This window comes from Mugil cephalus, chromosome 2, assembly GCF_022458985.1.
Source record: "Mugil cephalus isolate CIBA_MC_2020 chromosome 2, CIBA_Mcephalus_1.1, whole genome shotgun sequence".
In the NCBI taxonomy this organism is placed as follows: Eukaryota; Metazoa; Chordata; class Actinopteri; order Mugiliformes; family Mugilidae; genus Mugil; species Mugil cephalus.
Genome location: NC_061771.1, coordinates 20,509,040 through 20,581,128, shown reverse-complemented (window position 1 = coordinate 20,581,128; position 72,089 = coordinate 20,509,040). Strand labels below are relative to the sequence as shown.

The 72,089-nt window shown below is 40.6% G+C and overlaps 3 protein-coding genes and 1 long non-coding RNA gene across 5 annotated transcripts; 3 read left to right on the top strand and 1 right to left on the bottom strand.

Moving 5' to 3' along the window:
• Positions 1–17,708: 17,708 nt before the first annotated feature.
• On the bottom strand, positions 17,709–28,191 carry LOC124999936 (platelet-derived growth factor subunit A-like). Its single transcript, XM_047575185.1, has 6 exons — positions 27,449–28,191; positions 27,024–27,120; positions 23,513–23,614; positions 23,209–23,402; positions 19,375–19,501; positions 17,709–18,375 (listed from the first exon to the last, which is right to left on the bottom strand). The coding sequence occupies exons 1-6, from the start codon at positions 27,509–27,511 to the stop codon at positions 18,365–18,367; spliced, it is 594 nt and encodes a 197-aa protein (XP_047431141.1). The 5' UTR covers positions 27,512–28,191; the 3' UTR covers positions 17,709–18,364.
• A 15,874-nt stretch (positions 28,192–44,065) lies between these two features.
• Positions 44,066–60,435, top strand: LOC125003442. Its single transcript, XM_047577399.1, has 7 exons — positions 44,066–44,196; positions 44,428–44,730; positions 44,805–45,038; positions 45,122–45,232; positions 59,076–59,285; positions 59,986–60,315; positions 60,401–60,435. The coding sequence occupies exons 1-7, from the start codon at positions 44,142–44,144 to the stop codon at positions 60,433–60,435; spliced, it is 1,278 nt and encodes a 425-aa protein (XP_047433355.1). The 5' UTR covers positions 44,066–44,141.
• LOC125001473 (carcinoembryonic antigen-related cell adhesion molecule 21-like) lies at positions 46,391–49,099 on the top strand. 2 transcript variants are annotated; one of them, XM_047577240.1, is made up of 4 exons: positions 46,391–46,617; positions 46,848–47,190; positions 47,273–47,336; positions 48,467–49,099. In XM_047577240.1, exons 1-4 carry the CDS (start codon positions 46,485–46,487, stop codon positions 48,611–48,613), a joined length of 687 nt encoding a protein of 228 aa, XP_047433196.1. In that variant the 5' UTR covers positions 46,391–46,484; the 3' UTR covers positions 48,614–49,099. The 2 variants fall into 2 exon arrangements, with proteins under 2 accessions (XP_047433196.1, XP_047433197.1); XM_047577241.1 differs by having other exon boundaries at positions 46,395–46,617; positions 47,276–47,336.
• Positions 60,436–60,855: 420 nt separating the features above from the next.
• Positions 60,856–62,461, top strand: LOC125001499. The gene is made up of 3 exons (XR_007111694.1): positions 60,856–60,888; positions 60,974–61,034; positions 62,145–62,461. It is a non-coding gene; the product is annotated as an uncharacterized LOC125001499 (long non-coding RNA).
• The last annotated feature ends 9,628 nt before the right edge of the window (positions 62,462–72,089 follow it).

The window sequence follows — 72,089 nt, the reverse complement described above, 5'->3', positions numbered from 1 at the left end:
GCTCCCTGCAGCCACTGTGGAGAACGGATATTTTAAAAAAAGGGAAAAAGAAAGGGAGCTTGTCAAGGATTGTGTGTTGATGTGACAACATTTAGTCCGCCAGTTTGAACTGTTTTTGTGACACGGTTTGAACAAAGTCATACCTACAATTCCTAATGTTTCACCGAGTGTGAACGAGAGACACAGAGGCTGACCCCGACTCTTTTTAAACTGAGCTGCAGAGCAATTAAACAGTATTAAAAAGCACTGGAATAAGTCAACAAACCTGATCCCTATTAAGAAATCTTAGAAAAAGAAAATATTTACAGTGCGGTGTTTAATGCAGTGAAACCACTGTGATGCACTGTTGAGCATGACTATTTTTATAAGGGCTGTCAATAGATTATAATATTTAAATGTGATTAATCGCATGATTTCCACAGTTAACATGCGATTAACTCGTTTAATTACTTTAAAAAAATCTGTTTTAACTGTACCTGTGAGAGATATTCTTCTTATAAACATTTCAGCCGCTCAGAAAGCTTCCTACATAAATTATATTTACTACACTTGCTTTTCAAAGAGATACCGCTGCGCCCTGATTTCCCAATCTACAGGGAGTTGGGAGACAGAGGTTATAATTAAAGTGTACATTAATTCAACATCGAGTGGCATTTTTTAAAAAAAAAATGGCCATTCAGCTTCATGTTTGGATGGTTATACACAATACCACTTATAGGCCTATATATTATTATTATTAAAAAACGAAACAAAAATTGAACTATATGAGAAAATTGTAAGAACAAAACAGTTCATTGTGAACATTTTCCTGTTTTTACACTTTTACTAAATCAGTCACAGAGCTTATATTTGCTCACCTTGAAAACCCACTGCACATCTGACACTTTAATTGTTTCTCTGCTCCTGAATAAACGATCTGTTTAGTTTAAGTCGTGTAAATCCTCCACTTTTGTCCCTGCTGTTGCTTTACAGCGGTTTGGTTTTCCTTGGTGTTTTTGTTTCTAGTTTCACTCCTTTTTCCTTGTGCCCTCACCTCACATTAGCTTCAGACACATCTCAACTCCTCGACCCACAGACCTGCCTTTCTCCTCACTCTTTATCTGTTCAGTATCTTGTTTGTTCCCTAGCGATCCCCTTTGCTTTCCCTAGTTCCTCATACCTCTCTTTTTCTGGGGATTTTACCCATTCACCCTGCAATGGTTTTTGTTGCTGGTTTTTCGTTAAAGTTTCTTTTGTTTCCTGCTCCTGCCTCCCGTTGTGTTATACATTTGGGTGCCATCTCATCCTCAACATACAGCATCAACATGGTTGCTTCTAAATCGGTGTTGAACACAGGCACATAATGGCTGCTCCTTTCAACAGTTTTTATATAAAGAGTCGTAAATATTTATGAGGCTTAATCTGAAGTGCAGCAAGAAGAAAAATAGCCTTGATACTGTTACTGTGGATGGTCTGACATGATGGACAGATGGACGTAACACCAGCTCCAGATGACAGCTGAAATAAAAATGTACCATCTGTGACCCTTTTATATTCGTGTCTACCTCTGCACCTGTAGGCCGACCTGCCACCTTCATGTGCAGAGGAAGAAGAAGAATGAGTCTCTAGTATGACTCTGATCTGAGGTTCACATCTGTGCAGGACTTACTGTGCCAGGCACGGCAGCGTCTGAACGCATAACAAGTCACGATCATCCTTCACTCACACGAGCCGCCGCAAATCCCAGCAAAGCCTCCCATAAAATGACCCGTCATCTTCACAGAACATCTCCCTTTTCGCTTTCTTTAAAGCCCTTCCTGTTCATTTATCTGTCTCTATCAGTCAGATTTAACTCGTTTACATGACACGTGTTTCTGCTTTGCACGGCACAAAGAATTGTGAACACGATCTCATGTGTTTTTGACTGATATTCGACTTGCAGAAACCACGGCGCACAGCAGAAAGCTCTGAACAAGGGCTTCATTCACAAATCACTTCGTGGCACTTTACAGGTTAACGTTTGGATAGAGGAGTAGAAAAGCTGGCGTGTCGCATGTTTTGCTGCTGATGAATTTTGATTTGATTTGTGGAACATGAGCAACAACTTCCATGAAACTCACTGAAAAGATAATTACACAGTGATGAGGGGGAGAATTAAAAAAAACAAAACAAGAATCAAACTAAATAAAAGAGAAAGACGAGGTAGAACCACATGCTACGTCGTGAGTTGAGAATTAGATTGAAACAAACTGAGACCGAGGCAGAGGCACGAGGAAAAGAGTTAACTGACAAGACGCAGGTGAATCTAATGAGAACAAACACAAGACGGGTGAGGGTCAGACACCTTGTATAAGAGAAGGTCAAGTCTCTTTTCTTTTTTTTTTTTGGCAGTAATGAGAACCATCTCCTGATCTGTTTTACAGGTTCTGCATAATACAGGGCTGTATAATAAGATCTGAAATGTGGTCCTTGTGAATAGGGCAGGAAAATGCTCAACAGGGTCAAAACTGCAGAAGAATGATTAGAGTTAGAATTAGAAGAAGAATTAGAAGAAGAGCGAGAAGAAGAGTTAAAAGAATAGGAAGAAGAAGAAGAAAATGAAGGAAAGTTAGCATGACGATGAAGAAGGGAACGAAGATGAAGCGTTAAAAGAATAAGGCGAGGAAGAAGACGAGTTAGGAGAAGAGTTAGAAGAAGAAGAAGGGTTGCAGAGTTGCACATTATCTCTTTACTTTTTTTTTTTTGCTGCATCATCAGCCTTTGAGGAAGCATATGTTAGAAGTGACACTTAAGTTGACTTTGACTAAAAGAAGAAGAGTTAGAATTAGGAGAAGAGTTCAAAGAAGCAGAAGTAGAAAAAGATGATCGTCTTATAAGATGAAACAAAATGCAAGAAGCCAAACTGGAAAACAAAAGTCACAGAAATCAACTTCTTGATAAACTAAAAGGTCGAAAACTCAATAATGTGTCAAAATATTGTGCAGTGGCCATGAAGTGTTTCACTTATTTTACAGACTTCAGCAATGTGATGTTCTATCTTCAGTCTTGTCTGAGTGGGTTTCCTCCTACAAAATGTTGTTTTAATTTGTCCGGGCAACTATTAAAAATTTATCGTAACAAGCCTGTAATGAAACAACAGCATAAGCTGCACAGAGAGGACTCAAAAGGAAAGAAATAATAATAATAAAAAAAAAACGCGTAAAATGTTTAATGCCCAGCACAGAGTAATTATTGTAAAAGAAAAATCTGAACTATTATTGAATTAATTGTTAGTATTTGGCTTTTCAGACTAATGAAAACATGTCACGGGGGAAGGATAGCTGTCTCTAAATATGCAGAGATCTTTACATTTTCTTAAGGAGTTGATGTTTGGAGTAGACCTGATTTAAGTCCAATGAACTCTCACATCTTCCCGACGCATTCCTTTTCTTTCTCCCCACCACTGTCCTCATCGTCCTCTCCCTCCACTCCCTGCAGCCATGAGCACACGTCCTCAGATGTCTCCCGGCCTTAATCCTGCCTGAGCTCAGAAGACACACGGACACTTTGCTCTCCTCTTCCCCGCTGTTTGATCCCACATATTCAGCTCTTCAGGTTGGTGGGGGTGGGGGGTGGGGGGTGAGGGGTAAGGAAAAGGGGAAGGCTGCGTGAGAGAGAGCAAGGTGGGGAAAAGTAATAGATGCAGGACGGCGCAGGGGACAAAGAACAAAGCAGGAGAGGAGAGGAAAGCGTGTCGTGGCTTTGCCAAAATGAAAACAAGACATAAATACACCATTGCCAAGATTGGTATCTTTTGGTTTTGAAGTCTGGGATGATTTGCCTCAATCCCTGGATTGAAGCCTCGATGCTGTTATTACGTATCGCGCTGAAAGACGGATGAAGAGGAGACGGAGGGAGGGATGTGTTTGATATGAATTCCTGTTGAGGGGGACAGCCGTATCAAAGCCAGTGGGCAAATATGATTTGTGATGAAACCCACCAAATACTCATAAGAATGATGTCTCCGCACGGCCGAGGCAGCGCTTTGATCTCGGTAGGAGGAGGCTGACAAGATGCCCACAAGATGTTACAAATCAAAGAGGAGGCAAAGAGGGAGGGAGACGGATTTCATATTTCCCACCGAATGTTTTGATGTTGCTCGTCTGAGGCTTGTCTGCGAAAGCTGACGGGAGAAGGGAGGCGGGACGGGGGGGAGTGATAAAAACCATGCACGGTAATAAAATAAACTGTGTGTGGCATGTGAATAACGCTGTGGTGGGTGTGTGTGTGTGATTGGTGATTTTTTTTGTCTTTCTTTCTTTGTCCAGGAGAGACAATACTATATATATCCCATCCAATGGGAGTACCTCAGAGGAATCCTGATCCCCGGGGGAAGGCAAGCTGGCACCTGACGGCCGGACAAAGCCGAGGTCGGGGGGTTGCAAGTCAAAGGTCACGGGCAGAGGCAGAAAAGAGCCCGGCGAACCACCTCAGATCATTTCCCCTCCTTCATATTAACCGTCGAGGCAGGAGAGCAGCTGTTTCTTTCTCTTTGAGGAACTGATTGACACAGCGATTTGCGGCTTCAGAGAAATCAGTAGTTTCTCTTGCCGCTCGTTGGTTCCTCTTTTCTCCTTAAGAGCGAGCGTTGTCATGCTAACATCCTTCCGACTTTCGCCGATTCATGATAAAGAGGTGCTGAATGTATCACGTTCTGCTGCTTTGTGGTACAGATTAGAGGCAAAGTGCGATAATGTTCATAATATTCACCACAATGTCGGCGCAGTGGCTTCACATAAGCAGCAGAAAACCTATATTAGGCACATTATGTCTGCATTATACATATATTCTGTGCCTATAAATGTGTTTTCTAATTCAAGTGTTTATTTGTAGTATTTAGTTGTACTTGTTTATATTACCTACGCCTGTTTAAATCCTTATCCTTTCAAATTTAAGTGGGAGAAAGAGAACTCCAATGTACCTGTGCGAAAGGCAAATAAACTGTCTTTCTAGGTGTGAGTTTTTTTTTTTGGTGACCCAGTGGGTGGGATATTGATTCATATGTTTAAATGTTTTCTCTGTTAGTACACTGCTGATGAAGGTAGATGTGTTGGCTCTTTTTTTTTTGTGCAAAATGCGTGGGCACGATCCATGACCACTTAAGTGACTGCTTAAGTTTTCAGGGTGTTTTATTTGGGTGGAACAGTCTCACCCTGACGTTTTGACAATAACTAATTCCCTCAGATTTAAACTAACCCATCAGATGTCTATTTATTCTATAAATGTTTCTATAAAACACAAAAAAACATACTTACATGACAGGGACAAAACAACTAAACATGTGTGAGTCTGGACTCATATAGTTTGATGCAGTGTGACATACATTGCATAATATAAAAGCAGTCTATTGATATTGTTTTATTATAATGTATGAATATATGAAAATTAATCTATGTGTGAAACAAAATGTCACTTGTACATGAACTTGAGGAACTTTTGAATCTTTGTATGACTTTACTCATAATTTATAATAATTATGATTTAAAAAAGCGAATTAAAGACATTTTCTATGAAGAATAAAAATGGGATGAAGCCAAGAGATGACTTTAATAAAATTTAGGAGAAACCTGCTGTCAGGTTTGCTTTTGCATTCTTTTGTTTCCTTTATTTATTTATTTATTTTTTTATTTTGCCATTTCTTTTCAAAAAAAGATACATTTTTCGGAGTAAGCATAAAAGCATGAGAGGACTGGTTGGTGTTGGAGCTGCACTGTGTCATGGTTAAGCTTGGTGTGAATTTTTACTTTCTCCAAGTTATTTGGGATTAGTAGGACCTAAGAAAAATAAAAACTAAGCATCATCTTTGATCAAAAATAATCATGTCCTCATGTGTGGACACGAATTATTTCACTGTATATTAAAATAAAGTCACCAATATGCAACAAAATATAAAACTGAACATGAACTGTGAAAAGACAGAATTGCAAATAATGAATTCCCTCCAACGCGTATTTGCTTATTAGCAAAGTCATAGCTCATTACTGTTGATTGGATTTGTTCCGTTTGCATGTCATGTTAAATTAGACGAGTTAATAAGCATAAATAAACAGGTTTCAACTGTTGTGCACATTTTTGCACTTTTTTCACCTGATCGGCTGCAGAAAGAATTCCCTGAAACGACCGCTGTCCTGTTTTTACACCAGCTAGTATCTCGTTGATGGTTTTAAAGAAGCAGAATACGCTATAAAAAGTTAATGTCCCCGTATGAGGACGTATGGTCTCAGCAGGTTAAAGGGCGGCTTTAAATACTCAGACAACACTTGTACGTGCGATTCATTTGTTGTTGGTCTTTTCAAGGATTTTTTCCCAATAAAAATGTATAAAATGTTGTGAATGAGCCGACGTGTTTCGGGAGGAGAAATGTTGAAGTCTGACAAGTGTTGTCTCTGATGAGCAACACGCTGAAAGCTTCCCGTTCAGAGAATTTAAAAAGAGGGTTTACGGGCAGTAAAGAGGGAAGTCAGAGACGTCCTGAATAGGTCACACAGTGAGGCCTTCTCTCTGAAGTCAGACCTCCTTTATGTGGACTTGAATGAAGCACATTTACTGGCTTTAGTCATGTGACGGTCATTTATTTTGCCTCTGTTGCTGGCACGTCTCCCAGAGTCAACAAAGGACAAGTGGCCGTGGTGTCAGGACATGCTGCTACTCCTCCTATTGCAACGTGTTACACATTTCCTCTGTGTGTGCTGATATGTTTTCAGATTTAAGAGAGAATAAATATGACCAACTCGCCTATTAACGGAGCAGCAAATCATCGGACTGTTTTGTTTCATTAGTGCTCGCTTCACTCAAGTATGGGCCTTTTCTCCCGATGTTCACGCAGTAATAAAACCAGATTTACTAGCAGCTCAGCCTCCACCGATTGATGTCTTTCTCTCTTTTCTCATTGCTGACAGGAGTTTTAGTAACTACCCAGAGAGCTCCATGATTCAAAGCAGCTCAGTTCAGTAAAGAAAGAAGAATCCTTAATGGACTGCTTCATGATACCGAAACTCAAACATGTGTGAGACGACAAGATAACCTTATAAACGTGGCGATGTAGCAAAACGACTGATGAACTGTCTTTCTTATATTTTCGTCCAGTCTTTGCTCCACTCTAACTGTGCATTCGCCATGCGCGCAAGCCAACAAATGAACTTTAATTATTACGCATCACTATGTTAAACCATAGATCTTCAACAGGGCGACCGCGACCCCTAGGGGGCCCATGAAGGTACTGCAGGTGCGTCGCAAAATCTTTGGTTGATTAGACATTTTTATATTATATTTTTTAATTTCCCCGCACAAATTTAAATTTCCTTAAATACACATTAACACGAATCCAACATATTTGAGTAAATGGAGGCAGAAGACTTTCAGTAGCACTTCACTTATTCAGCGATACAGGAGCTGTCTTAACAGTGCACCGTTTCACACAGAGCGCCACACTAGATCTGTCAATCTGCCTCCTGTACACAGTAGGCCCCGCCCCTATCGCTGCTGAGCCAATCATGAGGCTGCATATTACACGCTGACTCTGTCAGATTCCCCACAATTGGCCAAGAGCCTATTCAGTCCCCAGGTGAAATCCCAGAGACACGCTGCAGTGTTAGCAGGAAAGAAGCTAACAGCGCGTGGTGTATGTAGGTATGTTTATGTTTACACCTTTGCACCAGTGTATTATCTGAATAGCTTAATATTTAATGCAAAATGGTGATAATGTATATTATAAGCACTAGGCCAAGTTTAATATAGAACACATAGAGTAAGTAGGGGGTTGAAGCGTAGAAGAAGAAACGTTGAAGACAGCTGTTTTAGACATTCTCTGAAAAGAGATCCTATATAGTTCTGCTGCTGAGACAGACGCCTTTAACTGACTGATCCTCTGACATGAAAAGAGAATCTTAAGTGAGGGAAAGCAAGCAATAACAAAGTGCAGAGGGCACACAGAAGACTGTTTGCATTTTCCTTCATCGTCATCTGATCTGAAAATGTATGTTTGCAAATACTGGATACAAAAACGACCTGGCTCAGAGCACAAGAAGGAAACGTGGGCCGTTGCTGTAGTATTTGCAGTGTGTTCAAGTGCTTTTGTCCTCAGTAAAGATGACGTGAATTTTCTTGTTTCAAACTTTCAGTCTCCACCCAACATAATTACCTACTGCATCATCATCATGTCATCATGTCTTTATACTCGCTGACCTCATGCCCGTGTTACATACTCCACCTAATCCTCTTGTTACAGCAGCAAACAGATACCACGAGACAAGGAAAGGAGAACGCCACCTGCGTTCTGAATGAAAAATCTGATTAGAAATGATTTATGAGAAATAAACTCTTAATACGCTTAATAAGAGCCAGGTTGTACAAAACATGTGAAAGGAGAAGTTCTGGAAAAAGGAAGGAAAAATGTCTAGTTTTACTGCTTTTATATTGAAACAGATAAAAAACGCTACTGTTTTCTGAGACATGACACTAGAAAATACGCATTTAATCATTTTGTCACTACTGTATATGATTTTTTTATGGGACAGCTGGGACATATAGAATATTCACCCATAAACTACATAAACGTTTCTATATGAACATTTCAAAAGGACCTAAATACTCTGTCATGCAGATGCTCTGGTATGACAACGGCTCTTAATGGCTTTGTGCTAAATGAGAACACAACCACGGAGGGATTAAAAAAAGAGAGAGGACATGCTAGACTGACATAAAAATAACTTGGGCTTGCTCACAGCTGCATGTGACGCGGGTCTTAATCTGCACGCACAGCCGCCGTTCACTCCTGTAAAATAGGTTAGAGGACCGGCAGCGCCCTGGATGACTTCTGCTGGTGTGTGTGTGTGTGGATGTGAAGACATTAAATGTGACTTCATGTTGTGTAATAATACCACGTGACGCGATATCAGCCGTGTGTGACACAGCGGTACCGGAGCACACACCTTTATCCTTTAACAACTGCAGCTCCCTCCTCCAGCGAGTCCATCAAAAAGCACTTAACCCCTCCCGAGCTCATTCCCGCTCTGTTTTTATTTCCCCCGTTCAGTCACACCGCTGCTCCCCTCTCAGAGGCAGCAGCCGGCCTTTTCGCCCGAGCCGACCAAAGACAATGGCCGAGCTGCAGGGGATGGAGACGACGACGAGGGGGTTTATTTTGTCGAGAGATTTGGAGTGGTTGACAGCGGGGCGGCTTTTTTTGTTGTGTGTGCGTGTGTGAAAGAGGCTTATGTCTTTAAAAAAAAAAAAAAAAAGATGAAGAAGAAGAAAAAGAAAAAGAAAAAAAAAGCTGTGCTGAAGTCAAACTGTGAACAGCAGAGCAGGAGGTGTGTGGTTGAGAGGTGAACTGAATGTCTGATAGCGATCAAGCAGCTGTTTTCCTCGAGGCTACGTTGTGACGGAGACCTGCAGCAGCCAGCGCCTGCTTCATGTGCAAACAAACCCAAGGTCAAAATCAAGGAATTTCAACTCAAGCTTTAGTTTCTGTGATTTTCTTTTTGCGGAAGAAAGTTGGTCTGGGGTTGCTCTGTTGGGGACTGATCATACTCCAGCCAAGATCTGCTGGGCCAGTTGGATTTGGGAGGAGTTTAATGTGGTGATGGACAGTAACAGTGGACATAGGTGTCAACTAAGAGCTGTGGAGTTTAATTTGTTGCATTATGAAATACAAGTGGCATGTTGTCGGACTTATATTCTCAAAAATATTCAAATCCTACTATGACAGGCTTTAGCATACACTGATCATGCATAACATTACAACCACCTTCCTATTATTATGTAGGTCTCCCTTGTGTCTCCAAAACAGTTGTGACTCATCAGAGAATGGACATGGATCTTCTGAGGGTGGTGGCCTTGGGGTTTTCAGGTGCTGCGTGGTGTCTTTGCTCCTGGCAGCGGTGCTTTGTCAGAATAAAGTCCCAAATCTATATCTGCCCTAGAAAATTGAAACAAAATAATAATTTGAACTAATATATCACCTGAAATCAATGTAACTGTCAGGACTGGTGACAGGACTCAAACGCAGACCGGGAGTTAAAGTGATTTTCAGTGAGTTTTATTTGAAAACACAGAAATGAGTCGTGGCGTGAGTCGCTGAAGAGTCTGGGCGAGCGCATGGATCAGAGCTCCAGGGGTCTCGGTCTGGGCTTGCTGGCAGGCGGATCTAGTTTCAAGCAGAGGGTGTAAAGGTGAGCTGATGCGACGATCCGGCGGGGACTGGAAGGTCGGACTGGTCTTTTATAGGGGAGTTGATTAGGTAACGAGGAACCGGAGTGCAGGTGAGATGAGTAGCAGGTGTGTCGTCTGGATTTGCCCAAACCATGCCCACCAGCAGCCCAAAGTAGTCAGCTCATGGCCGACGGGTCGTGACAGTAACTGTCAATTTATCTTAAGTATTTTGTGTCTGTAAAATATTCTTTCCTCCTTTTATCCTGTTTCTTGGTTGTGCTTGTGTTGATCAACACTGTTTCCTCAGTCAATCATTTCTGTATCGGTGATTTGTTAGGCTCAGTTAAAACAACAACAAACTGCCAAACCCTGTTATCATGGAAAGAGAATTCATACCTGGAGGCTAAGTGAAGTGACTGGTCTTTAGAATGATTTTAACTCGTTAAATGCAAATTTAAAAAATAAAATAACCGATACAAAATGCACTATTTATTTATTTATTTTTTTTTTTACCCATTATCACAGTCTTGGATATGTTTAACATTAGTAACATCACTGACATTCATGCATATTTAGTTTTTGTGCCGCATCAGACTTTCATTAAAACTCCCTCGTGTGTTGTTTGTGGCTGTTTTTGTCCCATTGACTCCCATTATAACCACTTTTTTTTTTTGTATCGGTGTATGTCTGTTTCTACTGTGTGTGTGAGTGCTTTCTGGGAAGAGCCTGGCACTGATGGCAGCCAGTTTACCTGAAGGCCCCGAGGAAAGAAAACAGGAAGGAGGCGATACACAAACAGAGGAAATGGACCTGACCAACACAGAAATGGATTTGTTACGCTCAGTTAAAACAAGAACAAACTGTCAAACCCCCGTTATCAGGGAAAGAGAATTCATACCTGCAGGTTAAGTGAAGTGACTGGTCTTTGTTATAAACATGTGGACTGCAGATGGATATTTGAAAATGAACTTAAGAATTAAAGAATGGCCTTTTTTTGCTGCGTGTTACCTTCCGCTCTGTCTCATTCTGAATCTCAAGTTTTTTTTTGTTTTTTTTTTGATTTTGGACCGGGATCATTCATATCCCAACTGACTGGAAATAAAACCCCTACACAGGATCCAGCCCCAAAACATCATCCCCGACCACACAGCAGTAAATCTTAATCCTGCCGTACGACGCCAAACCTCAGCGCCAGTTCTCTGTCCCTGCTGTATCCAGTGGTGGGAACCAGGCAGACGGTGGAGGTGGACATGTTTATCTGGCGAGGCGGCTCTGCGCGACACATGGGAGCTGTCATAGACATAGACGTGATAATAATGGTATACAGGGTCAGCACTGACCTTAAATTCAAGTTCGGGATGTTGGCTTGTCGTGTGGTGAAGAAGATTCCTCAATAATAAAGGCTGAAGACTCCGGACCGGTTTCCCTCCTCCACCATTTCCTTGTTTAAGGCTTGTCCTGTCAGCAGGACACACCACAGGGTCCAATACGTGCTGCAAAAAAGGTTATTAAAATAAATCCTGAGTGTCTGGTTAAAATTTCAGACATTTAACTAACCTAAATATGGCAGCACACAAGGCTGTGTCCTCTGGTAAACCGTGCATCATGCAGAGGAAAGAAAAAACAGATACGCTCCATTTACGTGAACTTTAACGCGACAAAATCAAAACGGGGTTAAAACGTTTAAGAAGAAAGACGAATGACCTAATGAGTAAAAAACATGTCAAATTCCTTCACACAAGGGAGAGTCATTGACGAGCGGTGGGTGTGAAAACGGCATGAATCAAATACTGCGGTCTTTTCAGTCGACGGCCTCAAAAATCCCATTTAGTTTTTTTTTCCCATGTGTTTTTCATATTCATTTCCACAATATTATGACCACACAATGTCATTGCTTACCAGGATTTAAAATACCGTAGACATTTCTGCTATAGATCAAGGAAGACACACAAGTAACTTCCCTGCGGACATGATTCCTAGAAACCTTCTGAGAATCACTGGATCTTTCCAACAATATTTGCTTGTTGTCCTTCTAGCATCTAAACTCTCCCCTACTGCTGAGGTTTCTCAGGGCTGGACCACCTGGGCCTGTCTTCCACTTGTAGTTGGTGACTAAAACTACGAGTTGAGGTGAACTGCACTGAACTGATTTTGATTGTTCACGTGTCTCAGTGACCTGAACTCAGTCTGTCAACACGTCTCCACTTCCTGGCGGCATCTTTCAAGGGTGGAGCCATGTCATTGATGACCCGCCCACACATCCTATCTAGACTCACTTATTGTTTTATGCGCCGCCCACCCTTGACCATGTGTCGGTATTATGACCTATTCTGTAGCTGGCCACCAGGGGGAGTTCTACTTGCTTTGGCTTGAGGAACTGTCGGGACTTTTTTTCCTAGTCTATATCCAGGCTGGACAACCACTCGACAATTGTGGGAAATACAGAGAGAATATGTAGCCGACTACTTTGTTAATGATTAACCCATGTGTACCCTTCAAAAAATCTCCCTTTTATGCTGCAGTGTATCTTTGAGTTCTGTAAAAATACAAGAGCTTAATTTTGTTAATTTTGTTAATTTTTAACCTACAAAAACTACTAAATATTAGAAATAAATATTCAAATTTTAACTCTTTAAATGCCAATTATTTTTTTTTTTTACCTGTTATTACAGTCTTGGATATGTCGGAAGATTGGTAACATCATTGACTGTCATTCATATTTGGTAGTTTTATTTTCATTAAAACTCCTGTTTTTGTCCCATTGACTCCCATTATAACCACATTTTTTTTAATGCACAGCCATAACAGCAAATAACGATGCATTTTACTATCCTGGTGATTTCCCCTGTTTAGAAGGGCTCTGATTTGACAATTTTACTGTTGAACACCAAATCACGCCATTTACGCATTACTTAGTTTATGTATTTGATATATGGAGTTCATGAGCAAGGAAAATTAAGTTTCCTTGTGGCTGTTTTTGCCACCAACAGGACATAAGGATTATAGAACAATGCAGACACAATAGATCACAGACGCTTTCATGGCAGCTGATCTGAGCAGACCGCTTATAGTATAAACCAAGCTGTTTACCGAATGTCAATGGGTCTTTGCCTTCCAATGGGTTTGGCTTTCTTCTTTTCTTCTGTCTGCTGTGAGTTTGTTCCTGTCTGTAGTATTGTGAAGGATGTTCTCGCAGGTCTTCAGGGTGATGAGGCAGTCATCCAGGTCAGACTGAGAATCTGTTCAGCAGTAAGCAATAGTTTGAGAGTCAGTCGGAGAAACTAGAAACTAGACATGTCTCATGTATCTTACACTTTATATGTCTGGTATATTTACATATGCACACATCTCATATTTATTCCTGATTTCATTTATCACATATTGCATAAACACGTCCTATTTCCCCTCTATCTATCTATCTATCTATTGGTTTACTTTGCCTAACATACAAATTATAAAGGAAACCGCTAGCCCAGCTCAACAAAAAAGGTTCAATTAATGGTAATCTATATAGCACTCTATTTTAAATTCAATATTTATCTTATGTTAATGTGAGTGAGAAAATGAATTTGTGTCCCCCGGTTGTGAAAACTATGCCTTTAAACTGATTTTAAACTAGATCTGCTGAGACCAGAGGGCAGCAGCAACAGAAGCTGGAGTTGTTCATCCAGACAAACCTGCTGACCTCTAACCAGCTATATACTTACATTCAGCTTCTTAATACCCAAGTGTAGGAATACAGAGGTTCAGTAATCTGATCTGAGATCTGTTTCCGACAGGGGTGAGTTGGACTTCCATCAGCTTATATCAGGTTGTACTTGACCTGTGGAGCGTTCAGCATTTTAGCTAGCTGGTTGTTAATCTGCTTAACTGAGCTTTAGAGAGATGGAGTTTCTCTCTCTGTTTCACACACATAAACCCATTTTTATCCCATGTCACACACTAAGACACACTTACACTGTTTTACTCTTTCTCTCACACACACTGTACTCCATCCTCATTTCCTCCCGCTCACCTTTCAGACCTCGTTACATACAGTCTTATCCCCATCTGTCTCCTCTCTCACAGAGGCTGGTTTTCAGTGCTTTATGTCCACATGATACTTTCTGTTTTACACATTTGCATGTATAAGTTTTAGTCGGATCCTGTGAACACAACAGCAGCATGGAACTCTGCAGCTTTGACAGACTGGAACCAAAGTCCTAACCTTGTTTTTTTTTTTTTTTTTTATATCAAGTCTTCAAACAGTGGCGTCTTTGTGCAGCTCACACAGAACCACTCAAATATGAAATTTATGTATTTACACCGACGGCCTGCTCTGGTTTCTCTGTTGGCCAATGGCTGCACACGGTTTACACCAGCTCCTCCAAGACCAACATGGAAGCAAAGTGAGTAACGCCAAGTGATCTCAAGCTCGCATGAAGTCACCCGACTGTCTGCCTCGTCTGCGTTTATCCGCCACCGCAACCAACAAACATTTGTTTTGTCCTGTGGTGTAAGTGTAGTCAGCTGCTGAAGCAATGGCATAATGAGTTCTTAATGTCTGAAACACAGAAGGCCGTTTGAGGTGGCTGCAAGCGGCGTGGAACCGCGGTGCAACAGTCCAAGCAGCAGGTTTGCGGGATGCCAGCGGGGACTGGAACGGCCTCGTTGGAACGGCCTCATGGGTACGAGGTTCGGCTCCGGCCTGGACGAGGGAAGGAAAAAAACCTCATGCTTTCTAGCCAGCATAACAAATTGCACAGTCTCCTCTCTATTTTGCTGTTTACTAATTAGGTGCTACTCCCAAGCCAGTTGGGTTGTAACAAAAGAACTATTTTACTACCGCAGCATGACACAAAGCAGCTCTGTTTCTTATGGTAATGTGTTTAAGATGAAACCAAGGTTTATGATGGATTACTAGTGCACATCTGAACAGTGATGGTGCTTTGTTTCAGTTGCTGTAGAAGTTTCTGCAGTGTGATTAAAACCCTGTGTAAAAAAATGGCACGTGAATCTTGAGGATTCAGGATATATCACATATATAATCCTAAAGCCTAGACTGTGTTGCCATGTGCAAGTCATTTGTCTCAAATGACTGTACTGTACAGCAGATTAGAGGTTTTACAGACTAGTCAACTAGTCGACTTTACTGCTGTGTCATGACGCTTTAGGCATCGTGTCGTCTAGGTACTGATCACATGACGATTACAACATGGACGCCTCAGACAAGACAGATGAGGAATCAAGTGGGCCACTGCAAGAAACTAGCGTGAAGTGTGTGGAAATACTTCACTAAAGATGAAGATCAGTCAGAAGATCAAGGCATCTGCTAACACTAACAGAGGAACGGTTCAATTCCTCTCTACAGCAGATTAATAATAGCTTCACCAAATGTCCCGAGGTAACAGAGAGAAGGAGGCTGGCTGCACATTTTTTTTTTTTTTTTTTTTTTGGTGAATTTCATTGCCAAAGTTATTAGACGTTCAGCTGCAGCACATTGAGAAAGCTTCAGAGACATGCTGCATTTTTCCCCCCGTGCTGAGTTGCAGCCTGTTTTTATACAGGCTATACATATCTGTAGAACACAGTATATAGTACATAAGCTGTTCTCAACATATGTATTCATGTCAAGAATATAGATTTAATTGTTGCAAAGCATTAATTTCTACTGTGTTTTTATTAGTGACTTAGTGTCTGTGTCAACTCAACTCTCATCATGTAACAGTTAACTTTAAAAAAAAAAAAAAAATCTGAATTTGTGCAACCCCTACTGTATGTACACTACCGCCAGCTTTAAAGTCCCAATGTATTTGTCTGCTTTGATATGAAGTCACCGTCTCCTTCACCTCGTGGAGTCGGTGGATGAGGTCCCTCCTGGAAACGTTTACCTTCCTCCTTGAAAAAACAGTTGTTGTTTCCTTGACCTGAGTTTGGAATAACAACAGTAACTCAGTTAGCCGTTAGCATTTCACTGACCATATCGAAGTCCGTTTCCTCCTTTGGTTGTGTGTCTGTTTTTATTTGGTTGTGGGGGCCAAACTCTTGTTGAATACTAACATTGTGGGACCATATGAGCCTTTTTCTGGACTCCACAAGTTAAAACCAGCTAAGACTTGGTTTTAGAGTAATAGTTATATTAACTTTTAGTTAGTATTAAATGGTGTAAAAGTTACAAAACAACCACGCAAAACTCTCTTCCACAGAAACCATTGCTACCGAAGCACCATATTTACAGTCTAGCCTGGTCTATGGCACCATATAATGCATTTACAGTATGTCCATCTAATGACTACTCTTGTTAAACCGAGTGACAACATCAAGCTCTGAGAAATGAAGCAAACTACCAAAAATCTGCACTTGCTTCAATGGCCACTTGAGGGTGGCTCCAAAAGGATCCCCTTCACAGATTGTAAAAAAAGAAATCAACGACCTATCTTCACATAATCTTCCATAATCTGTCTGAGAGTGGTGGTCAAGGGCAAATGTCAATCATCATGATGTCCCATCTCGTTGCTATGGCGTCAAACTAAAACACCTGAACATATAGCTGTATTATATTAACTGCCTAAAATAAAAGAAACTATCTTTGATAAATAAAAAAAAAAAATACATTTGATGTGTACATTGGTGTTTAAGTTTTGGGCCCAAGTCCCATCCACTAAGATGGAGGAGGTGGAGCTTATGACCTCTTCAGGGCCTACATCACGACGTTAGCTGTAGACAAAATAGAGGGAATCTTGAGATGAACGCTGTCATTGTCAACCGTGAAAATGTTGCCTCGCTGTATTTTAGGGGGTTCAAACCGGAGTGAGTGTATTGCTATATGCTCTCTGTATATCGTTGAACTATATCTGTTGAAATTACAGGCTAGCATGTTTGAGATGTTGTGCCTCCAGCTAAGCCCCACCCCTCAAAATACATTGTACTGTTTACAAGCTGTTAATGGGTCTATCCTGCAGCCAGTCACCAGGGGGAGCTCTACTTGCTTTAGCTTAACTTTTGAGAAGATGTCATGGCGTCCACTTTTACTACAGTCTATGATCCTCATAGACCTTTACGTTAAAATTCTCAAATTCTACAGCAGGGAATAAACATGCAGCAGGTGATCTTTAAATAGACAAGAGGGTGAACGGAGGAACTGCAGCAATGTACAGTGTGAGTATAATGTGTTTTCTTTTTTAACATTAAATCATCTAATTATATTTTAGCAGACCCGAAAATAAAATAAGGAATATGCAAATGAGCAGAATATGACCCCTTTAATAGCCATTCTATGATTTACTATTTGTGTACTGTGTAAAAGCAGGAATGCTTCTGTTTCTTTTTTCATTATCCTCATAGTAGATTCTTCCCTGTGTGTGTTTCACTCTCAGCTACAAATAATTCACAGGGGCTTTATCTTCAGCATTATGATCCTCCAGATAATCTCTCTCACACACAAAATCCCATTTGATTCATCTTTGCTTTAAATGAATTTGTTAATCCCACCGTCCCTCTGCTGGCATTTTGTGACAAACCTGTTTGTTAAAAAGCTGTTTTCTCATCACCACACCCACTTTTGTTTTCATATAAATATTTTATTAGTATCAGTAACATGTCAGGAGGATCTTTTTGTTCCCCCTCCCATTCTTTATGTGGATAACATACCAGTAATAGAAACAGAAGGCGATAGAAAACGAGAGGTTATAAAAAATAAGAGGATATACGTGTATGTGAGTGAGTGTTTCGCTGAGGAAGAGTAAATCTTGGGAGTACAAATGCCTAATCCCAGTCGCTGTTTCTAGAAAGGATTCCACCCAGTTTATAATCCGTGACGCTGAGCCGTTTAGAAGGAGCGAGGTACAGACAGTGAGTCCTTCGAGATCCTAGAGTCCACCTCAATTCCTCAGTATTCTGCATTTTCATCAAACACATCTCGTCCTTTCTCCTTCGAGTATTTATCGGCCTATTTAAGTTTCATGTCAGTGTCTGGAAGTCTGATGGTTTGCTTTTTTAGCAAACATCTCAAAGTACAGTTGAGGTCCACGACAAGTCTGTTATCCTCTGTCAAACTTCCCAAAGGTCACACGACAAAAATCCATCAAACCTTTCACTGATATTTGATGCAGGAGGTTAAGAAGTTGCTCATTCTTTTTTGTTGTTGTTGTTGTTTTCAGGACATCTGCCTCTTTATTTCCTCCACTCCCTCGCCTGTCTGCCTGTCTGTCGCTCTTCACCTGATGCCTGTTGGAAGAAAGATGAAGTGAAGATGAGGACATGAGAACTTTTTTTTATTTTTATTTATTTTAGCTTATTTATTATAGCTTATTTGGGTTACATTAAGGTCAGAAAACATCCTGTGTGTGAGGATTTTCTATTTTTAATTGGAATATCTGTCAGTTATTTAAAATTTTCTACACCTTATAAGAGTGTCATAACCTTTCAGGTGAGGCACAGGTGAAATTACCATAATGACAACATATTGGATGCAATGTGCAACATCTCAGGTTTCAGAAACAGTTGATATATTTTCGATTGCACAAACCGTGACTTAATTAATGCCAGCGACACATTAGGATTTAAAGGCTCTTTATCGACAGTCACAGGTTCAAGCCTGAGTGATTATTCAGTTATTAAGCTGTCATCAAAGTGACTCAATAAGGACCATGAAAAGAGCTGAATGTCCCTCCATAAGGTGAGATGCTGGTTCCATCACAGTTGTGAGGGAGAACATCGTGCTCCCTGGGGTTAAACTCATTTTTAAATTGAGTTGATGTGAACATGACTTGCAGAAAGGTGACTCAGCAGGAAGTCACACAATCTCTGCAGGAAATGACCCTGTGACCTTTTCTTTCTCCCTCAGGGTTGTTAAATTAACACCCCTCGTGCTCTACAAATCATCTGATATCATTGACTTTGTGGTTTAGAGTCCAATGGATCCCAATGGATTTTGCAGTTTGATCCATTTGTTCAGTGACTCTCAATCCTTTTTTTTTTTTTTAATTCGAGAGAGAGGTTCACCTAACACGGAGTGGGAGGAGGGGGCGTAGGGGGGAAGGCTGTTGTTGCCTCGAGGGAGGACTATTACAGCCGAAGAGGAAAAACACAGTAAATACCTCAGATCTCTTATCAGCTTTGTTTGTGTCAGCCAACACATTCAGACATGAGAAGCCTTCACATGTGAAATGAGCCAATACACAAACACACACTCACACACACACAGATACACGGGTTCATTCTCACCATTGTCTGTGTCGGAGCTGGGGCTGCCGTGGCGTTTGTTGGTGCACATGCACTCTAAGTGATCCTCCAGCCTCACCTGCACCTCCCTCAGCTTGGGCCGCCGTCGCACGTACTCCACCTTGGCCACCTGGCGAGAGAGAGAGAGAGAGAGAGAGAGAGAGAGAGAGGAGAGAGAGAGAGGAGAGAGAGAGACGGAGGGAGACGTGTAAAACACTGAGGATTAAGCAGTGTGTCGTCTTACATATAGCATTAGTTGCGCTGGTGCAAAATAATCTTATTTCAGATCTTTTAAGTCGCTGTTCTTGCAACAGCAGGCTGTATTTCATTGACTTCTCAATGGAGGAAATACAATATCTCTAGTATAGTTTAGACATAGCCAACAACTACACACCAGATTTTTACGAGGTTCTTGTGAGTGGAAAATCTCCACTGTCATTTTAAACTGTGCATGTGTGGCATGAAAACAGATGCGTGGCAAAAGCAATTAGGCTGTAAAAAAAAAACTGCATTGGTTTCAGAGAATTAAGTGTAGCCAATAAACCGGGGAATGAGCGTATCTTCTATACATACGCGAAAGCCTTTTCATTCTTAAACTGGTTTAATACACTAAATGTCTCAATTTCACTCAGCACTTTTGTCTCTGCACCTTTGAAAACTTCACTGGGATTTAATATCTGTTTGAACATAACGTGAAACCACAAGAAAACTGCAAGAAACTCCTCCTCACTCCGCACCTTGTGCAGTTCACGTGCTCCAGCCAAAATGCTTTTCTCGACCTTGTTATTAACTAACCACACATCTACTTTACCTGTGTAAACACCCGGGTGTGTCTGCTCTTGTTTGGACGACCGAACAGAGCGTGAAAGCTCACCGATGGTCTGATTTCACTGAGGCTAAGTGACGCGTAGTTTTATTTTGCGTCAACGCACGCTGCGCTTGAAAGCCTGAACCGAGCGACTCGAGCAGGAAGCAGCACGGCGCGTTCTCTGTTGCGCGCACGGGGAACGGCCTGAACGCAGCACACTTACAAAACCAATGACACAAACATGCAGACGCAGTTCACGCCTGATGCTCGTGCCGCTGGTGGGGAGCCAAGTTGGTGGAGCTCCAGGTCCTATTGCACAAGCATCTCTGCTTCAAGTCTGAACAGACTCAGAAACTGCAGAGCGGAGGCTTTTGACAAAACATCCAGGAGGTTCAGCTGAGGCAAAGAGCTGAGCTGAGATGTTTATTACCTTAAATTACAAACTGAACGTGTGCCACGCTCAAACACCCAAAGAGGGGATTGAGATGGGGGGGTTTGGGGGGAAACAGTGCAGCGTTCACATTCTTCACCAAACAGTGCCTGTACATGGATGTATGGTGTTCAGATAGAAAATGCTTAAGACTGTTCAAATCTGGGCAAAAACTCCTTCCATCCTTACAATTCTTATAGTGTGTTCAACACCCTGAGACACTCCCAAGCACTTGGTTCAGCTCCAAACTCAAGGATGATCCGGGGTCACAGACTCTTACCTCACCTCATCGGAGTCTTTCTTCTCTCTCTTTCCCTCTCTCGCATATGGACGCACCACGTAAAACCTCCCGCGTGCCCATTTTTATTTTCCCTCCGGCGGTATGTGAGTATGTGCAGTTGCAGTCGTGACCCTCTGAACGCTGGATCTCAGCACATGTGAGCGACTTTATTTTTGATTTCCTCTGAGAGCAGACAAAGGACGGGCCCTTTCATCTGAGATTTGATTTCAGGAGGCCAAGGCACGGAGAATCACGCTCACCCTGTCCACTCTCTCCCTCTTGACCTCTGGCAATACACTAATAATTGTTCTTAATCTCCCATCTTTCCATCTTCTTATATCCCACTCCTTCGTTCCCCCTTAGTTTGAAACCTGTACGATTAATAACAGACAACATTTAAAGTTTATGTTTACTCAATGAATATTAGTAATGATTATGCTGCTCTCAAGCATTTTAGACCCACTTCCTGAAGCCACACACATACAGACACACACAGACACATCTTGGGTCAGCTCCCAGTTGGCAGCTCGTGGCTGTGAACCAGTCGGGGTTTACTGAGTCTTATTTCCAGCTCTGGGGGAGATCAAAAGGAAGCTATTATGTTCTTGAACCAAGTGGCTGCCAGACACTCAATCCCCAGCGCGCACTCTCACAACTCTCACAAACACTTACACAATGCTCGAGCCGGGGAGAGTAATTATTTTTGGCAGGTGAATAAGTGTACACCTCCTCGTAAGTGGCTGTGTGTTTACACGCTCGGTGCCATCATCATTAGTTTAATGTGTGTCCGGGGTCGATGCCGCTAAAAGACAAATAACAGACGCCGCTAACTAAATGTTTGCAGAGCGGCCACCGGTGTTTACTACGAGCGCGCCAGCAGGTTCGTTTTCACGGCCTTCAAACTCCTTTAATTTGTTTTTCTTTTACTGCTTTCGTGACTACGTGTGTAATGTGACGCCACTGCTCGGATCTGTCCACAAGAACATCATATATTGAGGCTTTATTGCAAGTTGACTATAGGTCAGACTGCTGCCGATCGTTACGATGTGATGTGAAATAAAAAGAAGGCACTTTTCAACTCTTCAGTTTCCGGTTTACGATCATTACAAGTGAAACTGGGTTCCAAGAAGGGTTTTATGTATTATCTGTTATTTGTAAAAGTATTTCTTGATGCTTATAATTAGTGAAAATCAAAGCCAGACTGTGCCAGTCGGTCCAGGTCCAGTTCTCCTCCAGACTCATATGACGTGTATATATATATATATGTGTATATATATATATGGTGTGAAGACTTAAATCACTGTGTTTACTGAACAACATCATGTAGTGAGATTCAACTCGCATTAGAATATATGAGAGTCTAAAAGCAAATCGTTTCATTATGGGTCATGTTTCAGATGACATTCCTTAAACCAATTAGAGCCGTTCAACTACACGTACTCTTCTGTCCATCACCACATAAAACCCAAACAATCTGGTATCCCAGGTGGATTTATGCCGGAGCATAATCAGCTCCCAGGGGAGCAGCTCCAGACCATGAAGCTGGATCCAGGCTAAAAAATACAATCTGTTCTCAGCGTTTTATTTTTAAAAATGTGTGTGAAAGTGAGTCATGATGAGCATATATGTAATAAGGCTAATGTGGTTGGGTATATGTATTCTATTAATGTGCAATAATAGGTTATGTACATTGTGGGTCTAAGGGATGTCTCCTTTCCTGTCTTGGTCACTAATGAATGGATTCACTGTTTGTTCCTTGTATTTGTTTGTCCCACTAAAATTGTTTCTGTATTTATTGCTAGGTCCATTTTTTCTTCCTACCAGGGTCATTTTCTACATTTTCTTCAATGTATTTTTTTTCTCTCATGTTTTTATGAACATCAACCCGCCTTAGGGACAACAGATGGAAATTAGCCTCGGCTACAATCTGGCACATTACGTTATTTAAAATGTTCATTCATTTGCTTGTTCATTAAATTATGCGAGTTATGGCCTAAAATGTGTTTTGTGATGTCATAATGGTCTTTGAGCTCCAAATTCCTTCTCAGTTTATCTTTGATATCTACAGGAAATTTACAGATCCTTTCCATGGGAACATAATGACCGAAGCTAGTCTACAATCCATTACTCCAGGTATCTAAAGTTACCTGATAAGTCTCAGAGGGTTGAGGTTCAGGTTCCAAACGGTTTATGGTGATGTGACACGTTATCCAATCTACTTTTCAGTGAAGCGTTGTATTCAAGACGTGGTGAAACACGGTTCAGGTTTTCCAGTTTTCAGACACAAGATACAGCAAAGTCGTGAGTTTTGCTTTCTACCTTGACGGTGCGGTGCTGTTTGCGAGCCGCCTGGCACCTCATGTTGCTGGTGTTGCAGCAGCCGGTGCAACGTTTGACCTCCACGCAGGGAGGCCAGATGATGAAGTTGGCCGAAGTGGAGTCCACCAGGCTCCTGGGGATTTCATAAATTGTTGTTCGCACTTTGCACACCACTGGCAAGGCTTCCTCCACCACTGCGAGTGAACAGAGACGTCAGGGGCTTTATCACAGGGGTTATAGTGACTACAAATAAATAAGCTGTTCTGCACAATCAGCCGTCTCAGGGACAAGCTGCGCGTCTCACCAGTGCTCCTCCTGTGTCTGCTGAGAGCTCTCTTCGGGTCGGGGAAGCTGTGAGAGAAGTCCTTGTGGTAGCTGTGTTTGGTCTCCTCTGTTACCTCGTTCTCTGGACGGAGACAAAATAACATGCGCGTTGTTACGTTAACAACGTTAAAGACCCCCGTGTCAAACACTCCCACACACTGGCACAAGGTTAATTTTCTGAATTATTCTTGCGCACAAGACGGAAATGCCTCAAAAGTGGACACGAGCGTCACAGAAAACATTAAAAATCTGGGAACCATGAAAATTCCCATATTGACATCAACCACTTGCGTTTTGCGAAACCTTGAGTCGCGTTATCAGGATAACTTGATAAGTCATTATTAATAACAACATGCTGCAGGAGGCCTCTTACTGCAGACATCTTTATCAAGTGTCTCCTGATCAGAGTAGGAGTTTAACCGGGTTATTCTAACTGAGTTACGGTGTCAACAGGTTACTGAGTTCTTTGCATGTAAATGGACCCTGGGAGAAACGCAGTGTGTCGGTGCATACAGTATATCAGCCGGATCTAATTCACATAAAGACACAGACCCATTATTAGTGCACGCGAGGTCAGACGTGGGTCCTCAGCTGAGAAAAAGTGCTGGTATAGAGAAGACACGGGTGAGACTATTCCTACATGCTGTTGGCGTTATACTGGTAGATATCTGTACTGCTCTACCAGAAATCAAATATTGATCTGGGGGCCAGTGGTCAGACTTGAAACTATTAAATGAGTTAAAGAGCTGCAGATTTATTTATTTTTTTATTTTTTTAAATAAATTTTGGCACAAAATATCCCGCTGTGGTTTGCTTGAGAAAAAAAATAAAATGCTGATGAGAGCACTGGGCTTCAAAATGTATTCAAAATATCTAAGGAATTAACTAAAACAGTCTTTTAATAAAGAACGATTTAGCCACAAGGCTCAGAGTGGAGGAATGGAAATGTGAGCACATTTTGATGACAAGCAGAACACTCGTTTGAAACACTCCTTGTCTTGTGAGCCTTTTGTCATTTCAGTTTGATTTGGTTTAGAGGCAGTGTGCAGCGGTGAGCATGGGGGGGAGGCTATTACCCCTTTGGGTTTGGTTGCTTTTTATTTTCACTTAAGTCAAATTATTCTATTTAAGACCGTTTTCACGATCTCTCCCGAGTCTCCAGCCTGATCAGATTCACGCAACAGACTAATAACACAATATAAACAGATGCTTATCTTTAGTTAGTGAAGGATGATTGACAGCATAAAGATATATATCTGCCCCAGAGGGGTGACTTAAGGCTAGTTTTTTTTCTTCTTTTTTTAAACTGAGCCCTCTCAGTGTGTTTGGTGTTCACAGACTCATCAACCCATTCAGAGACTTTCAAACCACGAGATATCCACAGACACGTTCAAAGCCGATAAATTTTGAGCAAACATGAAGTGTCTGGTGAGGACTCCTGCTTGTGTGAGTGCAGCAGGGAGGAGAAGAGAGAGAAAGATTCCAGTAAATCTGTTTAAATGACGTCTGGCCAGGAGTATTTTAATTAGATTCTGAATACCGAGCCTCGCACTTCTTTTCTGTGGCTGCGCGCAACCGTCACACCCGCCGCCATGTATGTGTGTGTTTGCATGTGTGTGTGTTTGTGTGTGCGCAAGCAGTCACACACACAAACACGCTGGCCTATACACACAATGTGCTTCTGAAACACAACAAAGTCCACCTCCGATATCTCCCGCTCTCCCTCTCTCTTGCCCTGACACGCAGGAATTTGAGCATGAATTATACATAGCAACACAGCAGCCTTCCAGCGAGCCCTCCTCTCAAACCAATAATGGGCAGAATGACAACAGTATAATGAAGTGAGCCACTTGACCCCCACCGAGCCGGGGAGCCGTCACACTCGACATTTGCATCTCAATGATGCCAGGATTAATGGTGGCACGGCTCCGCGCGGCAGACATTAAAAAATGAATCAGCTATGTCTCACAGGCAGCGAGGAGCTCAGAGCTACTTCTACAAAAAAAAAAAAAAAAAAAAAAAGGTTTCTTTAGCTGGAATCTGGCGTTGGATCCAAGGAGTAGAAGCATTAAAGCCTGTTTTGTGCCGCAGTTATTTCCTCCTGTGTCACCTCACTGATTCAATCTGCTCTGATTTATTACCTGGATAATGAGCCCCGGCATCAGTATTTATGGGAGGTGAATACTGGAGTCTTTTTAAGGCTGCAGACAGTTTACAGTTTAATTTAACAGCACGCAAAAAGACCTCTTGAAAGATTTCAACCGCAAACTCCTAGCGAAAACAAATGTGGAAAACGGAGTGCAACAATTAGATTCTGGTCTTAAAAGGACAATTTCACGGTGGAGATATGGAAACGTTGACACATGAACCTTAAATTAAATAAAGTATACTGTTGTTTCTTGAACTGTTATTAGCAGCTGATGATCAGACTGAAAAAATGGCTCTTCGGTGGCACTGGCAGGAAGTTTACAGACAATCTGAACAAATTAAAGGAGGATTATTGGGAGTCTTTCCATGAAATTGTCAATGTCTGGCAAATGCTCACATCTATTTCCAGTTTATAGACATATTATTATATTTAGCTGGTTTCACCACCTTTTTAGCAGCTTGCGTAGAACTAAACATGATCAACAGGCTGACATTAAAATGCAAAATATTTTCTCATAAACGTCCGTCTCGTTCCTGGGCAGCTAACTCCGTCTCAGGGTTCAGGGAGGGTGTAAAGGGCTGCTGGTCTCCTAGCAACATCCGGTGAGGCATTCCAGTAATGAGATGAGAAGGCACAGCATCCTCTTACTGTGCACTGAACCAGATGCGACTAATACCTCAATTCAGAGTCTTTTGAGACTCGGACAGGGAGGGAAGCAGCAGCGGCACATGTAAGCCCCCGGGGGCCAGTAACTCTGAGTCAAACTAAGAGCCACTCTGGATCTCTCAAAGAGACAGGTACAACCACTTCTCCTACGTTCTATCATCGCAACAAACTTACAACTTAACACTTCAGGAACTAGAAATCTCCTCCCTGTAACTGATTCAATACCCAGCTGCTAGGATTTTAATGTCTTCTCCTACTTTTATGGTCTTAAGTTTTATTTCAGACCCCTCCCACTCCCTGAGACCCTCCAGGAACCTCTCTTCTCATTGTTCTAAGGTCTAGACTTAAATACAGAGGTGCCTTCACAGTCAGTGTTCAGAGACTTTGAAATAACTCTCTGGCGGATGTTAGTGCTGCAAAACTCCTCGTCTAAGTCTACATGACCATGTTGCTTTCTTTCCCCAGTAAATCATTTATTATATTATTGGTTTTCTTCCAGTATTAATGCCCCCTGATCATCAGCAGCTGAGCAGCTACTGTACATTACGGTCCTCATAACACAAATGTCACATGCACAGATTACTTTCGCTGAATAACTCATTTCTTTCATTTTCCGTGGGCTCACTAATCCCGTTTCATGACAGATTGAGAGTTGTATTATGATGAAGGGCTTTACCTACGGAGTCTATCTCTAGCAGCCGCTGGAGGTCGCTGATGCTGCGGATCTCGCTGCGGGAGAGTCGCTCCAGCAGCTCCCGGGGGAGTGGAGACTCCTGTGGGAAGAAAGTCATTGGAATTTTTTTCCCTTTCTTTTTTGTAAGAGGGATTGCAAGTGCGTTAAAGGTGCACAATAACCATCACGCATACACCACTGATCTGCAAACAAACTCTGTGGTGACTTACATCTAAAAGTGACTTAACAAATACGTGTAAAGTTAATGTTTGTGCGTAATTACGCATAGCGTGGCATGGATTTGTCATATGCAACATAGTGAGCTTCAGCATTATTTTCTCTGTGCGTTACACTGCAATTCGTTCCCCCAAACTATCCGACGGTGGCGCAAATCTGACTGCAGCCTGCAGAAAATATCAACCGCTCACCTCAGCAGCCGTGCACAACAGGCAGAGATAGCCGACGAGGAGGTGGCAGACCGAGGCTCTCATCTCCTCTCAGGTCCACTGCATAGGCACCAGGATGGGGCGAAAGTCCACTGCAGGAGCCGGGCTGTCGCTCCCTGGTCTCGGGAGCCCAAAACCATCCCTTGGAAAGAAAGTCCACCTCCACGTCTTTGGTGAAAGAGCTTACAAAATTTAAAAAATACCAGTAAAATTCTGAATGAAATTAAAAGTAGAGAAGCAAGCGTATTTTTTTTTCAACGCCAAAATTACCGTAAAGGTACGTTTAAAAAATTAAAAATATCAGTGTTGCACAGCCATCTTTCCTGTAGTGTGAGGCACATCAAACAATTACAACTAGCAGAGTAGTCCATCTGCTCTTCGTGCTGGAATCGAAGGAAAGAACAGGTGCAGATGGAAGTATGGGAACTCGTCCTACAGTTACGCGTCAAGTAGATCCATCAGTTTATCCTCAGTATGATCCATTCAAAAATCACACATCTGTGACTGACATGGCACTTTAGGTGGGCGAATCATAAAACGCAATTAAAGCCTTCAAACTGAAACCAATCCGGAGTTGATTAGTTCTGTCTTCAAAACAAGAAGGAAAAGAAAAAGGAAAGGTTTGACCAAACGAAGCAAGAACATGAACTCCGCTCTGCAACTCAGAGGAGTTTGATGTCGGCTCCCAGCGGCCCTATGATCTCCGGGGTGAATGAAGTCGGGATGCTTTCAGTCACAGGATATAGCCGTGCGCGCCCCCGCGAAACTAAATCGGGAGCGCGCTTTGCGTAACAGAGTACACGGCGTTAGAGCGGCGCTCAGATAAAAACTCAACTGCAGCCGGGAACCCTCATCCCTGTCACATCTGCTCAGTTTGATCACAGCTGCATTGCAACTGTCCACGAATAATGTATTAAAAAGAAAGTAGGAAAAGTATTAAGCGTGATTTTGAAATGCAAAATAAATAAGGATTTGTAAGTGATTTGCCTGTTGATAAATAACTGTCTGAACGGAGGTTAATACACAACCTACTTAAACACACATCTGTTTCATCATCTCCCTACCTCCCTATAGCTACTCATCCCCTGACTCTTTGTGTCTTCATTAAGCGGTGTGAGAGTCGGATCAGTAGAGGTGGATATGGGACAGACCAGTGACCACATCAAGTGTTCAAGTCCTGTGTAATAAATCTCATTAATGAGTTTCCGGACAGGAGACAAAACTCTTTTTTTTTCTGCCATTTGTCCTTGATCTGACCCTCAAAAGTCTGTCCTTGAGGTTGCTTTGAACGTCAAGAAAAGGGTCCAACGTGGCCTCACAATATCAGAAAAAGTGCAATTAATCGTAGAGTTCCAAGCCCAAACCCTTAGGTAGTGTTCATGCAAATATTGATTGAAGTATTTTCTCTCTAAAGCCAAATAGTGAGACACTGTTCCATCACTGCACTTCATATCTCTTGGAGAAAAGCTGTAGGAGTGAACGTTTGTGACAAAATACCTCAAAGCTTAACTCATTTAACTGAGTTTAACTGAGAATTTGTAGAGAAATCATTTTATCCTGAAGAAATACTTTAAAGAAATATGTCTATGGAACAGTTACCGCGTAATGTTAAACCATAGTAATTTTAACAAAACTACAAAGGACCCTAATGCATAGTTTATACTTCTACGTCAATTTGTGGCGGAGATTACAGCCCTGACCCCGCGCAGACTACATCGTCATGACATGTACCACCTCCTCAGAAATGTAGCTACCCGTCATGGCGAGGCAGACAAAGAGAGCTGTGATTGGTCCGCTCCCTGGCTTTGGTATTTCCGACTGCTTCTCCATCTCCGCAGTTTTTTTGAATTGATTGTTTTGGACAACACATCAAGGGAAGATTACATCTGTACGACGGTTTCAGTCGCCATTGTTGAAAGTGAAGCGGGAAATAGAAACAAAAAAGAAGCAGCTCCACCTAGTGTTTGGGTGGTGTTTTTACAGAGCTAGTCAGACTGACAAGTGCACGGGTAGATGCAAGGTTGCGGCATTTTCTCCCGCAGAGGCATAAACCACACTTAAATTCAGTCTGATTCTCCAATTTGTGCTATTTTTCAGAGCACTACATATTCCAAGCATCCATGCATGCATGCATACCATATGATCTGTGAAGGGTCACACACACACCGGTTCAGAGGCAGGTTAAACCCTGAATAGATCACCAGTCTGCACTACGAGGTCAGTCCACACATGCTGAGGATGCCCTGGATGGCAACTACTGTGATTCTCAGAGAATATACATGCAACGCCACCATAGTAATGTGTCTCAAACGGAGCCTGTGATATAAAAAGCAGTTTTCTTCATCAATTTTCTTTGGGTCAGAAACAGGAAATTGCTGAGGGAATGTAAACCACTTGTTTTTTTCACCCCAGATTTAAAGCTTCATAAAGCAGCGCTGGAATCTGGAAATCCAGCCTCGAGCATTCAAGAACGCACGTACACATTTATTCTCCCTTTGCCTGTGTCTTGTTCTCATGCATACACCCCCTCCACCACCACCAACACACACACACACACACACACACACACACACACACACACACACACACACACACACACACACACACACACACACACACACACACACGTGGCCAATTAACCAATAAACTTTAGCTTTGAACACAGAGACATTTAAAGTCAGTTGATGTGATTCGATTTTACAGGTTTCTGGAAGGACAAAGGATCAGAGGAAGAGAAAGAGAGTGAGGGCAAAAATGGTGAAGAAGAGATAAGCTTGTTGATACCAAGCTGAAGCCTATTTGGATGAAAGAAAACGACAGTGTGTGTGTGTTTGTGTGGAAAATCCAGCCAGTGTTGGAGGAAACTTTCCCCCAATTAAAGCCCATTTAGCTTGACAGAGGCTAACACCATCACAACAAAAATCCACCTCTGTCTTCCTCGTTCCATCTCCCCCAAAAGGCTTCTTTGTAACCAACCCACACAGACAGAAAGACAGAGAGAGACACAAAGACAAAGAACCGGAAAACCGGAAGGATGGAAGGGAAATGGGACAGAACCGATTCGGTTCTTGGATGGCGTCAGTCGCGGCGTGTCGCTGTCACTTCCTCCTGGCAGCCACTTCTTCTCCGAACTCCCTGATGCGTCCCACTTGTTCTGCTCTCTCTTCTTTCTTCTACTTTTTTTTCTTCTTTTCCACTAAGGTTGTCTGTCTTTAGGCCCAGGACGACTCCCTGCCGTCAAAGCCCGATTGTGAGTGTTGCAGAAAGGGAGAAGAAACATATAACTTGGCCTGTAGATGAAAAAAATAACGAAGCCAAAATGAGCCTGTATTTGAAGTAGATGGACATATCAAGGACATTTGGAATTTGTGAGAGCAGAGCATTTCACACCCTCAAAAGTATTCCATAACAGCATAAATGTAGTAGAGTACGATGCACTGATCAGGCATAAACCCCCTTCCTATTATTGTGTAGGTCTCCTTTATGCCTCCAAAACAGTTGTGACTCATCAGAGAATGGACATGGGTCTTCTGAGGGTGTCCTGTGGTGTCTGGGAACAGGATGTTAATAGTGGGGGGGCCTTTGGGTCCAATGGGTTGAAAGAAGGGGCCTCTGTGAATCATCTCATAGATACTTGATCAGTTTGGGATCTAGTGAATTTGGAGGCCAGCTCAACACCTTGAGCTTTTTTTTTCTAAATCATCATTTTGTGTGTGTGTCAGTGTCAGGTTGCATCCTGTTGTTGATGGCTGCTGCCATCAAGGAGTGTCATTGCTATGGGGTGGGGATGCCTGGTCTGTTCTAGGTGGGTGGTACATTTCCAAGTAACATCCACATGAATGCCAGGTTCAAAAGTTTCCCGACTCATGACAGAACTTGCGATGGAACAAGATGGTGAATATTGTTTACTTCTCCTGTCAGTGATTTTAATGTTGTGGCTCATCAGTGTACATGGAAGTTTGACAATCCCAGTGAAATCTCTTGGTTATAGTGACTGGTGTGCATTGAGTTCAATATCTGGATATTATCTCCAGATGACTTAAATCCACGAGTAGCCTGGCAGCTTGTCCCACATTCATAACTTTGGTGTGAACATGTCACACTTGATGGCAGGTGTGGGCTTCTTGGTTCCAAGTCTGCTGTTAAGATTTCAACATGATGTGATATATTTGATTTAATTTCACTACAGCATAAGAAATCATTTCATTTAGACTAATAGGGCTACGAGTATCAGTGCATTCGTTCTGATTTAGACATCATTTCCCACAATAAAAGCATGGATTGACGAGCAGGTTCCTCTGGTTGACTACATTCCTAGTTTCCATCCAACTGGGAATGAAGTTGAATTATTTTTCTCGACACTCTCTCCCTCCTCCTCCTCCCTCGTGTTCTGTTTCTCCCACATAACTTTCCAAGGAGTAGATATTGGGTTTATTTATAACAGCCCTGGGGAAAGCTTGTTTTATCACATTTTTTCCTTTTTCATTTGTTCCACTTTCTCTTTGGGAAGAAGACAACCATCATATTGCTCTTTGGTAACTTTGGAGAGCTGTACATTAGGTCAGCATTGGTCGCGGGGTGATTAAAACTTAAGATTGTCAGATTTTGGGAGGAGGATGGGGGTATGAGCAGCAACACAGAAAAAGAGGTGTTTGAGAAACTTTGAGGCAGTAAAAGTAAATCCAGCAGGGGATAAAAACTTTTATGAGCAGGGAGGGGGTTAAGGGCTATCCTCAAATTTATTCACAAAACCAAGCACATGGTGGAAAAAAAAAAAAAACCTTACCTCCCATTTTTCCCTTCCCATTCTCTCGTCAATCCAACAGACATTATTATACTCCCCTCCTCCCCGAAAAAAGAAAAAAGTCAGAATGGATTTTTCACTGTTAAACCCTGAGTTAATTCCACCGCTGGACACCTGCCAAATCCTATTGTGCTATGTATGAATGTTTGGGCATCAGCCAACTGGAGCCTTATCCTGGATTACCATCTCAAACATGCCAGCATTTACCTATATGTAATATCAAGCCCACCCCTCAAACCACAACCACACCACCCGTTGGTTCATCACAGGCCACAAGGCTCCGAGAGAAAGCTTTATTTAGGTCTCTTTGGGAAAGTGAAAACACAGGGCCCTTGTGCTGTGTGAACTCAGCGTCACAAAGACAGAGAGCCAGCTTAACTGGAAGGGGCATACAGTAAGAGCAGGACCTTCCACCAATCTGAATCTGATTTACTGACTGAACTGGAAAGCCCTCAGAGCCCCTCAGAGAATACAAACCCCATGTTTAATATTGCAGCAGGATCAGAATCTATATTGACATACTTGATAAACTTCCTTTAGCTGTTCAATTCATTCTGAAAAAAGTAGAAATCTAAACCCGTCTCTGTCTGGAGATTGTGACGCACCAAACTAACCGTCAGCCATGTCAGTGGCTGGCCATTGAGAGCATCTTTGGTCCTTGCTTTGGAGGTGTGTCCCACTCTTTTGGCACCAGTCTGACCTGTCAACTGCTTTGCAGAAGATTCAGGATATCATTAGAGAGGCCAGCTCTGTACAACAGTTGTAGCTATTTCTTGCATCTTAGCCCATAGTCCATATAGAGGTGGAACTGCTTCTCGAAAGTGAAGCCAAAGCAAGTAGAGCTCCCCCTGGTGATTGGCTGCAGTATAAGTCACACACTCCACCTCCTCCATGTTAGTGGATGGGACTTGGGCCAAACTAAAACACTAAAATAAACGTCAAATATTTTATTTTTCAACGATGGTTTCCGACATGTGTAGTTAATGTGATGTTGATCCAAGTTCAAGTGTCAATTGTTTGGATCGTTTTAGTAAGTAAATTGACACTATAAAAACAGGACGTGATGTAATGTCAACCACCAGTTTCCACGTCAACTGCTTTGTGAGAGTTTTAAAAAACAATTGAAAAAATAAGCACAATGTATAATCCAACATTTCCTTGTATCTGTTGGAGGTAGAGCAGAGTGTAGTATTAATTAAATAAGCTGGGTCACAGAAATTGTGGCTCCACTCTGGGACCATACTCTCTCAGACTCTGGCTACCAAGTCGCAAGATGGTGCCGCCCGTACTCCCCCAGAGAATAGCACCAGTTTAGCATCGTAGTCATCCTTAGTTGCTGGTAGTTCTTTGATACTAGTGCCCACACCTTCTTCAGTTCTAAAAAAATAATTGCATCGGCCTCTGCTGCAAGTTTTCATTCACCGGCCGGTTAGCGTGTGTTCTAAAATGTCTTTACATCGTCAGGACTGAAAAATATATCTTTCTTTGTGCACATGATACAGACCAAATAACACAAAGCACTGCAACATAAAACAGAGGAATGTTTCCGCTATGGAACGGACACGTCTCTACTTTCTTATCACAGTCTTGGGACAAAACATTGCTGATCTTGCAGTGCACTTCCTGTACTGTTGTTAACATCTGTAATCCTTGCCTGTATGTTCAGATGGTAAAGACAAAAGGGTGCTTTCATATATCTGCTTCAGCAGACGAGAGAAATCAAAGCAGCAGGCAAGGCTCTCACACGGTTGGACACTGCTTCCCTGTTGGTTTACTCCCCACACTGCTACAGCCAGGAGATATTAAAGTAATGGTGCATGACATAAAGCAATATTTTAGTTGTCCGTGATTCATAAAACACAGTTCAGTTTGGTGAAGCTCTGCCACTAAATGCCTTAGCCTTCATTTCTGGTACATTAAGACACATTAAACTTTTCCAGGACCAAAGAATAAAAAAGCTGCGAATGCAAAAGAAACCAAATGCCTGGTACTGCAGGGAAAGGTGAGACTTATACCCAGTAGGGATTCACTCTGCAGCCAGTAGAGAGAATTCATTAGGAAGTGACGTAATCAATGCTAACTAATGACAAACAATCGTCAGCATGGAGCAAAGGAGCAACAGAAGCTTAAATGTCATCAACGCAAAACAAACTGAGGGAGACGTCAAAGAGATCATTTATATCACTTGTTCAAAACACTGTCCTGCAACAGTTTGGTGGAGGGTTCAGGTCGTCATAATGGGTTCAGCTCAACTGGCCTGACTGCACAATAAAAAAAAGTATTGCCAGTCCTTCTTCCCTATTTTGTCTTTATGTTTGCTTACATTGTAACTGCTCACTCCTTCTCTAACCGAATGCAGTATCAGTATTCACAGCAGAAAATTAGAGTACCTCAACCCTAGTACAAGGATCAGTAGTGGGAATTGTCCTCTAGTCTAGTCAAGTGAATAATTGTCTTCCTCCTCCCCTTGTGCAGCCAGTTGTCCTCCTCCTGTTCCGGTTCTCTTCATCTGAACAACTATTTTAGATGCATGACAGCTGATTTTAGTTTCCTGCTCTGATAGTCCCCCCTACTTTGTATACTGTACATTAACTGTCTCAAGTAACAATTCTGAATGATCAGATTTGAATGTGTAGACTCATATTTGACTCATATGTCCTCAGTGTTTTCTAAATGAAAACTAGCCGAATACGCCACAAAACGAATTCTTCAGTGTGTGACCTCCATGAGCATGAGCCTGCACAACACATGAGACGTTTTTGTGACAGCCAAGAGGATCAAACAAGATATTACTTTGCTCCTGCCTGTAGTGACGTGACCACGCCTGATGTAGAGATGGGGCGCAGGAAAAGATTCGTTTGGACACGATTCCTCAAGATCTTTGTCTTAGTGTGATGGTATCTGTCTCCATCTCATATCCATATGAGCGTACAGTGTTTTAAAATGCAACATTCATCTCTAAGAAAAGGACTAAATTGTAATCTTTATCATAGAAATCCGGTAGCGGCTTTGTTTTTGTTTTTTTCACTGAATATAACAATATCAGCTTGTCCACAAGGCTCTACGGTTGTTGTAGGATTGCAAACATATCCAATCATGACATGAGAGGACGTTAGCGATAGCTTGCTTGGGGTAGAAGACCTGGTGGGACGGTGAGAGAGCAGCTAATATACAGTAGTTTAACAGCAAAACAGGTCAGTTTTTTAGCCTTGAAGTCTGATATTCTATTCTCTCTTGTTTTGTGATTCTCACCGTTTCTTTTGTCAACTTCTGCCTCTTCACCTCTGCTGCAATGTCCACAACTTTGTCTTCTATTGTAGCTCTATGAAAACACATTTAGTGTTGTGTGACATAGTGCCGTCACCAAATGACATAACAGGAGGTAAGGGCTCAGGGTGAGGAAGTTGAATGAAAGAGATAAGTTGTCATCATCGTTGTATTCCACTTATCCGAATCTGGGTCACGGGGGCAGCAGCTTCAGCAGGGAAGTCCAGATGGTCCTCTCCCCGGACCCTTCCACCAGCTCTTTTGTAGGAACCACCAGGTGCTCCTAGGTCAGACAGGAGATATAATCCCTCCATCGTGTCCTGGGCCGCTCCCAGGGCGTCATTCCAGCGAGACATGCCTGGAACACCTCCAACGAGAGGAGTCCGGGAAATATCCTGACCAGATGCCCGGAGCAGCTCAACTGACTCCCCTCGACGTGGAGGAGCAGCAGTTTTATTCTGAGTTCCTCTTGTGTGACCAAGCTCCTAACCCTATGTCTAAGGCTGAGCCCGGCCACCCTGCAGAGGAATATCATTTCGGCCGCTTCTCTCCACAATCTTTTTCTTTCGGTCATTACCCAAAGTTTATGCCCATAGGTCAGGGTTGAAACGTAGATCAGTGGATACACTGAGAGCTTCACCTTAGCTCTCTCTTCACCACTGATTAAGTGCCCTCAGCCGTCCGTTTATCAATCTCCCCTCCATCCTACCGTCACTCGTGAACATAATCCCAAGATACTTGGACTCCTCCACTAGAGGCAGGACCTCCTCCCTGACCCGGAGTGGGCAATCCACCCTTTTCCGAATGAGGACCATGGCCTCAGACTTGTAGATGCTGATCTTCATCCCAGCAGCTTCGCACTGCGAAACGCCCTAATAAAAGCTGGAGGCTACATGGCTACATGGACCAAACTCGCACTCCTTTGGTACAGGGACTGACTGGGACCCCTTAGCAAGGGACCACCCACCCCATACTTTACTTTAGTCACTTAGTTTAGACTCTTCTCTGTGGGGCACTCCTCTGTCAATTCAAAATACAGAATAGGCTGAAATGTCAACAGAGGTCCAACAAGAGTCACCACAAAATATAGGGTGACACATGGTCACAGAAGGTTTGGTGTCTTACAGTCTTAAGGATAAGGAAAGAACAATTTACAAAATAAGTTTGGGTTTTCAACTGTGTCCTAATGGATCCTGAGCCTAACCGTCGCCTACTTCCAACCAGCTGCACTAGAAGGTTACAACCTATTTCCCCTTCCCCTTCCTCCAATTCTGTCACCTCCCTCTCTGATTTCAGCCAATTGATGTGATGTGATAATGTGGTGATTATTATAACTGTGGTCAACACAGCTGGACCTGAGTGAATAATAAAAAAAAAACAAAAAACAAACAAGAAGGCCTTCTTTTGGATTGACGGGGCCTTCCCAGCTGACAGCTGTTGGGGACTTATGGCTACAGAGTGTGAAAAAAACAGGCGCCGCTGGAGACTTTGACCAATGGAACATTTGATTCAAGCGTTTGTTCACGCTCAATTGTTCATCGTTTCAGTTGGGAGACTTTAATCTCCTCTACGGAAATAATTGGGAGGCGGTGAGTGAGTTAATTGTGTTTTCCATTGATGAATCATCAGGAAGTGTTGGTGAACCCCCCACCACCACCACACACACAAACACACACCCACACATTGTCACAGTCCAACACGAGCACCACGCACCACACATAGCACACACACTTACACATCAACAGTACATGTATGCACAATGACCCACACTCTAATTAGAGTAAAACAAGATCACACGCAAACAAACACAGATTAAACACTCTCGCCTCCTCTCTCTCTCTCTGTATCATTCTTCCCAACCTCTCTTGCCCTCTCTGATTCCCCATTTTTCTCATTTCAAAAGAAGAAGAGGCCAATTAGTAAAGCCCTCATGGCAGTTATTACCACGCTGGGAACTGGAGAGAGAAGAAATCCCCCGCTCTCCTCTTCCAAAAGGAGGATTTCTGCCTCATTGTCGCCGGGTTAGAGGGAGAAGGATGTGGGGTGTATTTGGAGGGCTGCTGCTGTGGTAATTTTGGCTCTGAAACAATGCTACGCTGTCTAGAGAGGGGTAACGGAGGGAAGTAGAGGAGGTGGTGTTTTGCCTTGTGTGTGTGTGTTTGTGTTTGTTCACATGTGTTACTCACGGTGAGGTGACATCATGGCATCTCTCCGACAGTCGCACTAGCTTCCAGATGAAGAAGGAAGCATCGCATTAACTCCTAATCATTGTAATGAGCAGCAGGAAAGACAGAGTAGAACACAGGGGCAGACTGTTCCAGTGTGAGAATGAAAATGCCCCACGTTACCACAGGAATCACAACACACTGGCTCAGAATTTTTTGTTTTGTTTTTTAGTGAATTTAAAGGGATGGTAAACCTTTTGATAATCTGTCCAGTATGAAAATATTAATGCCAAATAACCATGTAAACAGTCAAATCATTTCTGGATTGAATACACTAATTCTAAGATAAGGCTAAGCATCAGGTGATCTGAAAACTTTCCTGTAAGAGGGACATAGAGACATAGATCAAGCAAAAAAAATGTTCAAATTTAGTGTTCAGTGCAGTCAATAAAGTTGGTGAAAAAAAGAGTGCATGGCTTTCAATACACACACACGCACACGCACACAAATACCTTAAAATAGCCTGCTAAGTGCAATAACAGAAGCACAAAAATTAATGAAGTAAACGTTTATGCACAGGCCCTATAAAGGGGGAAATGGGGGATTTTAATGTTTAATACTAAAAAATTTGACAATTTTTCTCATAAATGAAACCCTAATATTGCAGAATGAATAATTTTATTGTGTCATGGCTAAGAGATTAAAAAATGTAGTTATAATGGAAGTCAATGGGATATTTTTGGCCTCTAAGCTCAAAAGATTGTAGTAAATTTTAAATCTGATGCTACACAAAAACTAATGATGCAATCAAGTCAATATTTTTGATAATCTTGTTCACACCTAAGACTGATTTGGCAAAAATGCCCCAGCCACCCAACATTAGTTTTATGGAAAATATGTAATTTTTCATGTTTTTTTTCATAAAAACGACAGTGACTTTAAGTAGTAAAACTGGCATTAAACTGATTAAAATTCCTCAAAATTACGGAATTTGTGGCAGTTTTGGAAAGTGCTGAAGTGGTTTAAGAGATTTATGCAGAAAAAATATTAATCAGTGAAGTTTTTATAGCGTTTTATGAATGTGGACATTTTTGTCCGCTAGGGTTACCGGAAGTAGGTCAATTTTTTTTCAGTGTTGAACTATTAGAATTTTTTTTTTAATTTGTGTAGAGATATACTTTGTTACAAAAAATTGTGCCATATGCACTAACACAGCCAAAATGACAGCCAAATGAAAAGGAAAATTTTGCCCAAATGGACAAAAATGTCCCTAAGGTTGCTGAAGGATTAAGTTTACAATTAACCTGGGATACAAACAAATATAGTACTCATAGCTAAGATGCTGCTCTATTAACCACTGTTTTAAACCAGTATTTAAATTTTACAGTCCACTACTTTACTGTTGTATTAGATTTCATTGCTCTCATCAGCACCATGTACTGTATGGCCAAAAGTTGTGATAAACAAACTCCAGCATGTAAATCCAGACAGACACAATCAGCAGGTAGCTGTTGAACTTGGCCGGATGTGGTGGAGAAAAACATTTTCCACTATAGTAGACGTAAACATGACTAAATCTAATGTTGCTGTGTATTTGTATGTTTCAGATTGATGTCTAGATATGTAGCACATTTTCAAAAAGCATCTTTAACACTGTTACACACACTTTTATGACATACTAGAGCTTTCATAGCTGTGCTAAATTAAGATCTCTAATATGATAAGAAAAGTGTGCAAACATGACATGCAAAATTTTTAATCTACGCATGAATCCAGGTTTAAAAATGCGCACTTTGAGTAACCTTAAACGGCCATCACACATAGTATAGTGTATATGAGTGTGGGTAGACTAAATAATGGAGGCATCTCCCTGAATGATGCACTTCAGTCCAACAGCACCACAAACTGTGAATCCCAAAACGAGCAATAACTCTATAAACAAGGCACAATAATTCAAATGCTGTGTAACAGGACTCTGACAGAAACATGTCGCATTTACTTCCATAAGGGAAAAAAAAAAAAAAAAAAGTCCTGACAGGGGGATATCCACTATAAGTTTGTGTATACACAGCCAACACGACACCTTGGATCCAAGGCTGCCACTAATGGCTTTTTAATAAAGCAGAAAGCTCACTGGTATTTCAAGTTAAAAAAAAAAAAAAAAAGAAGAAGGAGAAAGAAAGAATTCCTAAACCAATGCCAAAGTTCATTTTTGGCAGCAGCCTATAAAGCACAGGCATACTTGTGTGTGTTTATGTCTTAATTATACAGTGTTGTTATTACCTGCTTGCCAACTTGCCAGCAGGTGATGGTGGGAAGACCGAGATTCTCACTTGTGTTGAGACATGAAGTGGCCTGGCTCTGCTCTCCTTTTCATCAGCCCGCATTATTATCCTCCATATCTCTGTGAAGGAGTCATTAAAAGTCCTGGATAAGACGGAGACAAGTGCTCGACAAGCCTGCGCTGGAGGCGCTGAAAGTGAAGGCAGGGCTTATAAAAGCTGATGAGGCTTTGCTTTCGGTATTAAGAGGCACTAACCACAACTGGTTTGTCTAATTAATCTGTCTGGCTCGGTTTGGCACCAGCGGCTGCCTAGAGAGTGAAATGTTAAAGCATGAAGACGCACATCAGAACAAATCACTTGTTGGAAATAAACCCATTAAAGTAGACATCCATTTATCTCGTGCTCTTTCATACGTGTAAACGGATGAACCGAGATTTAAAGCTGTCATTTACAGTGACAGAAAGACAGAATCACCACTCGAGTCTGCAGTGGAGTGGAGCAACTTAATTGAGTTTATTGCCTGCGAGTTTACTGCTTTGATTCGCTCTCAGCAGTCTCGCCAGTGTTGTTTACAGCCACAGTAGACTGCTGTTTTTATCTAAAGACCTACCCAGCACCAAACAACAGACAGAACAAATCTGGTTTACGCTCCAGCGAGAGATCTACACAGAGTATTCACACATGTCGTGAGTCCCCGTCGTTCTGTAATTATATCAGTAAAGCGTGGTCAGCTCTGTTGTGTTTCTCGGTGCACTTCAAACAACAGCAACTGGAACTTAGATGATTACGTTTGACTGAAGTCACTGCAATGCAGAAAAGAGATAAGAGTAGATGTTGTTTAAGAAGCAGACGGACCAATATGTAGCTATCTTTCAGGGGAGGTACGTGTCAAGCTACAGCGTAGGTTATGGCGTTGGGTGGAGAGCTAAGGCGTTTGTCTAGTATGGCCGGAGAATACATTGGGCTGATAATTGCCGTTTTTTTACTGGTATCGGTATCTGTTTATTTTTATTTTTGTATGCATAAGAGCGTTAACTATCCTTTGAGTTTTTGATTAAATTGAGACTTGACACTTTGTTATTATTGTGCCATCTCTATCATGAAAACGGAGGGAGATAAAGGCAGTATCGGCTCCAAATATTGTCCATAAAAAAATCTATATCGGTTGATCTCTACACAGAAACATAGTTATTAGTCATCAAGATGATTAAAGAATATGGCTGGAAAACAAAACTGAGCCAAATGAAGAGCACCTCCATGTGAACTTTACACACAACTACACACACTACAGCACGTTCTTCTAATCTCAAAAATAAATTAATACAGAATTATCTCGTATTTTACACAGCTTTCAAAGTTCACGGCAAAGAATAATATGGTAATATAAACGTGTGTGTATTTGAGGAAGGCTTCTGGGAAATAATTATGAGACCTTATCAAACTTTAGTTTATCTCATGAAGTTCTTGATTGCACAAGTTCACCTTGAAATACTGATTAAACCAATGGACCTGGTAAACTGCACGAACAGGTGCAGCTGTGCTAATGTGTTTTCACCTTCTGCTGCATTGTGTTCACACTATGAGGTGGAGTCGCGGCTTGTATCTGCAGCTCCCCTTGCATACTTGCGTTGAGTTTCAAATCATTGGGGTTTTAGTCATTGATGATTATTTACATTTTTGACTCATATCAATCATTTCTTGGAGTGAGCGTGGCAGTGAAAGTATTCCACATACCACAGGTTCATAGAATCAAAAGTGGTGACATCAGACGTCTCAATTGGTTGAACCAAATGTATAAAAGCTAAACGTATTGGCGTTACCGATTAACTGGAGCTGGAACATGAAAATTAGGCTACACGTAGACTAATCAAATCGCCATATAGACTCAACCATATTTACTAGATGCCTGCATTTATAATGAAATTAATACCATAGCCTACTCAACTCTGGTCTTGCCAACCAATGTGCCTAAGACCACAGATAAGTCACTCCCCGGTTCTGTCCTATATTAGTGCTCTTAGAGGGTGTCAAGCGTTCTACTGGACGTCAGTCACCTCAGAACGGTAGCAGCTTATAATGGCTCGCTGGTCATACACATTGGTTCAGCTATTCAGCTGCTAAGCTGCATTAAGAGCTGTGACTGCAGGGCCTTGTTGTTTCTGACATTCTTCTCTGGAACTTCCTCTGCGCTGTACTTTCCACACTCGTGTCTCTGTCGTAACAGAAGTAAAGCAAATTAATTCCCTCTTCTTTCTGCCGACAAATAAGAACTTAGATTTAAATGGTTTCCAAAGCTTCAGATAAATTATTTTTTCATCACTTCTACGCAAACCTCTCACACACACGGACACAGACGGACTCACATACTCGCACACTTCGTCCTTGCAAAGTCTAGCAGCTTGCAGAGTTATGACTGGGCACTGAACTGGGATTGGCTGTAATCGAGACAACACACAAACAGACACACTGCACCTGCCTTGAGTACCAAGGCAGTTTCTCAAATATTTGTTGAATTGTAGTGAAAAAAAAAAGGTGACCAAAGGCCTCTACAGTACAGTATGTTAGAGACTGTGATGTGGGCGCCCCCTGGTGGACAGACAAGAAACGAGAAGGTGCTCCAACTTCATTGTATGTGTGATCTAAAACATTTTAAAGTGTTTTTGTCTGTATAGATGTGACTTTAAAATCCACGTGTAATGGAGAGTTAAAGTTGTGCACTTAGTGCAGTTTTCATCTTCTGAATGAGTTCTGCTTGGGATGTGTTGGTGACGGCTGCTTTAAAGTTGAAGTGCAGGAAGTCTTTAATTTTATTTATATCTTCTATGTGAAACATTAAGTCATATGTGAAGTGGTTAGCACAGCCACCAACAAGAGTGACTCATTAATTTGTTTTGTAAGACAGCAACACAAAGACAGACATTTTACTGAAGAAAAACAAAAACAAAAAGGTCATTTTTGTTGTGCGCTGTCAGAGTACATTTTTACAGTATTATTATTACAATCTCTGTTAAGTGTCCATGAAAGTCTCACTCTCAGAAAAGACACTGATCCGCTCTGTGTTTCATATATATCATGTTCTGCTACAGCTAAAGAAAAGCGGATGCATAGCAGTTTGTTAATATCTAGATCATTACAGATGTTCACGCTGCATTTTCAGTATTGAGAACCTCTTTACTACATGAGCTGCTTTTGAGCTTTGCTTTGCTTAATATTCATTATTATGTTTTCAAGTTGGTGTGTTAATGTTTTCTCAGAGTTTGTAGTTGTAATGTCACCTCACAAAGACGTACCAGACTATTTGTCTCTGCTGGGTTTTAGTCAATGACTTGATGCATCATACACATAGTCTACCCCAGAAAACATTTAAATAGTTGTTTGTGTTGCTGCTGCTCCAACCTCCCATGACAAAAAATAAAGTGACAAACTGTTACTTCCTGACACACTCATTTCAAACACACACACACACACACACCCACACACACACACACCTATGTACATTCGTAAGACCTAGCTACCTCGTCCCATTGCGCCGTGGTCCAGTCATGAGGCTTGGGAAGTCTCAGCAGCTTTCAACAGTGACAGATGTCAACATGGACACAAACTGACTACTCCAGTATGCGTTTGTGGAGCATTCAGACAGAGGCTTTAGTTCGGTTTCTCGGGCAGTGCTCAGGTTGGTCTGCTTAGTCTTATAAGCCTGCAGCTTTTTGGATTGGTTGCTCAAATGTAGCTTAGCAACAGTATTCATATATAGTATCATGTTTACAGTACGCACAAACAAATATACTGATAACAGATAACACATAACATTTAATTTATTAACTTGTATTTGATACCCCATAAAAGTTTTTTGGTGTACAATTTGAAAAAGAAACGTTAACAGTTAAAGGAAAATGAACAAACTATATATTGCTGACAGAGTTATGTTTACTGACAAAATCATGACACATACAGAGACACAAATAAGTGCCTAGAATAGTAACCTCTGAAAGAGGAAGGAAGTGATGTTTTGATGAAAGACCTGTTAACTGCAATCCTACTCAACAACAGTCTTAGTGTTAATTTGTCAGTGAAATGCTGGTGGTTTCATGAAGGTAGCAGCTGGAATACAGGAGCACAGTTGACTTTCTGATTAGAAACAGAAGGATTCAGTCATGTTACTGACAGGCGCTGGATGCATGCTAGTGGCTTTGATCCTGTACATTTCAGGTATGACTTCCTCTTTGCAACTATTTACAAAATGTTGATTAGCAGCAAACTAATGTAAATGTCCTGTCTTGTTGTTTGAGTGAAACTGTAAAAGAAAAAGAATATTTCAAAACTAAACTAAATATTATCGACAGGATTATAAAAAAGTAAAAGCTGACATTACTTTTAACAATCACCTGTTAAAATGATAGAAAATGTTCAGATGTTTGCTCATAAACTCTTTTGTTAAAGGGGTGAATGGAGAAGGAAAAAGCATCTGCGTTTTAAGAGGTTCTTCAGTGGATCTGCCCTGCCCAGCTCAAACTTACTCTTCAACTAGGAAGTGGTACACTATACAACGTGACGGTGACAGATCTGTTCAGAAAGAGCTCTTTGCAGATGAAACTCATGTGAGATTCAACACGTCTAACAAAGGTCTCCCCACTCTAACGATCAATTATGTGAGTGAGAAAGATGCAAAAGTTTACTGCTGCAGCAGCAACAAGAATGAACCAGACGCCTGCAACCAGAGAACAGTTCAGCTCATTGTTTCAGGTATGAAAGTTGTCAATAACCATTGTTTAAAGTAAGTCTAGTAAAAGTATTTAACATTTAAGATGAACCACCAGACCTGCAGGTAAAGGTGATTCCTGCCACAGAGGGACAGACAGTGATGCTGATGTGTAGCACCAGTTGTCCTCTGACTGAAAACCCTGCAGCCTACATCTGGTACAAGAACAGAGAGTTTCTCAGTGAGGACTGGTCTCCCTGGTACCAAGAGCTGGTCAGCAGTGAGGAAGCAGTCACATACTCCTGTGCTGTCAAAGGCTACGAGGATCTCAGAGCCCCTGAAGTCTCAGTGGGTGAGTCACAACAGCTACAAACCTCTGTTAAACACTTATTTTTACTGTTCACACTCTTTCTACACGTCTTTGGTTTTGTTCAGATTCAGTCACTCCGACCTGCTTCAGTGTGACCTACGCTGAAGGGAGAATGTGTTCTCATAACCAGACGTCAGTAGCTGAGTCCTGCTCCATCACATATCCCAGAGCTTACGGTAACGTTTACACCTGTCTGACCTTCAGACCTCTATTATAAACATTCTGTCTTTCTGCATGAGTCACACATTTAAGTTTATGTGTGACATGCCATTTCTTCAATATTACCTGAATGAGATTTATTGTTTTATCAACAGAAGTACATGTTCAAAGGACTTCAAATGAGTCATCAGTTGCAGTGTCCTGTACCACCAGCTGTCCAATGTCTGACCTTCAGACCGACTATAGGTGGTACCAGAACCGACAGCTCAGTGATAAAAGACAGAGTCAAGAGTTTTCAGTATCTCCTACGAAAAGTTTATCCTGTGCTGTAAAAGATCAAGACCATCTGCTGTCTCCTGAAGTCTGTGAGTATGAGTGCACCATCTGCTCTCACACATACATACTGTATCATACTGTATAAATACATGCTATGTAGTAACTCATGATGATATGTTGATAATATGTTGCTACTAGATGTCCCTTTAGTGTTCAGACCATAGACTGTATAAAGATGGAGATGGAACTGCTTCTCATTAGTGAAGCCAAGCAAGTAGAGCTCCCTCTGGTGTCTGGCTGCAGTATAGGTCATAGAATCCAACTCCTCCATGTTAGTGGGTGGGACCTAGGTGGTTCATATGTCAATGCATGTTCAAGTGTCATTTTTTTTTGCATATGTTTCACTTTACTTAGTTGATGATATAGAAACAGGATGTGACATAATGGTGACTGCCAACTGCTCCATAAAGAGGTCCTGTGTGACCGTGAGAGTGCAGCATTAATGAAACAAAAACGCCAGTGAGTCTGGAGGACATGTAGCCAGGTCATTGATGTCGTGGCTCCACTTTTGGACCGTACTGCACAGTTGAAACATGGCACCGCCCATATCCCAGGGAAAACAGCATCAGTTTGGCCAATGAAAGGAGGTGGGGACACACTGTTCAATACAGTCTATGCTTCAAACTGTCTATAGAGACAGACAGAGAAAACAGTGAACATCTAACACACACAATCTTTAAATAAACAGTTACCTACAATTATTTTATAACTACTGATAGTGTTTTGTGTATTTCAGGTCCAGATGAGGAGAACTGTCGGACTGTGAATTATATCAGCAGGAGAATCTGTGCTCTGAAAGGATCTTCAGTGAACATTTCCAGTAAATACTCTCATTCCCATAAGAAGAAGCCTAAGTCTAAATCATGGTATAAAGTAGAAACAAGTGGTGAGCAGCTGATTGAGGATGCAGATCGTGTGGTGTTTCATGATAACATGAAGACCCAACACGTTCTGACAATTAAAAACCTGAAGAAGGAGGACTCAGCAGAATACAAATTCAGACTCCAGGGAGATGATGAAGAAAGGAAACGGGATGATGTTCCTGGAGTCACTTTGGTTGTGATAGGTAATTCAGTACAATAAATAACAGTGTCTATGTCAGTATTTGTCTAACGAAGGTAACAGCAATGACTTATTGTTTGCTGTCTTAGTTTACATTCGACAGAAGACAAACTCAGAGTTATGAATTAAAATGTCTCCAATTTTCATCAAACAGTTAAACATTCGTTGAATCATTCACTAACAATGAGTTGCTCTGGGTCTTTTTAACATTTACTTCCTCCATCAATCTTTCAGGCCTCAAAGTGCGGCTGCGACCTAAAGTGGTGACAGAGGGTGGGAGAGTCTCTCTGACCTGTGGGACCAGCTGTCCTCTACCTACTAACACAAACTACATTTGGTATTTCAACAATCGACCTCTGAATCTCACAAACAACCAAAACAAACGCCTGTTTCTAGACCCAGTCAGCAGTCAGGATGCAGGAAACTACTCTTGTTGTATCAAAACTGGCACTAAAAGTACCTGCTCCGATGAAAAGACTCTCACCGTCCAGAGAACCACAGGAACATCAGCAGTCGCTACAGGAGTCGGTGTTGCTCTTTTGGTTTTGATACTTCTTGTTTTCATCTACTGGTTTAGGTGAGTAACTCTGTGCTCTGTTGCAGACCAGTTACATGTATTATCTGAATCAAGTATTCATTTACACTCATTTGTTCATAAGCAGAAAGAAGAAGAGGACTTCAGTTCAGGTTCCCACAACTGAAGCTAAAGACAATACGGCACAGGTAAAGACCCAAAATTCCTTTTTCAATAAGTGATCTCTCTCTCTCTCACTTTTAAATTAATCAAGTCAGTAATTTAATTCCTCACTTAAGTTACCTCCAAATCAGGGGTCTTCAATGCTTTTCAGGCCTAGAACCCCAAACTGATGGAGAGATTAAGTAGGAACCCCCCTACCTACTATATGTGCTCTATATTAAATTTGTCCCAGTGCTATTTATGAATATACATTATTATCATCATTTTGTATTCAATATTAATTGATCCCTTATCCCTTTACTAAAAAGAAATTTTAATTTGTGGGTGAAAATTCAAAAACATATATAAAAAATGTCTAACCAAGCAAAGATTTTGCGCTGGACCCATCGGGGTCCCCGAGCCACAGCTTGGGGGTCCGCAAAATAATTTGCCATAAATTGTTAAAGTTATGTCAGTTAATTACATGTGGGGACCGCAGCACCAATAAAACAAACATACTAAACCAATTATTCCCTCCTACATTAGCGTTGGGTCAATAAAAAGTCTGATATGACTGTGACGCCACGTAAATCTGTCACGAGTCACTCTCCCGTATCTGTCGCTTTACTCATGAGACACTTCTGGTACAGCTCCTGTGCTGCTTAGCATTTCTTGCTTGTGACAATGAACAAATATTTAAGTACATCCACTTCGAGTGATGCTAAGCCCAAAATGAAAAGTTTAAAACAAATAATTCCTATGGCGTCTGAAATCTTAAATGGTAGTAAACATTAATTGGCATGAGGAGTATGAGGGGAAAGTTTTAAGGGGTCCCAAGTTCCAAAACTTCTGAGAACCCCTGTCCTAGGTGTGACACGTTGTAGTAGACCTGTGCTCTAAATAATACCCATGACTCTCACAGCACCATTTAAAATCCAGACATGGCCATAAACTGTGTCTGTTATTGATCCCACAGTGAGGATTCTTCTTTTCTTTTTTTGCTGAGTGAGTTCATACTCTACCTTGAAATCTGGGAATCAAGAAACCACTTATTGTTATTGTAAATGCATCTGTACTGTTAATCTGCAAAAGATATAAAGACAATAAATGTCAACACATTTTGAGTAGAAAGTTGATGTGTGATAATTTAAATTAATATTCTTTCTTTCTTCATCAGTTAAACAATGGCCACAATGAGCCTTACTACAGCGAGATCCAGTTCACCGAGAACCAGACAGATAACATCCAGCCACGTCAGCTCAAGGGAGAGGAGCAAGCCACTTGTACTTTTGTCAGCTTTAGACCCAACACAAACCCTGAGTGAGCTTATTTTAGCACAACAACTTAAGAGACCCAGGAAATGACTGAGCTTTGCAGATGAAAGCAACATGCATTGATACATCTGTCAGTGAAGGAGACAGCTTTTTGAATGTATTTTACGCTTCTTTTGCTAAACAGAATTAAACTGATTTATGAAACGTCACACAGCAAAAACTTAAAGAGGTCATAAGACCAGAAAGACTTGCAGTGTTAAGAGTGAAACATGCTCTGGCTTGTATGTGTATTTTATTGTGGTCATAATTTCAAGTATAACATAAATAAAAATAGAAAAAAAAATGTTTTACATACACATCAACTGTTAAGAAAGACAGACTTTGTATTGGTACAATGGTTAAAATGGCAGAGAATTAAGACTTAAACCTAAAAATGGATATTGTTGAAACTGTTTAACAACAAAGTTGATCTTGATGCTACAAACATTTCTAGAGCCTCTTCCACCATTCACCATTTAGTTAGATTAAATTAATGACTTTTTTTTTGCTACATATCAAAATCAGATTTGTAGTCCACTACATTTTGATCCCATAAAGTTGTCTACTAGTCAACTACTAATAACTTTTTTCAACCAAATTTGATGTTTTTTACTGAGATTTATTTTTCATTTTTAAATGAACAAATCTAAGGTAGGGGTTGGCGATATGGCAAAAATATCATATCACGATTTTTTAAAAATAAAATCACGATTTCGATTTTATCACGATATTAAATTGAATCATGAAAAACAGACAATTTAGTCCAAAGAACCTTTCTTAACCGATTTTATTTTAAATAGTCGCAATTTTGCCTGCATGTGCAAACAATCAAGTTTAAGAGACGTGGCATGGCAGTGTTGTACAAGTATTTTCGGCTGGGCAGCTCTTACCGCGGGTCAACTACTGAAACCCTCGTTTTCTACCGTCTTGAACGGTACCAAATCTTTTGCAAGATAAAAGGTAACTGCTTCTGTTACCTCTTCCCATCGCTTGCTTGACTTGTCATACGGAGTGCCTTTGTTAAATGCCTGTGTTCATGATGACTGTTGTTTGGCATGCTTCCTCTTTAAATGGTTGAGCAGGTTCGTCGTGTTGCCACCCGACGTGGGAACCTGTTGTGTGCAAACTTTGCACAAAACATTTGCCTGCGCTTCATCAGTTGAGGAAAATCCAAACCTATTCCATATAATGGAAGTGGATTTTTTTTAGTGACCAACTCCGTTTGGATTTCAGCCTTGGCTCTCCATGCGGCTACCGCTACACACATAAACAAGGGGGCGGGTAAGAAAGCGCGTCATTGCCCGTAATTCGCTATGATTGGTCAGTCAGGTTGACGACGTAATACGTCTGGTGCGTCGGTGCATCAGCATAGAACTGCAATTTATAGAATGTGCCCTAGACGATCCCACGATCTCTGCAGTTCGACAGATCGTCTTCACGTTGTAATCGTTCACGATTTAATATCGTCATATCGCCCACCCCTAATCTAAGGTTAAACTTGATCAAATAAATCCCCAGAATAAATAATCCTAAAGAGAAGAAGGGCATGTAATGTTTTCAGCTATGTCTGACTACACTAAACTACCAGCATTGCAAAAACCTGTTGCTCAACTTCTTCAGCAGCACAATTTCCTTGTTTATGAGGGACCAATGTGGAAGTGTAATGCCATAACATATAGTACAGTTTAAACAGCTTAAACATATGACTATGCTTAAACTAACACACAAGGTCTTTTTGAGGTTGAGTGACTCTACCCAAAGTGCAGATAATAAAAACATTTACCCACATTAATGAAAGCGACCATGAATTTTGAGACACAGACACTAAATTCAATTAAATATTTCAGTAATGTTTCAAATTTCAATACTTTTCTGACAACAAACAACTAGAAGATTGAAAAGATTGCTCCGTGATTTGTTTTTTGTTTGCAAAATTTAACCTATTACAGTCTTACATGGAGCTATAATACTAATATAATACAGTAATATACAGTAGAGCAACTGCACATCAACTGTACACTGTTTGTTCTTGTATGTAGTTACTGGGCTGTATCAACCAATAATGTAATAATGGTCAGTAATGTAATACCTGCCAATAACGTAATAAGTTTGGCCATTTCAAATGTATAAAGCCAATAATGTAATAACTTGCCAATAATGTAATAAAGTTTTTGAGCCAGTAAGGTAGTAACATTTTGCCAATAATGTAATAAGTTATTATGTTATTGGAACAGCATTAAAATAATCCTTTGAAATGTAATAACTGTAGCCGATTATGTAATAATACATAAGCAAGACTGCATTTCTTGGAAATAAAATATTTTTTTGTAGTTTCTGTGCAGTTTGCTCATAAAAATAGTTGATTGCATAGTCATCATATTCATTCATCAAGGGTATGTATCATGCAGCACTCTCCTTAAATATGGTTGTAAGAGCCAATTTGAGAATTATTTGTTGTACAACATCTATATTTAGAATTTTGTTCATTTTCTTAGTGTGTTTGCTCGGTGTTAGATGAGAATGTAACAACTGGAGCTGATAAGGTAATAATATATGTATCATCGATACATTATTTTCTGGATAGAACACGCACACACACACACACACACACACACACACACACACACACACACACACACACACACACACCTATACGGGATGGCTTAGAGGGGCAATTATGAGTTGATTGGGTTTTATTTCTTAATTCTTATTCCTTAATTCTGTGCAGAGACCAGTTAGAAATGTTGCATGCGCAAAGGGAAATATTTTCAGCAGTACTCGCATTTGACCACTAGATGGCAGTGGTATAGAATTCCGTCAGCTAGCAAAGCCATTGATGACTAGATGATTACATACCTTAACTGTGTGCAAACGTCCATACTTCAAACATGTGGAAGGGTAAATAATTAACTGATTCACTACGGTTAACACCTTTAATTTTGTAGAATCCATGCATTCTTTTGTATGAATACAAGTTGTTGCAAGGAAATATCTGCTATAATAAGACAGCTGAATGAGCTGAGGTTTATACCTTAACATTGTGCCTGTGTTTGTGATACAACTCTTTGCAGGTCACTGTTTAACAGTTGAAAGGGTAATAACTTTGTCTTTAACACATTGTAGGTATTTTACAGAGCATCTTTATCTCTCTACATCATTTCGGAATGCAGAGACATGACAGACAATGTCTGATGAGACTACGTATGTCATATTCAAGACACTAAAGGGGGGATTTAATGTTCCTGTAGCTGAGAGATCCAAGACCCAGCGCTCTGCATTATTAGCTGTGGTGGAATAGACAGCATTATGCCTCAGTGAGGTGGTCGTCAATTACATTAATGAAATTGGTACCAGAAAGTCTACTATCTCTGCAGTTGTAAATAAGGCTCTTGATAAAACAAAAGGTTCTGGTGTAGAATATTAACATATACCTTCAGGACAGTACTGGGTTTCGCGAGCAAGTGTGAAAGACATCTTGGACAGATCAAGATGTTACCAGCTCCACAGCAACATTCAGAACGACCCTCACAAAATCTATCATGGCCAAAGCAGTCGACACCAGTAGACCTTGTTGACATGGCTAAATGGAGGTCAGGTATAGTTGAGTCACATAGAGGTACGTCCTGACTGTATAGATGTGTTTAGTAGATATGTATGGCTAAGACCACTGTAAGGTAACACAGTGCGGATTGCTAGACACTTGAAGACATTTGACAATGAGCATGGTCTACCAAAAGTCATACAGCATGACAAGGGAAGGAGTTCAAAGTTGCTGTAATGAAAATATGGAGTCCTTACAAGTAAAACTCATTCAGAGCTCTCCATACCGTCCCCCCATTTACCACCAGGTAAAGTGGAGAGAAGCACCGTGTCTAAGGAAAAAAATGATGTATGACTTAGTCGATATCAAGAAGGAGGAGTGAACTGGGTTCAGCATTTGCCAATTTATGCAAAGATAATGAATGAAGACCAAAGAGTTTTCAGTGGATTCCCTTCAGATTTATTAGGAAGACAAGTCATGCATGTCCAATTGACTTAACTCTTCCAAGAAAAGAACACTGCCCACCAGGCAACAAAACACAGCCCATCCAAAAGAAGAGGCTTTGTTTGATGTGACCGAAACAGGATCAGAAAAGGGCACAAAAAGCAACGCACCTCTGCATACACTGACATAATCAGTCCGGGAAGTTTAGAGTCTCTGTGTACAGGCTATGTGATAATGTCTTGGTCAGGGCCAAGAGTGGCCATCACAGAGTCTCACAGAAACAATCTGTGATACCAGGGGTTGTTGTGGCAAGAAACCTTAATTTGCACAAATACAAGGTTGAGTTTCAAATGCCAAATAGCCCCACTCCAACACAAAAGTGGTTCTCAGTTTCTGATGTGACCAGTATGACAAGACTAGAAGAAAAGCAACGCTCAAAGTCTCAGCCCAAATCAGTTCAACAAATGAACCTGCAAATACCTTACTCACATGAGGACAGATTGGAAGAGTTTGATTCCTCAAAGCTGAACATTCGCTTTGACCCAATCCCTGATGGCAACTGCCAGTTTGCTGCAATTTCTGACCAATTGGCCACTATTGGAATTTTCCGTTCTGCAGAAACATTGCATCAAGAAATAGTTGCCGACCTAACACTTGATCCATATGGAGTGGATACGACACCCCTTTTGGAGTATGTTGAGGGGACATGTTTACAGAGGATGGCACAACAGGGTACATACGGTGACCACCTAACTCTTCAGAGAGCATCCCAGATTTTTAATGTTCAGTTCCTTATTGTGTCGACTCTTGCTTTGGATTCCACCTCTGTAATATCACCATCTGGTGCTTACTGTGAAAACCTGCCTCTTTTGGTACTTGGACATTTTGCTGACAGGGACAGGAGGAACATTATGTAAGTTTAGAAGTACCTGTTCTGACTTACATTCAGGCCATTCAGGAGGCAGAGATGCATAGAGTGTCCCAACCTGCCCCTCTGTCTGACACTGAACTTTGTGCTCTATATGATGCCGAACCTGCCTCTATGCCTGTGGCCAAACCTGCCCTGCCTGATGATGAACCCCGGCCTTCTGTCTGAGCCTGAACCAGGGTTTCCACCTAATGCTGATGGTCAGTCTCTAGCTAACCCTTTCCTTGACATGGTTGAGGATGCTGGCAATGAGCATGAAGTTCAATACCTACCTTCAGAGATCTTATCAAGAATCATTGAATTTTCTCTCAAGCAAGATATGTCAATTTAATCGAGTCTCACTCTTATTCCGTGAACTGTCAGCACTATTTCATCCCAACCTATACATAAGAGAATCACTTGCAGGGAGCCTACAACTGGACAAAGAAGATAACTGTTCCATTAGTGTTATGAAGCTCTACAAGGCTGCTGGACGCAGCAGTGGTCTAAGCTCACGAATAAAAAAGTTATTTGGCAATGACAGACGATGGATGAAAGCCTGGATTCTTTTTGGTGATGTAGCTTTTGGACAATACAAAGTAAAGGACATTTACTGGAAGAAGTAATGCCAATTTTATTTTGTTGTTTGTTTGTTTTTATGATGTTTTTCCCTCAGTTCAACTCAACACTATTTACATTTCTAAATGAGTTCATGTTCTGTGTTGTATGTTGAGGTTAAGCGCCATTATAGTGCCATTCCCATTGTTTAAATACAGTTTTGAGTTTTAAGTGAGAACTGAATCGTTTTCCCTTGAGAAATGTATGAAAAATGTTCATAATTAAACGTTTTCCAAGAATTAAATGTGGCAAATTCATTTGACAATGAAACATCCAACACTGACCTGAAATTCTGAACTTACATATCTAAACAAATAAACACAATTTTAAATATAGATGTTGTACAACAAATAATTCTCAAATTGGCTCTTACAACCATATTTAAGGAGAGAGAGTGCTGCATAATACATACCCTTGATGAATGAATATGACGACTATGCCATCCACTATATCTACTGTATTTCTGATGAGCAAACTGCACAAAATGTACAAAAAATATTTTGTTTACAAGAAATGCAGTCCTATTTATGTATTATTACATTATCAGCTACAGTTATTACATTTCAAAGGATTCTTTAATGCTGAGCCAATAACGTAATAACCAGCCAATAACGTAATAATTTATTACATTATTTGCAAAATGTTACTACCTTACTGGCTCAAAAACTTTATTACATTATTGACAAGTTATTACATTATTGGCTTTATTTGCAATGGTCAAAATTATTACGTTACTGGCAGGTATTAAATTATTGGCCATTATTACATTATCGGTTACTACACTGGGATAATGAAATAGTCTTCATGACTAATCACTGAGGTAAAGATTCTTCTTTGTCAAAGAATGATTCATGTTTTCAGCAGAAACAAAACAGGAACTTACAGTTTTAAAACATCGTAGACAGTCGGACTGTTCATGAATATATTGTGCACTTAAACAAAGTAAATGAAATAAAATCATCATCATCACATACACAGATCAGCCACAACATTGAAACTGACAGGAGAAATAAATTAATTCATGTGGATGTTATTTAGACGTCTACCCTTCCCTGTTCACATTCTCTGATGAGCCACAACTGTTTAAGAGGCACAAGGGAGACCTGCACAACGTTAGGGAGGTGGTCATCATGCTATATGTATACATGGTGGGTGTAAGTGAGTGCAAAAAATACAAGAAGTGAGGTCATGTAGGTTAAAAAACAAGAAGAAAAAAAAAACATTTGTGAGGAAGTTTTCAGGTTTTGGTTCCAAAGCTGACAAGTCAGTGACTGTTAACCAAAGGTCACTTCTTTCCTTCACACTCTTCGTTCTGCCAAAGTGAACTGGACTACAGTCACGTCTTTGGCAGAAAACGGATGTATGTTTCTGTGTTTTGCTGTGTACATGTCAGGTAATATAAATGCTTTTCATCATAAACTGAAAAAAGGGAAAGAGTCCGACAGTTGTGTAGGGAAATCCTGAAAATCCTGCACCCTACATCTACAGAGGATCGACTGAGCTGTCAATGAATGAATAAATCACTTAATACCTAAATATACACTCGCCATGAAAAATTAAGGCAGTTCTGAAGGCCAAAGGCGGTCTAACCTTTTTACTAGCGAGGTGTACCTAATAAAATTAGTGTTTATTTAAGTAAAAAAAATATTTACTCATTTATTTATTTATTTACAGCATATATATGTAGGTATTTTTCATTTATTTCTGTATTTTATTTTTAGTTGGCAGAGTTGGTCCTCCATATGGGCGAAGGCCTCCAATATGGCTGCTTATTTTAAGTTGAGGAAGTCTTTATTTTTTTTTCTATCACCTATATGAAACATTAAGTCACATGTGAAGTGGTTAGCACAGCCACCAGCAAGAGTGAATCATTTATTTGTTTTGTAAGACAGCAACACAAGGATAGACATTTTACTGAAGAAAAAAAAAAGTACCATGACAATTTCACTGTTACTGTTACAGTCAGGAGAAAAGACACTGATCCGTTCTGTGTTTCATATATATCATGTTCTGCTACAGCTAAAGAAAAGTGGATGCATAGCAGTTCGTTAATATCTAGATCATTACAGATGTTCACGCTATATTTTCAGTATTGAGAACCTCTTTACTACATGAGCTGCTTTTGAGCTTTGCTTTGCTTAATATTCATTATTACGTTTTCAAGTTGATGTGTTAATGTTTTGTCAGAGTTTCTAGTTGTAATGTCCCCTCACAAAGACGTACCAGACTATTTGTCTCTGTTGGGTTTTAGTCAATGACTTGATGCATCATACACATAGTCTACCCCTGAAAACATTTAAATAGTTGTTTGTGTTGCTGCTGCTCCAACCTCCCATGACAAAAAATAAAGTGACAAACTGTTACTTCCTGATACACTCATTTCACACACACACCTATGTACATTCGTAAGACCTAGCTACCTCGTCCCATTGCGCCGTGGTCCAGTCGTGAGGCTTGAGAAGTCTCAGCAGCTTTCAACAGTGACAGATGTCAACATGGACACAAACTGACTACTCCAGTATGCGTTTGTGGAGCATTCAGACAGAGACTTTAGTTCGGTTTCTCGGGCAGTGCTCAGGTTGGTCTGCTTAGTCTTATAAGCCTGCAGCTTTTTGGATTGGTTGCTCAAATGTAGCTTAGCAACAGTATTCATATATAGTATCATGTTTACAGTACGCACAAACAAATATACTGATAACAGATAACACATAACATTAATTTATTAACTTGTATTTGATACCCATAAAGTTTTGGTGTACAATTTGAAAAAGAAACGTTAACAGTTAAAGGAAAATGAACAAACTATATATTGCTGACAGAGTTATATTTACTGACAAAATCATAACACATACAGAGACACAAATAAGTGCCTAGAATAGTAACCTCTGAGGGAGGAAGGAAGTGATGTTTTGATGAAAGACCTGCTAACTGCAATCCTACTCACCAACAGTCTTACTGTTAATTTGTCAGTGAACTGCTGGTGGTTTCATGAAGGTAGCAGCTGGAATACAGGAGCACAGTTGACTTTCTGATTAGAAACAGAAGGATTCAGTCATGTTACTGACAGGCGCTGGATGCATGCTAGTGGCTTTGATCCTGTACATTTCAGGTATGACTTCCTCTTTGCAACTATTTACAAAATGTTGATTAGCTGCAAACTAATGTAAATGTCCTGTCTTGTTGTTTGAGTCAAACTGTAAAAGAAAAAGAATATTTCAAAACTAAACTAAATATTATCGACAGGATTATAAAAAAGTAAAAGCTGACATTACTTTTAACAATCACCTGTTAAAATGATAGAAAATGTTCAGATGTTTGCTCATAAATTCTTTTGTTAAAGGTGTGAATGGAGAAGAAAAAAAAATCTGCGTTTTAAGAGGTTCTTCAGTGGATCTGCCCTGCCCAGCTCAAACTTACTCTTCAACTAGGAAGTGGTACACTATACAATATGACGGTGACAGATACGTTCAGAAAGAGCTCTTTGCAGATGAAACTCATGTGAGATTCAACACGTTTAACAAAGGTCGCCCCACTCTAACAATCAATTATGTGAGTGAGAAAGATGCAAAAGTTTACTGCTGCAGCAGCAACAAGAATGAACAGGCGCCTGCAACCAGAGAACAGTTCAGCTCATTGTTTCAGGTATGAAAGTTGTCAATAACCATTGTTTAAAGTAAGTTTAATTAAAGTATTTAACATTTAAGATGAACCACCAGACCTGCAGGTAACGGTGATTCCTGCCACAGAGGGACAGACAGTGATGCTGATGTGTAGCAGCAGTTGTGCTCCGACTGAAAACCCTGCACCCTACATCTGGTACAAGAACAGAGAGTTTCTCTCTGAGGACTGGTCTCCCTGGTACCAAGCTGGTCACAGTGAGGAAGCAGTCACATACCCTGTGCTGTCAAAGGCTACGAGGATCTCAGAGCCCCTGAAGTCTCAGTGGGTGAGTCACAACAGCTACAAACCTCTGTTAAACACTTATTTTTACTGTTCACACTCTTTCTACACAGTAAAATCAACATACCCAAATTAACACTGTAAGAGTTGATCTTAACACTTTTAAAGTGTCTATATGGGTCCACACCTCTGAGTGTTAATTGGTACCTTTACACTAAGTTAGTGTAAATTTGACTCTTGTAGTTAAATTTAACACTGCCTAACACCAACCAGTTTAACACTTTTATGTAGTGTTAGCAATTAACTCTCTCAGAGGACTATTTCTTAACTACACAAGTGTTACCCCAAACACTTAAAGGTGTCAATATAATTCTATATAATCCTACAAAAAATACTTGGAAATAACCTTTACTAAAATAAAAAGGTAGTCATGTTGGCAGTTCAAAACACTTATTTTCAAACTGGCACCACAAATATTAGAACATGCAACAGTAAGGCACAGTGTAGCGTTAGCACCACTTTAGCACACTAGCTAGCAACTCCGAACCATTAGCATCATCTTACCACGTTTTATATATCTGGTTACAAAGTGCATGACTCGTCTCACTCAGACAAAACGTCAAGTCAAACGTACCGTTTACTGCCGTTACTCACTTTCTATGTTACAGTGATCCAGACATGCATGCTAACAATGCTAACCTGTAGCTCATTAAGCAGGTGTTCGGCTGGTTAGTAACAGCGCAACGAGTGAAGAAGCCCAAAGAGTAATTCAACTCTTGTCAATTTGCTGTGTACACGTCTTTGGTTTTGTTCAGATTCAGTCACTCCGACCTGCTTCAGTGTGACCTACGCTGAAGGGAGAATGTGTTCTCATAACCAGACATCAGTAGCTGAGTCCTGCTCCATCACATATCCCAGAGCTTACGGTAACGTTTACACCCGTCTGACATTCAGACCTCTATTATAAACATTCTGTCTTTCTGCAAGAGTCACACATTTAAGTTTATGTGTGACATGCCATTTCTTCAATATTACCTGAATGAGATTTATTGTTTTCCAACAGAAGTAAATGTTCGAAGAATTTCAAATGAGTCATCAGTTGCAGTGTCCTGTACCACCAGCTGTCCAATGTCTGACCTTCAGACCGACTATAGGTGGTACCAGAACCGACAGCTCAGTAATACAAGAAAGAGTCAAGAGTTTTCAGTATCTCCTACAAAAGGTTTATCCTGTGCTGTAAAAGATCAAGACCATCTGCTGTCTCCTGAAGTCTGTGAGTATGAGTGCACCATCTGCTCTGACACATACATACTGTATAAATACATGCTATGAAGTAACTCATGATGATATGTTGATAATATGTTGCTACTAGATGTCCCTTTAGTGTTCAGACCAAAGACTGTATAAAGATGGAGATGGAACTGCTTCTCATTAGTGAAGCCGAACAAGTAGAGCTCCCCCTGGTGTCTGGCTGCAGTGTAGGTCATAGAATCCAACTCCTCCATGTTAGTGGGCGGGACCTAGGTGTTAATATAATGTCAATGCATGTTCAAGTGTCAATTTTTTCAGCATATGTTTCACTTTACTTAGTTGACGCTATAGAAACAGGATGTGACATAATGGTGACTGCCAACTGCTCCGTAAAGAGGTCCTGTGTGACCGTGAGAGTGAAGCATTAATGAAACAAAAACGCGAGTGAGTCTGGAGGACATGTAGTCAGGTCATTGATGTCGTGACTCCACTTTCGGACCATACTGCACAGTCATAACATGGCACCGCTCGTATCCCCGAGAAAATAGCATCAGTTTGGCCAATGCAAGGAAGTGGGGACACACTGTTCAATGCAGTCTATGCTTCAAACTGTCTATAGAGACAGACAGAGAAAAACAGTGAACATCTAACACACACAATCTTTAAATAAACAGTTACCTACAATTATTTTATAACTACTGATAGTGTTTTCTGTATTTCAGGTCCAGATGAGGAGAACTGTTGGACTGTGAATTATATCAGCAGGAGAATCTGTGCTCTGAAAGGATCTTCAGTGAACATTTCCAGTAAATACTCTCATCCCCACAAGAAGAAGCCTAAGTCTAAATCATGGTATAAAGTAGAAACAAGTGGTGAGCAGCTGATTGAGGATGCCGGTCGTGTGGTGTTTCATGACAACATGAAGAACCAACACGTCCTGACAATTAAAAACCTGAAGAAGGAGGACTCAGCAGAATACAAATTCAGACTCCAGGGAGATGATGAAGAAAGGAAACGTGATGATGTTCCTGGAGTCACTTTGGTTGTGACAGGTAATTCAGTACAATAAATAACAGTGTCTATGTCAGTATTTGTCTAATGAATGTAACAGCAATGACTTATTGTTTGCTGTCTTAGTTTTCATTCGACAGAAGACAAACTCAGAGTTATGAATTAAAATGTCTCCAATTTTCATCAAACAGTTAAACATTCGTTGAATCATTAACTAAGAATGAGTTGCTCTGGGTCTTTTTAACATTTACTTCCTCCATCAATCTCTCAGGTGCCAAAGTGCGGCTGCGACCTGCAGTGGTGACAGAGGGTGGGAGAGTCTCTCTGACCTGTGGGACCAGCTGTCCTCTACCTACTAACACAAACTACATTTGGTACTTCAACAATCGACCTCTGAATCTCACAAACAACCAAAACAAACGCCTGTTTCTAGACCCAGTCAGCAGTCAGGATGCAGGAAACTACTCTTGTTGTATCAAAACTGGCACTAAAAGTACCAGCTCCGATGAAAAGACTCTCACCGTCCAGAGAACCACAGGAACATCAGCAGTCGCTACAGGAGTCGGTGTTGCTCTTTTGGTTTTGATACTTGTTGTTTTCATCTACTGGTTTAGGTGAGTAACTCTGTGCTCTGTTGCAGACCAGTTACGTTTATTATCTGAATCAAGTATTCATTTACACTCATTCGTTCATAAGCAGAAAGAAGAAGAGGACTTCAGTTCAGGTTCCCACAACTGAAGCTAAAGACAATACGGCACAGGTAAAGACCAAAAAATCCTTTTTCAATAAGTGATCTGTCTCTCTCTCTTTTAAATTAATCAAGTCAGTAATTTAATTCCTCACTTAAGTTACCTCCAAATCAGGGGTCTTCAATGCTTTTCAGGCCTAGAACCCCAAACTGATGGAGAGATTAAGTAGGAACCCCCCTACCTACTATATGTGCTCTATATTAAATTTGGCCCAGTGCTATTTATGAATATACATTATCATCATCATTTTGCATTCAATATCAATTGATCCCTTATCCCTTTACTAAAAAGAAATTTTAATTTGTGGGTGAAAATTTAAAAACATATATAAAAATGTCTAACCAAGCAAAGATTTTGCGCTGGACCCATCAGGCCCCCCCGAGCCACAGCTTGGGGTCCGCAAAATAATTTGCCATAAATTGTTAAAGTTATGTCAGTTAATTACATGTGGGGACTGCTGCACCAATAAAACAAACATACTAAACCAATTATTCCCTCCTACATTAGCGTTGGGTCAATAAAAAGTCTGATATGACTGTGACGCCACGTAAATCTGTCACGAGTCACTCTCCAGTATCTGTCGCTTTACTCATGAGACACTTCTGGTACAGCTCCTGTGCTGCTTAGCATTTCTTGCTTGCACCAATGAACAAATATTTCAGTACGTCCACTTCGAGTGATGCTAAGCCCAAAATGAAAAGTTTAAAACAAATAATTCCTATGGCGTCTGAAACATTAATTGGCGTGAGGAGTATGAGGGGAAAGTTTTAAGGGGTCCCGAGCTCCAAAACGTTTGAGAACCCCTGTCCTAGGTGTGACACGTTGTAGTAGACCTGTGCTCTAAATAATACCCATGACTCTCACAGTAGCATTTAAAATCCAGACATGGCCATAAACTGTGTCTGTTATTGATCCCACAGTGAGGATTCTTCTTTTCTTTTTTTGCTGAGTGAGGTCATACTCTACCTTGAAATCTGTGAATCAAGAAACCACTTATTGTTATTGTAAATGCATCTGTACTGTTAATCTGCAAAAGATATAAAGACAATAAATGTCAACACATTTTGAGTAGAAAGTTGATGTGTGATAACTTAAATTAATATTCTTTCTTTCTTCATCAGTTAAACAATGGCCACAATGAGCCTTACTACAGCGAGATCCAGTTCACCAAGAACCAGACAGATAACATCCAGCCATGTCAGCTCAAGGGAGAGGAGCAAGCCACTTATACTGTTGTCAGCTTTAGACCCAACACAAACCCTGAGTGAGCTTATTTTAGCACAACAACTTAAGAGACCCAGGAAAGGACTGAGCTTTGCAGATGAAAGCAACATGCATTGATACATCTGTCAGTGTAGGAGACAGCTTTTTGAATGTATTTTACGCTTCTTTTGCTAAACAGAATTAAACTGATTTATGAAACGTCACACAGCAAAAACTTAAAGAGGTCATAAGACCAGAAAGACTTGCAGTGTTAAGAGTGAAACATGCTCTGACTTGTATGTGTATTTTATTGTGGTCATAATTTCAAGTATAACATAAATAAAAATAGAAAAAAATAATGTTTTACATACACATCAGCTGTTGATCACTGAGATTTTTTTCATTTTTAAATGAATAAATCTAAGGTAGGGGTGGGTGATATGGCAAAAATAACATATCACGATTTTTTATAAATAAAATCACGATTTCGATTTTATCACGACATTAAATTGAATAATAAACAACAGACAATTTAGTCCAAAGAACCTCTCTTAACCGATTTTATTTTAAATAGTCGCAGTTTTGCCTGCATGTGTAAACAATCAAGTTTGTGGCATGGCAGTGTTGTACAAGTATTTTCGGCTGGGCAGCTCTTACCGCGGGTCAACTACTGAACCCCTCTTTTCTACCGTCTTGAACGGTACCACATCTTTTGCAAGATAAAAGGTAACTGCTTCTGTTACCTCTTCCCATCGCTTGCTTGACTTGTCATACGGAGTGCCTTGGTTAAATGCCTGTGTTCATGATGACTGTTGTTTGGGATGCTTCCTCTTTAAATGGTTGAGCAGGTTCGTCGTGTTGCCACCCGACGTGGGAACCTGTTGTGTGCAAACTTTACCAAAACATTTGCCTGCGCTTCATCAGTTGAGGAAAATCCAAACCTATTCCATATAATGGAAGTGGATTTTTTTTAGTGACCAACTCTGTTTGGATTTCAACATTGGCTCTCCATGCGGCTACCGCTACACACATAAACAAGGGGGCGGGTAAGAAAGCGGGTCACTGCCCGTAATTCGCTTTGATTGGTCGGTCAGGTTGACGACGTAATACGTCTGGTGCGTCGGTGCATCAGCATAGAACTGCAATTTATAGAATGTGCCCTAGACGATCCCACGATCTCTGCAGTTCGACAGATCGTCTTCACGTGTAATCGTTCACGATTTAATATCGTCACATCGCCCACCCCTAATCTAAGGTTAAACTTGATCAAATAAATCCCCAGAATAAATAATCCTAAAGAGAAGAAGGGCATGTAATGTTTTCAGCTATGTCTAACTACACTAAACTACCAGCATTGCTCAACTTCTTCAGCAGCACAATTTCCTTGTTTATGAGGGACCAATGTGGAAGTGTAATGCCATACCAGTAAAGTTTAAACAGTTACATATGACTGTGCTTAAACTAACACACAAGGTCTTTTTGAGGTTGAGTGACTCTACCCAAAGTGCAGATAATAAAAACATTTACCCACATTAATGAAAGCAACCATGATTTTTGAGACACAGACACTAAATTCAATTAAATATTTCAATAATGTTTCAAATTTCAACAACTAGAAGATTGAAAAGATTGCTCCGTGATTTGTTTTTTGTTTGCAAAATTTAACCTATCACAGTCTTACATGGAGCTATAATACTAATATAATACAGTAATATACAGGAGAGCAACTGCACATCAACTGTACAGTGTTTGTTCTTGTATGTAGTTACTGGGCTGTATCAACCAATAATGTAATAATGGTCAGTAAGTAATACCTGCCAATAACGTAATAATTTTGGCCATTTCAAATGTATAAAGCCAATAACGTAATAACTTGCCAATAATGTAATAAAGTTTTTGAGCCAGTAAGGTAGTAACATTTTGCCAATAATGTAATAAGTTATTACGTTATTGGCTGATTATTATGTTATTGGCACAGCATTAAAATAATCCTTTGAAATGTAATAACTGTAATCGATAATGTAATAATACATAAGCAAGACTGCATTTCTTGGAAATTAAATATTTTTTTGTAGTTTCTGTGCAGTTTGCTCATAAAAATAGTTGATTGCATAGTCATCATATTCATTCATCAAGGGTATGTATCATGCAGCACTCTCCTTAAATATGGTTGTTAAGAGCTAATTTGAGAATTATTTGTTGTACAACATCTATATTTAGAATTTTGTTCATTTTCTTAGTGTTTTTGCTCGGTGTTAGATAAAAATGTAACAACTGGAGCTGATAAGGTATTAATATATGTATCATCGATACATTATTTTCTGGATAGAACACACACACACACACAAACACACACACACACATACACACACACCTATACGGGATGGCTTAGAAGGGCAATTATGAGTTGATTGGGTTTTATTTCTTAATTCTTATTCCTTAATTCTGTGCAGAGACCAGTTAGAAATATTGCATGCACAAAGGGAAATATTTTCAGCAGTACTCGCATTTGACCACTAGATGGCAGTGGTATAGCTAATTCACGTCAAGCTAGCAAAGCCATGTGACTGACTAGACTGATTAGACATACCTTAACTGTGTGCAAACGTCCATACTTCAAACATGTGGAAGGGTAAATAATTAACTGATTCACTACGGTTAACACCTTTAATTTTCTAGAATCCTTGTTGATACATTCTTATATAATTGAGAATCATTAACATTAACAGAGGAATAGCTAGGCTAATAAGATGTACAGGTATAGATTTATATCTCAGTACATATTGTTGCAGTTGCATTCTTTTGTATGAATACAAGTTGTTGCAAGGAAATATCTGCTATAATAAGACAGCTGAATGAGCTGAGGTTTATACCTTAACATTGTGCCTGTGTGTTGTATACAAACTCTTTGCAGGTCACTGTTTAAAGTTGAAAAAGGTAATAACTTTGTCTTTAACACCATTGCAGGTATTTTACAAGCAGTCTTTATCCTCTCCTACATCATTTCGGAATGCAGAGGACATGGACACAGACAAATGTCTGATGAGACCTACGATGTCATATTCAAGACACTAAAGGGGGGATTTAATGTTCCTGTAGCAGAGAGATCCAAGACCCAGCGCTCTGCACTTATTCAGCTGTGGTGGAATAGACAGCATTATGCCCTCAGTGAGGATGGTCAGTCAATTACATTTAATGGAAAATTGGTACCCAGAAAGTCTACTATCTCTGCAGTTGTAAATAAGGCTCTTGATAAAACAAAAGGTTCTGGTGTAAGAAAATTAAACATATACCTTCAGGAACAGTACTTGGGTTTCAGCCGAGTAAGTGTGAAAGACATCTTGGACAGATCAAGATGTTACCAGCTCCACAAGGCAACATTCCAGAACGAACCCTCACCAAAATCTATCATGGCCAAAGCAGTCGACACCAGGTAGACCTTGTTGACATGGCTAAATGGAGGGTCAGGTATAGTTGAGTCACATATAGGTACATCCTGACTGTAATAGATGTGTTTAGTAGATATGTATGGCTAAGACCACTGAAAGGTAAACACAGTGCGGAGATTGCTAGACACCTTGAAGACATTTACAATGAGCATGGTCTACCAAAAGTCATACAGCATGACCAAGGGAAGGAGTTCAAAGTTGCTGTAAGAAAACTTATGGAGTCCTTACAAGTAAAACTCATTCAGAGCTCTCCATACCGTCCCCACCACTTTACCACCAGGGTAAAGTGGAGAGAAGCCACCGTGTCCTAAGGAAAAAAATGATGTATGACTTAGTCCGATATCAAGAAGGAGGAGTGAACTGGGTTCAGCATTTGCCAATTTATGCAAAGATAATGAATGAAGACCCAAAAGAAGTTTTCAGTTGGATGTCCCCTTTTCAGATTTATTATGGAAGACAAAGTCATGCATTGTCCAATTGCTTAACTTCTTCCCAAGAAAAAGAACACTGCCCACCAGGCAACAAAACACAGCCCATCCAAAAGAAGAGGCGTTTGTTTGATGATGAACGAAACAGGATCAGAAAAGGGCACAAAAAGCAACGCACCGCTGCATACACCGACAGAATCAGTCTGGGAAGTTTAAAGTCTCTGTGTACAGGCTATGTGATAATGTATTGGTCAGGGCCAAGAGTGGCCATCACAGAGTCTCACAGAAACAATTTGTGATACCAGGTGTTGTTGCGGCAAGAAACCTTAATTTGCACAAATACAAGGTTGAGTTTCAAATGCCAAATAGCCCCACTCCAACACAAAAGTGGTTCTCAGTTTCTGATGTGACCAGTATGACAAGACTAGAAGAAAAGCAACGCTCAAAGTCTCAGCCCAAATCAGTTCAACAAATGAACCTGCGAATACCTTACTCACATGAGGACAGATTGGAAGAGTTTGAATCCTCAAACCTGAACATTCGCTTTTTACCCGATCCCTGATGGCAACTGCCAGTTTGCTGCAATTTCTGACCAATTGGCCACTATTGGAATTTTCCGTTCTGCAGAAACATTGCGTCAAGAAATAGTTGCCGACCTAACACTTGATCCATATGGAGTGGATACGACACCCCTTTTGGAGTATGTTGAGGGGACATGGGGGGAATATTTACAGAGGATGGCACAACAGGGTACATACGGTGACCACCTAACTCTTCACGGAGCATCCCAGATTTTTAATGATCAGTTCCTTATTGTGTCGACTCTTGCTTTGGATTCCACCTCTGTCATATCACCATCTGGTGCTTTCTGTGAAAACCTGCCTCTTTTGCTACTTGGACATTTTGCTGACAGGGACAGTGGGAACATTATGTAAGTTTAGAAGTACCTATTCCAACTTACATTCAGGCCATTCAGGAGGCAGAGATGCATAGAGTGTCCCAACCTGCCCCTCTGTCTGACACTGAACTTCATGCTCTGTCTGATGCCGAACCTGCCTCTATGCCGGTGGCCAAACCTGCCCTGCCTGATGATGAACCCGGCCTTCTGTCTGAGCCTGAACCAGGGTTTCTACCTAATGCTGATGGTCAGTCTCTAGCTAACCCTTTCCTTGACATGGTTGAGGATGCTGGCAATGAGCATGAAGTTCAATACCTACCTTCAGAGATCTTATCAAGAATCATTGAATTTTCTCTCAAGCAAGATATGTCAATTTAATCGAGTCTCACTCTTATTCCGTGAACTGTCAGCACTATTTCATCCCAACCTATACATAAGAGAATCAGTTGCAGGGAGCCTACAACTGGACAAAGATGATAACTGTTCCATTAGTGTTATGAAGCTCTACAAGGCTGCTGGACGCAGCAGTGGTCTAAGCTCACGAATAAAACAGTTGGATGAAAGCCTGGATTCTTTTTGGTGATGTAGCTTTTGGGCAATGCAAAGTAAAGGACATTTACTGGAAGAAGTAATGCCAATTTTATTTTGTTGTTTGTTTGCTTTTATGATGTTTTTCCCTCAGTTCAACTCAACACTATTTACATTTCTAAATGAGTTCATGTTCTGTGTTGTATGTTGAGGTTAAGTGCCATTATAGTGCCATTCCCATTGTTTAAATACAGTTTTGAGTTTTAAGTGAGAACTGAATCGTTTTCCCTTGAGAAATGTATGAAAAAAGTTCATAATTAAACGTTTTCCAAGAAATAAATGTGGCAAATTCATTTGACAATGAAACATCCAACACTGACCTGAAATTCTGAACTTACATATCTAAACAAATAAACACAATTTTAAATACAGATTTTGTACAACAAAAAATTCTCAAATTGGCTCTTACAACCATATTTAAGGAGAGAGAGTGCTGCATAATACATACCCTTGAAGAATGAATATGACGACTATGCCATCCACTATATCTACTGTATTTCTGATGAGCAAACTGCACAAAATGTACAAAAAATATTTTGTTTACAAGAAATGCGGTCCTATTTATGTATTATTACATTATCGGCTACAGTTATTACATTTCAAAGGATTCTTTAATGCTGAGCCAATAACGTAATAACCAGCCAATAACGTAATAATTTATTACATTATTGGCAAAATGTTACTACCTTACTGGCTCAAAAACTTTATTACATTATTGGCAAGTTATTACATTATTGGCTTTATTACATTTGCAATGGTCAAAATTATTACGTTATTGGCAGGTATTAAATTATTGGCCATTATTACATTATCGGTTACTGCACTGGGCTAATGAAATAGTCTTCATGAATTATCACTGAGGTAAAGATTCTTCTTTGTCAAGAGAATGATTCATGTTTTCAGCAGAAACAAAACAGGAACTTACAGTTTTAAAACATCATAGACAGTCGAACTGTTCATGAATATATTGTGCACTTAAACAAAGTAAATGAAATAAAATCATCATTATCACACACACAGATCAGCCACAACATTGAAACAAATGACAGGAGAAATAAATTAATTCATGTGGATGTTATTTAGACGTCTACCCTTCCCTGTTCACATTCTCTGATGAGCCACAACTGTTTAGGAGGCACAAGGGAGACCTGCACAACGTTAGGGAGGTGGTCATCATGTTATATGTATACATGGTGGGTGTAAGTGAGTGCAAAAAATACAAGAAGCTCATGTAGGTTAAAAAAAAAAGAAAAGAAAAAACATTTGTGAGGAACTTTTCAGGTTTTGGTTTCAAAGCTGACAAGTCAGTGACTGTTAACCAAAGGTCACTTCTTTCCTTCACACTCTTCGTTCTGCCAAAGTGAACTGGACTACAGTCATGTTTCTGTGTTTTACTGTGTACATGTCAGGTAATATTTATACATTTCATCATAAACTGAAAAAAGGGAAAGAGTCCGACAGTTGTGTAGGGAAATCCTGAAAATCCTGCACCCTACATCTACAGAGGATCGACTTTGAGCTGTCAATGAATGAATAAATCACTTAATACCTAAATATACACACACAACGAAATATTAACGCAGTTCTTAATAAAATGAGTGTTTATTTAAGTATTAAGAGTATTTACTCATTTATTCATTTATTTATGGCATATATCTGTAGGTATTTTTCATTTATTTCTGTATTTTATTTTTAGTTGGCAGAGTTGGTCCTCCATATGGGTGAAGGCCTCCAATATGGCTGCTTATTTTAAGTTGAGGAAGTCTTTATTTTTATTTTCTATCTCCTATATGAAACATTAAGTCATATGTGAAGTGGTTAGCACAGCCACCAGCAAGAGCGAATCATTCATTTGTTTTGTAAGACAGCAACACAAGGATAGACATTTTACTGAAGAAAAAAAAAAAGTACCATGACAATTTCACTCTTACTGTGACAGTCAGGAGAAAAGACACTGATCCGTTCTGTGTTTCATATATATCATGTTCTGCTACAGCTAAAGAAAAGTGGATGCATAGCAGTTCGTTAATATCTAGATCATTACAGATGTTCACACTATATTTTAAGTATTGAGAACCTCTTTACTACATGAGCTGCTTTTGAGCCTTGCTTTGCTTAAAATTCATTATTACGTTTTCAAGTTGGTGTGTTAATGTTTTGTCAGAGTTTCTAGTTGTAATGTCCCCTCACAAAGACGTACCTGACTATTTGTCTCTGCTGGGTTTTAGTCAATGACTTGATGCATCACATAGTCTACCCCCATTTAAATAGTTGTTTGTGTTGCTGCTGCTCCAACCTCCCATGACGAAAAATAAAATGACAAAATGTTACTTCCTGACACACTCATTTCACACACACACACACACACCTATGTACATTCGTAAGACCTAGCTACCTCGTCCCATTGCGCCGTGGTCCAGTCGTGAGGCTTGGGAAGTCTCAGCAGCTTTCAACAGTGACAGATGTCAACATGGACACAAACTGACTACTCCAGTATGTGTTTGTGGAGCATTCAGACAGAGGCTTTAGTTCGGTTTCTCGGGCAGTGCTCAGGTCGGTCTGCTTAGTCTTATAAGCCTGCAGCTTTTTGGATTGGTTGCTCAAATGTAGCTTAGCAACAGTATTCATATATAGTATCATGTTTACAGTACGCACCAACAAATATACTGATAACAGATAACACAAAATATTTAATTGATTAACTTGTTGTTAACTTGTACAATTTGAAAAAGAAACATTAACAGTTAACGGAAGATGAACTAATATGTACTAATATGTTGCGTAGATTTGCCTACAAAATCATGACACATACAGACACACAAATAAGTGCCTAGAATAGTAACCTCTGAAAGAGGAAGGAAGCGATGATTTGATGAAAGACCTGCTAACTGCAATCCTACTGACCAACAGTCTTAGTGTTAATTTGTCAGTGAAATGCTGGTGGTTTCATGAAGGTAGCAGCTGGAATACAGGAGCACAGTTGACTTTCTGAGTAGAAACAGAAGGATTCAGTCATGTTACTGACAGGCCCGGGATGCATGCTAGTGGCTTTGATCCTGTACATTTCAGGTATGACTTCCTCTTCGCAACTATTTACAAAATTATTATTGGCTGCAAACTAATGTCCTGTCTTGTTGTTTGAGTCAAACTGTAAAAGAAAAAGAATATTTCAAAACTAAACTGAATATTATCGACAGGATTATGAAGAAATTAAAAATGTTCAGATGTTTGCTAATCAACTCTTTTGTTAAAGGGGTGAATGGAGAAGAAAAAAGAATCTGCGTTTTAAGAGGTTCTTCAGTGGATCTGCCCTGCCCAGCTCAAACTTACTCTTCAACTAGGAAGTGGTACACTATACAACGTGACGGTGACAGATACGTTCAGAAAGAGCTCTTTGCAGATGAAACTCATGTGAGATTCAACACGTCTAACAAAGATCTCCCCACTCTAACGATCAATTACAGTATGTGAGTGAGAAAGATGCAAAAGTTTACTGTTGCAGCACCAACAAAAATGAACCAGACGCCTGCAACCAGAGAACAGTTCAGCTCATTGTTTCAGGTATGAAAGTTGTCAATAACCATTGTTTAAAGTAAGTCTAGTAAAAGTATTTAACATTTAAGATGAACCACCAGACCTGCAGGTAAAGGTGATTCCTGCCACAGAGGGACAGACAGTGATGCTGATGTGCAGCACCAGTTGTGCTCTGACTGAAAACCCTGCAGCCTACGTCTGGTACAAGAACAGAGAGTTTCTCTATGAGGACTGGTCTCCCTGGTACCAAGAGCTGGTCAGCAGTGAGGAAGCAGTCACATACTCCTGTGCTGTCAAAGGCTACGAGGATCTCAGAGCCCCGGAGTCTCAGTGGGTGAGTCACAACAGCTACAAACCTCTGTTAAACACTTATTTTTACTGTTCACACTCTTTCTACACGTCTTTGGTTTTGTTCAGACTCAGTCACTCCGACCTGCTTCAGTGTGACCTACACTGAAGGGAGAATGTGTTCTCATAACCAGACATCAGTAGCTGAGTCCTGCTCCATCACATATCCCAGAGCTTACGGTAACGTTTACACCCGTCTGACCTTTAGACCTCTATTATAAACATTCTGTCTTTCTGCATGAGTGACACATTTAGGTTTATGTGTGACATGCCATTTCTTCAATATTACCTGAATGAAATGTATTGTTTCCCAACAGAAGTACATGTTCAATGGATTTCAAAGGGGTCATCAGTTGCAGTGTCCTGTACCACCAGCTGTCCAGTGTCTGACCTTCAGACCGACTATAGGTGGTACCAGAACCGACGGCTCTGTGATAAAAGACAGAGTCAAGAGTTTTCAGTATCTCCTACGAAAAGTTTATCCTGTGCTGCAAAAGATCAAGACCATCTGCTGTCTCCTGAAGTCTGTGAGTATGAGTGCACCGTCTGCTCTCACACATACATACTGTATAAATACAAGCTATGAAGTAACTCATGATGATATGTTGATAATATGTT

Coding starts and splice junctions, on each gene's coding strand:
- LOC125001473 (XM_047577240.1), top strand. CDS start 46,485: ATGAAGACCCAACACGTTCTGACAATTAAAAACCTGAAGAAGGAGGAC. Junction 46,618..46,847: donor AGTCACTTTGGTTGTGATAG/GTAATTCAGTAC, acceptor TCAATCTTTCAG/GCCTCAAAGTGCGGCTGCGA. Junction 47,337..48,466: donor CTAAAGACAATACGGCACAG/GTAAAGACCCAA, acceptor TTTCTTCATCAG/TTAAACAATGGCCACAATGA.
- LOC124999936 (XM_047575185.1), bottom strand. CDS start 27,511: ATGAGAGCCTCGGTCTGCCACCTCCTCGTCGGCTATCTCTGCCTGTTG. Junction 23,615..27,023: donor GCTAGAGATAGACTCCGTAG/GTAAAGCCCTTC, acceptor GTCTCCGTCCAG/AGAACGAGGTAACAGAGGAG. Junction 23,403..23,512: donor CAGACACAGGAGGAGCACTG/GTGAGACGCGCA, acceptor GTTCACTCGCAG/TGGTGGAGGAAGCCTTGCCA.
- LOC125003442 (XM_047577399.1), top strand. CDS start 44,142: ATGTTACTGACAGGCGCTGGATGCATGCTAGTGGCTTTGATCCTGTAC. Junction 44,731..44,804: donor AGTTCAGCTCATTGTTTCAG/GTATGAAAGTTG, acceptor ATGAACCACCAG/ACCTGCAGGTAAAGGTGATT. Junction 45,039..45,121: donor AGCCCCTGAAGTCTCAGTGG/GTGAGTCACAAC, acceptor GGTTTTGTTCAG/ATTCAGTCACTCCGACCTGC.